Source organism: Hippoglossus stenolepis, chromosome 4 (genome assembly GCF_022539355.2).
Source record: "Hippoglossus stenolepis isolate QCI-W04-F060 chromosome 4, HSTE1.2, whole genome shotgun sequence".
NCBI lineage: Eukaryota > Metazoa > Chordata > Actinopteri > Pleuronectiformes > Pleuronectidae > Hippoglossus > Hippoglossus stenolepis.
In genome coordinates this window covers 23,009,864-23,066,774 of record NC_061486.1, presented here as the reverse complement: position 1 = coordinate 23,066,774, position 56,911 = coordinate 23,009,864, and the positions used below count along the sequence as shown (strand labels likewise).

At 39.9% G+C, this 56,911-nt stretch overlaps 6 protein-coding genes across 10 annotated transcripts; 4 read left to right on the top strand and 2 right to left on the bottom strand.

Moving 5' to 3' along the window:
• Positions 1 to 7,619: 7,619 nt before the first annotated feature.
• mmp13b (matrix metallopeptidase 13b) lies at positions 7,620 to 11,475 on the bottom strand. The gene is made up of 11 exons (XM_035154656.2): positions 11,347 to 11,475; positions 11,106 to 11,216; positions 10,795 to 10,922; positions 10,511 to 10,659; positions 10,248 to 10,373; positions 10,014 to 10,169; positions 9,800 to 9,920; positions 9,090 to 9,223; positions 8,632 to 8,791; positions 8,444 to 8,547; positions 7,620 to 8,336 (listed from the first exon to the last, which is right to left on the bottom strand). Exons 1-11 carry the CDS (start codon positions 11,437 to 11,439, stop codon positions 8,236 to 8,238), a joined length of 1,383 nt encoding a protein of 460 aa, XP_035010547.2. The 5' UTR covers positions 11,440 to 11,475; the 3' UTR covers positions 7,620 to 8,235.
• A 7,693-nt stretch (positions 11,476 to 19,168) lies between these two features.
• Positions 19,169 to 26,844, top strand: mmp20b (matrix metallopeptidase 20b (enamelysin)). The gene is made up of 10 exons (XM_035153500.2): positions 19,169 to 19,454; positions 20,036 to 20,274; positions 20,728 to 20,876; positions 21,163 to 21,288; positions 21,579 to 21,737; positions 21,884 to 22,055; positions 22,398 to 22,531; positions 23,258 to 23,414; positions 26,157 to 26,260; positions 26,744 to 26,844. The coding sequence occupies exons 1-10, from the start codon at positions 19,320 to 19,322 to the stop codon at positions 26,842 to 26,844; spliced, it is 1,476 nt and encodes a 491-aa protein (XP_035009391.2). The 5' UTR covers positions 19,169 to 19,319.
• A 533-nt stretch (positions 26,845 to 27,377) lies between these two features.
• mmp20a (matrix metallopeptidase 20a (enamelysin)) lies at positions 27,378 to 33,212 on the top strand. Its single transcript, XM_047339659.1, has 11 exons — positions 27,378 to 27,497; positions 28,249 to 28,502; positions 29,007 to 29,155; positions 29,277 to 29,424; positions 30,064 to 30,066; positions 30,257 to 30,411; positions 30,517 to 30,628; positions 30,712 to 30,854; positions 31,071 to 31,227; positions 32,346 to 32,449; positions 32,819 to 33,212. Exons 1-11 carry the CDS (start codon positions 27,378 to 27,380, stop codon positions 32,917 to 32,919), a joined length of 1,446 nt encoding a protein of 481 aa, XP_047195615.1. The 3' UTR covers positions 32,920 to 33,212.
• Positions 33,213 to 34,086: 874 nt separating this feature from the next.
• Positions 34,087 to 39,694, top strand: LOC118105712 (stromelysin-1). The gene is made up of 11 exons (XM_035153499.2): positions 34,087 to 34,447; positions 34,599 to 34,715; positions 35,040 to 35,167; positions 36,164 to 36,312; positions 36,527 to 36,652; positions 36,875 to 37,036; positions 37,560 to 37,752; positions 37,844 to 37,968; positions 38,071 to 38,236; positions 38,376 to 38,479; positions 39,286 to 39,694. Exons 1-11 carry the CDS (start codon positions 34,151 to 34,153, stop codon positions 39,387 to 39,389), a joined length of 1,671 nt encoding a protein of 556 aa, XP_035009390.1. The 5' UTR covers positions 34,087 to 34,150; the 3' UTR covers positions 39,390 to 39,694.
• A 2,001-nt stretch (positions 39,695 to 41,695) lies between these two features.
• On the top strand, positions 41,696 to 49,805 carry tbrg1 (transforming growth factor beta regulator 1). 5 transcript variants are annotated; one of them, XM_035155187.1, is made up of 15 exons: positions 41,696 to 41,908; positions 42,204 to 42,341; positions 43,133 to 43,190; positions 43,304 to 43,386; positions 43,514 to 43,550; positions 43,898 to 43,960; positions 44,537 to 44,773; positions 44,887 to 44,957; positions 45,195 to 45,436; positions 45,567 to 45,703; positions 45,862 to 46,008; positions 46,669 to 46,766; positions 47,168 to 47,296; positions 48,040 to 48,185; positions 49,283 to 49,805. In XM_035155187.1, the coding sequence occupies exons 2-15, from the start codon at positions 42,223 to 42,225 to the stop codon at positions 49,369 to 49,371; spliced, it is 1,656 nt and encodes a 551-aa protein (XP_035011078.1). In that variant the 5' UTR covers positions 41,696 to 41,908; positions 42,204 to 42,222; the 3' UTR covers positions 49,372 to 49,805. The 5 variants fall into 5 exon arrangements, with proteins under 5 accessions (XP_035011078.1, XP_035011075.1, XP_035011077.1 ...); XM_035155184.2 differs by having other exon boundaries at positions 41,696 to 41,915; XM_035155186.1 differs by having other exon boundaries at positions 41,696 to 41,949.
• A 172-nt stretch (positions 49,806 to 49,977) lies between these two features.
• siae (sialic acid acetylesterase) lies at positions 49,978 to 56,011 on the bottom strand. Its single transcript, XM_035155190.2, has 10 exons — positions 55,885 to 56,011; positions 55,470 to 55,631; positions 54,965 to 55,119; positions 54,684 to 54,822; positions 53,917 to 54,094; positions 53,436 to 53,521; positions 53,221 to 53,354; positions 52,549 to 52,703; positions 51,402 to 51,588; positions 49,978 to 50,485 (listed from the first exon to the last, which is right to left on the bottom strand). The coding sequence occupies exons 1-10, from the start codon at positions 55,955 to 55,957 to the stop codon at positions 50,237 to 50,239; spliced, it is 1,518 nt and encodes a 505-aa protein (XP_035011081.1). The 5' UTR covers positions 55,958 to 56,011; the 3' UTR covers positions 49,978 to 50,236.
• Positions 56,012 to 56,911: the final 900 nt, after the last annotated feature.

The window sequence follows — 56,911 nt, the reverse complement described above, 5'->3', positions numbered from 1 at the left end:
TTTTCAGTCGTGCTTTCAGCTGATTATTGAGTAATTCCATGTGTCTATGCAAATATTTGTGTTGCAGTTGTCACCGAACAAAACAAGCAGATCCAATTTATTCAAGTCTGAACAAGATATGACAAGATCCATTTCTTGTGTCAATTTCTACTGATTTAAATCTACCAGTTCTTGTTCTTTTGTTGGTTTTCTTTTCATATAATCATAATTAATCTTTACTTTCGAAAACAACAATTTGAGCGTGCTGTTTATATAATGCTGGTGTGTGGGGATGTGTGAGTGAAGAAATCCAAAGGTAATCACTTGCTTCCCTGCAGTGGTCTGGCTCCGAGATGCAATTACTTCAAAGCAGAGGGAAGCTTTGAACTGTGTATAATTAATTCAGGCAAGCAGAACCGCGGTGTCTTTATTAAGTGCTGTGTTCTTGCTTGAGCAACTATCAAACTAATGAAATTTGACCTTCCCGCATAAGATCCTCTGGAGGATCAGGCTATCCAAGCAGCTGATTCCCTCTACCTAAACAATACATGCTCCGAACACTGAAGTGTTTGTTTTTTTAGGAACCAGTCTCTAAAGCTTTTGTGGTAGAATATAAGGGTTAGTATTTGACGACAGCATTATTGATACGTATTGACGAATGGCCTCAGGCTTCGTCGTGCCACCGTGACAATAGGCGCCAAGGCACTGTGTCAGCATAATGCAGCCCAGCACATGCAGGGGTTTTGTTTTTCAGACAAACAAAAGATCAGCTCAAATTGTCCCAGTCCACAAAGATATGCTTGTTTTCCTTGGAGCCACTAAAAAGCTGCGGAAGTTGATGCCACTTTAAAGGCTTTGCTGTGCCTTCTGTCAACATCTGCTGAATGCCGTGGCTCAAAGTTCACGCTTTGCTTTCGGCTTGAATTATGAAAATGAATTATGTATGTAGGTTTTCAAACACCCAAGTTTTATATCTATATATAAAGTCTAAAGCCTCATTGGAATTTGGCTTTGTGTCTAGGGTTCACCGTCAAAACTAGAATGGCACAAACCTCTGCCAAGGTCCAACAGTCACCTTAGATATATTCAAGATGCATCAAATTTCACACACTCATAGATAGCAGTTCTCTTAATGTGCCTGATTTTTAAAAATATCAAGATCCATGAATTATTCAGAAGAATCTAATAAACTGTCAAAAAGAAAAAAACTAATCCTGGATTCCCCCCCTGATCCAGATCCACACCAAAATGTATTGGGCTCTGTTGTGTAATCCTGCGACAGACAGACAAATGTAGATGAAAACACAACCTTGGTGTCAGTGTGCGAATTACCCAGGCGCAATCAGGGGGTCCCCTTACTTAGTGCTCCAGTATTATGCTAAAGTACTCCCCGGATCATAATCTGAACCCCCACTGTCCTGTAAATAAATAAATAGACGATAAATAAATCAACAGTGATGATAACATTTAGATTATTTTGATGCTCTCCACATGAATGCACTTAGACTTGTGTGGTGAAAAACTCTTAAAGCCTTCACAGTATCCAGGTGGCCCCGCTGGTCAACAAGTGACTCTACTCGTCTGATGTTTTCTAATCACTCACACGTAGAACTGATCTTTATAAAAACCTGCTGAATTCATATTTATGTTCCTGGATAAACGGGGCGTTGCTTCCTCAGCAACAATGACATTAAAACGCCATGTTAGAATCAGGAGGAGTGTGTGTGTGTGTGCCAATCGTCCGAAAAACGTAGTGGAAACCCTGCCCACCTAATACTGGACATAGTCTGCTTTTAAAAGACATTTTAATGATCATTTTAAGTGACAAATAACATTTTTAATATTTTTTCCATAGACCCCCCCCCCAGAATTTTTTCTGTAGAGGCTTTCAGGGTTAATCAAGTGTCAATCAAGGGGTGTCAGACCCCCCCAAAACTCCCCGTATTTCGCACCCAACTTGGCATAACTGCGGCCTGACTGAACAATCTCACATCAGCAAAAACTCAAACTCATCAGGAGGAATACACACTGACCCTTCAATTTTAACAACTGTACCATGACTCAGCATGTGGAGTCAGTACTGCTGATCTACAGTATTTTCGATTTGGTTGTTGCTGATTCTTGTATTTTGGTAAAAAAAAAGCCCCACACACTGAAGTTAAGAACGTGTACATGACAAAACTATCCCAACTTCTCCTGCTGACTGCTGAGCCACTCCAAACGCTGCTCCCAAAAAGACTGAACCTGACCAACCTAGGAACCACCATTGTCTTACAGTAGGAGTAGGAGGACTAATGCCTCTTTAAAACGTGTTCATGTGAATTTTACTCTCCCGGACTGTTAATGACAAATACTTCTTCACTTCTTCATTTTTCCAGAGACACTGCGACACATCCACATATCAGTAGTTTATGTTCTAAATAAATGTGGGTCATTATTTCTCTTCACAAAGTAATGTTTTTTTGCACTGTACAACAGTAACTACCATGTTCCCTGCCCCAGTTTCAAGTTATCAGCTGCTGAATCTATAGCATGTGACATCAGGTATGTGAGAGAAAAGCATGACCTTGCTTGTCAAGGAGCAAATTCCTGATCATGTTACTCACTGACAACTGGTTCACTTTAGTTTGGCTGAGAGTTAGTATAATCATCAAAAACCAGCATATTCATCCAAAATGAAATTAAAACACCCACTGGGCTACGACTATGTCCTCATTCATAAATTTGACTTTTAAACTGGTCCACTGTGCTTCCAGTTGTTAGTTTTTTTTTCCAAGCTGATGTAATGAAACAGGGGTGGGGAACCTCTGGCCTGCAGGCTGTGTACGTGAGACAGCTCATAAATAATAAGGAAGCAACTCAGACAATAAATAGTACAAATTTAAAAAAAGAAAACATGTCCCTCAGCACGTAGTCCCCTCCGGCTGAAGGCCTGTTAAGAAGGACAGGAAACATGTAACACACGACACATAACAGTTAGTTTTTACATGTCGTCTCTGACACAATGACTGTAAAGAGAAGTGCACTGAAATTTGCATCAAGACTCTGTCCCACTCAAGACCGACTGAACTGTATAGATAGATGGTCGACATGACAGCTCCCCAAAAGTGAGGCCAAAGCATCTTGAAATCCCCCTGGTGGCTGGCTGCAGTATAGGTCATAAACTCCTCCCTCTTAATTGATAAGAGATAGACCAAACTAAAAAGTCAAAGTACACGTCAAATAAACTTTCCCCAAGGTTCAAGTGTTAACTTTTCTGATAAGTTTGGTTTAGTTAGATATTTGATGTTGTAAAAATGGAGTGAGACTGACTGGCAGTCGGTTGAGTGCGTTGCTCCGCTGAACGTTTGTATCCAGGATATTTTGGAGTCATGTCTATAGACAGAGGCTGGAAGAGGAGCTAAGTTGTTCATCTTTATATACAGTCTATGCCGATAAAGCAGCTGATGGAAGCTTCATCATCATCTTTGCTTGATCTTTCAGGATGTGTGACAGCTACTGTATATTTCGTGAATGAGGAGAAATAAATCCACATGGAGACATTGTTAGCTCACTAACGATTTCAATGGATTTTATGTAGCGTCTGAGGAGAAATTATAACTCAAAATCCATTGTACCGAGTAAAGATAAACCATGCAATGTTCTCAGTGAAGGCCATGCTTATACTTGTCTTTACTAAGTACCAATATGTGTTCGTGCCGTGAAGCTGTAGCCCTTTATTAATGTTATCTAATCTCAAAACGCTGCTACAAGCTTCACTGTTACTCCCGAGATAACATCGCTTAAGGACTTTTTTAGTCACTTTTATGACACTGCCTGGGGTCATATCTGGTCTCATTTATCTAAACGTATGGGCCAACACAAAACAGATGCAGACCTTCTCCACATTCCAGCATCTCTCAAGAAGAAACACAGAGAATGGCTTTTCAGCAAAGATGTAAACACTTAAACTTCAGATGTTTTCTATTCTACTCAGGTGAAAAATAAGAATATGAAGAAGAAGATAAGACAAGAGAGCGAGCAGTACATGGAAGGCAAGAGACAATGATCAATGTGGAACCTGAGCTGAGCAGATACAGATACGTACAGATATAGAAACTATCACACTATTTAAAAAGCAGGTCTGTGTGTGTGTGTTTGTGTGTGTGTGCGTATGTGTGTCAGAGAACACAAAGCAAGACAGCAAATAGGAGAAAGAGAAAAAAAAAAACCTGATCCAACACTTAAACGTACAATATGTAACTGGGGCCACTAGGGGTCTCTCAATGAAAACAATAGCAAAAGCCCTAGTTTGATGACCACGTGAAGCAGCATGGGATCATGGGAGTTGATGTCAACACCACCATTGCCGATGGAAATCTACCTGACGTGCCTCAGGCGAAAACCATGTTCACTGACGAGGTGATGTGTTAAAGCTTTCATAACATTACGCAGCAAAGGACGATGAGTAATCGGGATCCATTACGAGGGACAACACAGCTGACTGGCTAGAATTGTGTGTTTCATACGTTGTTGCCCCAGAAGTCGTAGCAGAGACGAGCAAAGCTGCAGGTAAACTTGATATGACACAATTAAAAGGCAACTTAAATTAAACATCCTGTTACCTTGAATAAAATTGGGGATTTCTCTGTTTTTCAACATCGTTGTAAACATTTCAGATGCATGTACACAAGTCAACAAAATATATAACACACTGTATCTAGTTGTTTTTAGACATTTTAATGAAGAATTGTTACATGTTAAATCTTTAGATCAGCAGTTTGAAGTTACATAATAGTTGTGTTGAGTAAAAGTGGAGAAGCTGCTTCTTTTCGTTTGGTAAACTTCACCCTCAGCAGAGCAGTGTAGGAGCAGAAGGGATCTTGCATCACCACGTCTTATACTGGTGGTGTAAGGAAGGAGTTTCCCAGAGGAAAAAGGGGATATATCCTGATCCTGTTGGCTGCCTCGTCATTCTTCTCCATCTGGTTTCCATTAGCAGCCTGCAAAGGTTTGCCTCCACCTTTTTTTCTCCTTCCAGTCCTTCCATTTTTCATTCACCCCTACTTCTCTCTCTACATTTTTTAACGTCAAAGTGCTTCAACAGAAATAAAGTGATCTTAACATCAAGAAAGATAAGAGGAGGAAAAAAAACATTGTGGTTAATTGTGTAGCTGCCAGGAGCTCCTTCCAGTCTGGGAGCAGAACCACTTTATTCTAAGTCTTGGCAGCAGGATCTGAATCTTGACTGCTCTGTAATGTAGCTCAACAAGGACTCAGCTCTACTTCAAACATCACTACACCCAGCATCAATTCACAGCCTTGTAACCAGATATTTAAAAAAGAGAAGGGCATTAAAATGCAGGGCTTACGATCTTTTCGTTTGGCACCATCAAATCCTCCCTGCTGCATTCTCAGTGAGTTCAAAGAGTCAGTTAATGAGTCTTGACTGGTGCAGGAGCAGGGAAAAGGTGCACGATTGTGACTGGAATAAAATGATAAAAAATAAAGGAGACTCACTTGACCTCTAAATCCACACGGGCTAAAAGTGTTTTATGTTCCTCAGCTGCACTGCCTCTGCAGAAGTCAAAGGTCAAGTCGGCAAGAAAAGTTGCTCAAAATATGCAGATCACAAAGGACTAAGAGCAAGAAGGCAAAAGCTGTTTTCAGACATGGACCCACGGAAAAAATATTGGTTCTGGACAATCTCTGGAGTTTGCCTTCACATATGAAGAACGCAGCTGGAGATTGTCGGATACAGTCACATTAACAACAGGAAACTTTCCAGAACATTCAGGCGAGGCGTGGCACCTGGGTACAACATGCAGGAGGCAGGACATGACGTTTAAGTTCCACTGTGGAAATCACATGGTTTTGTTAACAGCATCGGCTTCAGATCACCAAAAGCTCTTGAATCTCCTCCTCTTTCCAAGTTGAAATCGTCGTTGTTGTCTTCTACCTGTAGGGCAACTCTTTTTCATCCTGAGATACTGGCATTCTTCCACTTTCACGTCCGTGAGAAGCGTCATCAACACGTCCACTCGCTCGCTGTGAGTTCCGCAGACGTTATCTGGCTGTATTCTCACATGGGCTCACACAGACATTTTCCATTTTATCGTTTATTTTACTAGAGGGCTGGCAGAAAAAAACCCTGGAAAATGTCTGACACATACAGCACATCTGATAAATTTCAGTGCAGCTAAAGCTAAAGTTTCCTTCCTTCAGCCTGTCCTATTTGAGCTTTGTTGATTAAATGTCTCCCTCCTTCCTTCCTTCCTTCCTTCCTCCAGCCTGTCTTATTTGAGTGTTGTTCATTAAATGTCTCCTTTCTTTCTTTCTTTCTTTCTTTCTTTCTTCCGTCCGTCCGTCCGTCCGTCCGTCCATCCGTCCATCCATCCAACCTTCCTTCCTTCATTCCTTCAGCCTGTCCTATTTCAGCTATGTCTCCTTCTTTCTTTCTTTCTTTCTTTCTTTCTTTCTTTCTTTCTTTCTTTCTTTCTCTCTTTCTTTCTCACTGCATACCTACATTAATTTATATGTATATAATAATGTTTACATATGATGTGTTTATATATATCTATATATCTATAACAATATAATGCACAATACACTATAGAGTTCAGTCTCTCAGAACCAACATCAGGGATGAACAGATTCAGTGAGCCGCCGGTGACGCAGCCTCCACCACGTAATATCTCGGAAATGAGCAAATGAGGTGACTGCTTCACTGCACTGTAATTACATCCACATGATTGGGCCTGTGGATTAAGCTGCTTGGCTCCAGCTATGCTGTTTCCTAAACTTCAGCTACAGATACTTTACTGACCTTTTCAAAACTGGACTGCTCACAATAAACAATTATTATTTTTCATGAAACATCTCACACGTCCTTTCACTTCCTGCTCAGATAAGTGGCTTTGTATTGCTGCAGTTTGCTGCTGGCTGCATGCAGATACTCTGTGTAATGGTCCTTTATTAATGTGATTAGTGCTTAGTCTGTTTGATGTGTGGTATGTTGAGGTTTAATGTGGCAAGAGCCAAAGATTTTCCTCAACATTTGTTGTGCTAATGAAGCACAAAGGATTTTTCTTCCCTCCCAAACATGGAGCCAGACACCTCATGGTTCAGAGTCTGAAGTTGAAAATTGTTATGGTGTTGAAAATAATTTCATTATAACACTTAACTATACCCAGAATCAGGATCAGGATTATGATCAATTCAACACTCTGCACTGGACCTTTATGTTTTCTGAAAGGTGACAGGAGGGCCCTCTAGTGGACATTGTACGTGACTACATGTTGTCTCAAAATCTAGCTATAAAATAATATAAAGTAAGAGTATGAATTAGGCTTATTTAAAACCATTAAATGCCAACAACCCTCTGCAGGGGTTGTAGTTTCCATGAGGGCTCCATGACCCATCTGACTTCCTATACAAAAAAATAGTACCTACATTACCAGAATACGGCCGATGTTAAATTTAACACATTTTTTTATAATAATTATGACTATTATTAAGGTTAATATTATTATTAGCAGTAGCATATTTGATCACCAAATTGAATTATGATCGCATACTTATACCCTGTACACAGAAAACATTAAACACAGGAAAATATGCATTCTCTGATGTAGCTGGAAAGAATATTGACTCAGTTTCACATGGAGCGTTTTTATTTATATATACACTTTTGAAATTACCGACAATAAAATTCACAGAAATCTTTCAGTGCTACTTCAAATTCAATCTTTCAAATGACAACACAGGCTCTTTAACAGTGATGTCATTGTTACAGATTCACTTTCCCCTATCTTACAAAAGTCCCAGGACAAGTACAGTTTGTATTCACCTGCTGAGCTCTATCTGTTAAAAATAATAATATATTAGTGTAACAAAAGGTCAAATATTGACCTCACAGGTCAGATCAGCCAGACCCACAGTCACTGATGAACCCTGTCCACAGTCTGGCGTCCATTGTACAAATAGATTTGTAAAATAAATAGGAAATATTAGGAAATATACATAAAAAATTAATATTCCAGGAGTCTTTCTGGCACTTTACATGAGCTGACGTATGTCCAGCACTAGTGGAAATAAAGAATTTTCATGTGTTCACTGCACGTGTCCATTTCCCTGCTCATTCACTGGACTGCGTCTTCCTATGTCTCATTTCAACATGTCTAAATGTTTGTGTATGTTGTGTTGGTTTCTTGCCATATAGCCAGCTATATTTATCGATATTTCTATGCCATGGTAGGCCAGTCGCACACCGCCTCATCAGCAGTTGAGAATGGAGTTGGTCCACATGATGCGTATGACCTTCCTTGCGGTGTAGCTGTATTCATACTGCACGTGACCATGGAAGAAATACAAGTATCCTGAAGAGCAGAGGGGGAGCAGTGTTAGAAAGAAACTCAATACAGACAAAGGGAAAATAATCTTTTTGTATATTGATGAAAATATGATATTAAAGGCTTCACAGTACCGTGTTGATAAAGAGCAGCATCAACCTCGTCATCCATTCCAGGAAAATCGTCCTCAATGGTTCGTGGGTAGCCGCTGTCCATGGTGCCTGTTGCTTCATCGTAGCTGTTGGTGAAAAATAACAGGTATAGTTCACCAGGAATACTTTACTGTGCAGGTTTATCAACTCTTACATTAATCTGTACATACCTCCAGTACTCCTCGTCAGTGAAGAGCAGAGTCTTGCCCGTGCCTTTGATGTGAACGGCCGCATCCACTTTCCTCACGGTTTTGGGGAGGCCGAGTTTGTGGATGTATTTGGGGTAACCATCCACGAGGTTGTATCCGTTCAAAGCCCACATTCGGATCCCTGTTGAAGATAAAGTAACAACAATGGCGCATAAAACAACAACAATAACTAGAATTCCACTCAGTAGAGCACATACTTCCACCAAGGCCCAACAATCCCCTGACGAAACTACATTTAAAATCTTTCCATCTGGATTTCTATCTGGATCTGCACCAAATTGCACACAGTTTTTCACCAAGATCCGTGAATTATTGTCAAGGGAAATGCCACCAAGTGTCGTGGTAATCCGTCCAGTAGTTTTAATGTAATCCTGCTAACTGACAGTCAAAAACATTACTTGGTGGAGGTCATCACCCACCACTGAATATGATGACCATGTCCTTCTCTGGGTTCTCGTAAGCTGCGTCCACCTTGTTGGGGAGGGAGGGCCACGTGAACTGGATCAGAGTCTGTTCAGGCTCAGGCATCTGAGGATGGAGACGCCAGTAGAATCTGGAACAAGATAAAGCATAAAGTTAATGTGGTCTCTCTCTCTTCTCTCCCCTCTTTTCCACCCACCTCTCCTCTCCCCCTTTTTTCTCCTCAACCCAACCAGTCGCCCACATTGAGTCTGGTTGTGCTAAAGTCTCTTCCAGTTGATGAGTTTTATCTCTCCACAGTTGCCAAAGTGCTGCTGTTGGGTTTATCTATGATTTAAAGGTCTTGACCTCACTATGTAAAGTACCTTGAGATAATGTATATTATGATTTGGCGCTATACAAATGAAATTGAATAATGTATAATATGAACTGATGAACTAATCGACAATATTAAAATTGATTCCCTAAAATAGTTTGCTCTCTCTCTCTCTTTAATGTATGTTATGATTACACAAATAAAATTTAATTAAAAAATTTAATTGAATAAATCTCAATAAAGATATATAGTGAATTTAAAGGTGTGGATTTTGGGTTGAACGTGGACACGTGGTGTTTAGGGATCACAGGTTTTAAGTCTCTTCATTGATGATAAAGATCTGAAGTTCAGGTATGACTTTGTGTGTGTGAACCATCATTAGTGTCAGTGTACCTGTCTTTGAAGATGATGGTCTCCCCCCTGAGTTCTGTGGTAGCATCAAAACTCAACATGGGGTCACACTTGTCTGGTGCATCAGGCTTTGGCTTCACCTTCTTTTGGTCTGGGTTTGGACCTGAGATTGAACATCTGGCATTAATGCACCGTTCACAGTAATGTTTCCATGATGTTATGAAAAGCATTCATAGGTGAGATTTGTCTGAATCACCGTAGAGAGCTTGAATGCCTTTGATGTCATCCTCAGCCAGAACGAAGCCTGTGCTGTAGGAATAGATGGGATACATCAGGGCACCGGCGTCTGTGGAGTGGGACATACCGAGGGCGTGGCCCAACTCGTGGGCTGCCACTATAAACAGGTTGTAGGCTGTGGAGAAAAGATATCCAGTCCATTATATTGTTCAGATAAGTGGTGTTTAATGTCGACCGTGCGCCTGAGTCTTACCGGATGAATCTTTGGTCCAGTGTTCATCCTCATCAAAGTGAGTGTCTCCTCCGATGCCTTGGCCCGGTGGGTAGGCGTGAGCCAGCAGACCATCAGGCCCATCAAAAGGGTTGTAGTCTCCATGCTCTGCAGGATTCAGGTGTCGGTTTAAATACACTGAGCAGAATGTGCACAGTCTCCCCTTTAGAGCATGTAATTACCCTTTCAGCCAAAGTCAAGCATGCTTACCATATATCAAAATTAATGCTTTTGGTTTTTTGTACCTTTTGACCCAAAACTGATCATAATGTCAGCGATGCCATTCTGCAGCTTCTTGAAGGTCAGAGGCGTGACATCAGACCAAATGTTCAGCGCAGTGCGAATGGCTCTGTCAACGTCAGACTTCGCCAGATCTGGTGTGTAATTCAGGATCCTGAAACATCAGGGGACAAGTTAAGAAAAGTGAATATGAAAAGTAAATCAGTAAAGTTTCTTAATCCTGCTAAATAACAAACAAACACAGACAAAAACATGAACTTCCTTGGTGGAGGTAATTTTTAATGCCAACCTGAATGTGACGTTGTTATTTTGCCATTTGAGGTCTCGAGGGAAGTGGTTGTACTCCCCGATGTCCGGGACGCCACATCGGGGCAGATTCATAAACTCCAGCGTGTTGTCATCCAGATTCCCTGTCACCTGGAAATGAACACCATAAATAAGTAAGTCATTTTCGATAAGAGCGTTTTATAGCATTAACATAATTAATGAATAGAAAACCTTCATCACTTGAAAGTATTTTTTCTTTTAAGTGTACGACTTCCAAGAGAAACTTTCCTCCCTTAATACAGGTATAATTAGTTATTTCCCTCATCGGGTCACCTTGAGTTTGAAAAAACTCTGCATCTCCTTGATCTTGGTCTTGAAGGCGCCTGATGTCCCCTGTCTCCCCTGAAGACCGGCTGGAAGACCATAGAAGCGACGGAGGTATTTCTATTTCAAAGAGAAAAATCACAGAGGCATGAAAAGTGCTCCATCTTAGATCGTGAGCACTGTGATGATTCTTGTCATGATTACATTAAATAAACCATTTAAAGCCAGTTTACAAGATGTCAGATCTTACCTCTGCTTGAAGCCAGTTGTCTTTGTTCTCAGACGGCAGAGGCAGTGCAGAGGTGTGAGCGACCAGCGCCAGCAGCAGCAGCAAAGCTATCATTGTTGCTGTCTTTGTGTTGTCCTAAGCACTCATTGGGCTCAAGAAGCACTAAAGGGTATTTATAGTGTTTTGGGAACACTGTTTTTTCTTCTCTCAAAGGGTCCCAGTGATTCATGTAAAAGCACCTAGCCACTTCCTCCTGCATGCAGCCGTCGAGAATGTGCTTGTATGTGTAAAATGTGCAGTGACTGTGGTTTGAGTGTTCTCCTTTGACCCCATTTGAAATGCTTTGATGAAACATTTTGCCAAATTGCAATGACTTGAGGAGTTTGCCAACATATTCACTGAAAACGTCCAAGAGGCAAAAACAACTAGGAGTCTTTTTTTCCTGTCAGCAGATTCACAAGAGTCAACAGGTCAGGTTTAATATGTGATGTCGCATCATTACTGATCCGCCAATCTTCTTTAGGTTAAGAAAGAAAATAAATGCTGCTCTAAGCGAAAAAAGTGGGGGATTTTGGGAATACTTTCATGCTGCTGCTTGTCTCATGATAGTGATTCTGTGTCTTGTTATTTTAGGTGAAGACGTTTTAGGAGACGTGACTAACAGACACACATCAGAGTAAATAAGGAGAAGATGAAAACATGAAATCTAAAACATGTGATTTCCACTTGGGGCTATGTTGTATATGACTGTGGTCATCTCAAATCCCCCCCCAATACCTGCATCTATCTCTATCTATCTATCTATCTATCTATCTATCTATCTATCTATCTATCTATCTATCTATCTATCTATCTATCTATCTATCTATCTTATCTATCTATCCAATTATCCATCTACCCATCTACCCATCCATCCATCCATCCATCCATCCATATATATAATTAAAACCAGCTCTATATATATATATATATATATATATATATATATATATAATAAATATATATATATAGAACCTGACAGTATTGCTCCAGAGATTTGCTGAGTGGGTTTTGAATCAGTCAGTGGAGACAAGGCAGGTGAAGACATGCTTCTTATTACTGCGTCTACTCCATCACTGTCTGTGTCTGACAACAATGCTGTATAATTATTACCTCCTGACACATCACTGGAATTCCTTCACTTCCACACACTGAGAGAAGACTCTGCTCAGAGACTCCTAGGACAGTACTTTTACAAATGTTTCTGCACTTACCTTGAATCAAGTAAATCACATAATGGTATTGTTTACACATCTGGAAACAGTTCAACTTAACATCGCTGCCCTGACGACAATTACATGCCAAAGAATTGACAGGACAATTTGACAGTGTCATGATACTAGTCTTTATCAGCATACCTTTGGAAATATGTCTCATAATAACATGATGACAATGTTTTGATTAGTATGAGACTGTCCGTGTCACGTTTTGCAGTCTAAGTAGCAGGCTGCTGCGCTGCCAGAGAAATCAGACACTGTATTAAGTCAGTGAGGGGGAGGCAGCGTGCTAACAGTCAGTCTGTGGACCGGGATGAGCTTCTTCCTCTTCTATATCCTCCGATAAACTACAGCAGTACATCATTTTTATATTTATATATTTTTTATTTCACCATATCAGACTGACACCGACATAGACAGACTGACCTGTGACAGGTACAGATTCTTCATCATGGCAGCAACATTCATAGAATCACTTCCTTTTCGCCAAGTCGTCAAAGCACCAGCAAAATGTTTGTTTTGTCGCTGCGATGCTTTATATTGATCTGAATTACAGAGCTATTCATTTGAAAATTTGTGAACTTGGGTCTGAAGATTGTGTCGATTGCTTAACAGACATCTGAAATAGCCGACATGCAATATGAAAAAAATAACAGCAGTTAAGTAAATCATTCAAACTCATATATAAACCACACATGTGAACAGTAATAAAGAAAATTATGCTTTATTAAATTGAAGCATTGACTATAAAATCTTCAGTACAAATAAACATGGTATGATAAACACAAAGTCCAGCACACAAACAATAAATAGTGACAGCATATTGTACAACTGAGGAGGACTCACTAATGACACAGAACAAGACAGCAGACAGGTCCAGAACAGGCATTGCTGTAGTCAGGGTTAAATAAGGATTCCTAGATACAGTGTTAGCGATGTGTGGATTAAAAACTTTTAATTACTGCTACACTTTGCTCTTGACAAATAGAAATATGTTAATTGTTGTATATAATACATTTGTTTATGATTTTAAGTCTCTATACAAACATCACAGATATTAGTGATGTGTGCGTGTAACGTGTAACAAACTTTGTATCCAAAAACTTCACCATCCTGTGTTGACAAATATTTTAGGAGTAACATCATCAAGGTTTAGACAGTGGTGGGCACGGTGCTCCTGACTCATGACCGGGGGAAGTTGGCAGTATGGGGGATTTTTTATGCTATTTTAAAATGGTCACTGACACACACACACACACACACACACACACACACACACACACACACACACACACACACACACACACACACACACACACACACACACACACCAAGTGTGTGTGTTGTGATCCAGTTGTTGTATACAGACAGTTAAAGTTCCTAAAGATTGTGTTGTATCTACATTATGGCATCTGAAGACTCAAAGACTCAAACCTGTCAGGCTGATAATCTCCTTGTGTTTGGACTGGTTTTGTATATTTGGAACTATGTTTGCAATTATTGTTTATTATTTCCTGTTTTATTTGGAAACTTGTGTGTCCCTCTTCATTTGCTTCCTGACTTTGATGACGACGAGCTCCGCCTTCATTATCTTCACCTGTGGCTTGTCAAATTGGAGTATTTATTCTCTGTGTTTCTTTGTTCTGTCTCAGTGTGTTTGTGAGTTCTCCAGTATTTTGCATCATCATCATCATCATCATCATCATCATCATCATCATCATCATCATCATCATCATCATCATCATCATCATCATCATGTGTTTTACCAATATTTAAGTTGATTAAACTTAAATGTTTTGACTTTGCCTTCCAAGGTTTTGGATTCTAATGTCGGCCTGTTGACCTACTCGTGAGTCTGAATACAGACTGCTCATTGGTCTGTGCTGGTTTGGCATCTGCATTTGGGCCCTCGCCTCATTCTATACACAAAAGTTTTCACATTAGACTAGCTAGACACTTGATGTTTCCTGTCCATTTGTTTGTATGTTTGTTTGTAAGCAAGATTACACAGAAGCTACTGGACAGATTGCCACAAACACAAGGCTGGGTTATGGGTCACATAAGAACACATTCAATTTTGGTGCAGATGCTGATCCAGGATATGTCTTCACCTTCTTTAACATAGTGAGATGAGGTGTTTTTCAACATTTGTGTTGATTTCTCAGAATAACTGCATGAAAACAAATGTGTGAGTGTGTAATATGGTGCAGCTTTGTTGAATTTAAAGGGACTTTTGGGCCTTGGTGAAGGTTTGTGCTTCTGGGTCTACAGTTTTAGTTGTTGGTATACAAAAATCTCAACGTACTTAAATGTCTTATACAAATGAATTGACACAGTGCATATGATGTAACATTTTTAAGAGACACAAAACTCATTTAAATCAGATTTTTATTCACCACTATTTGGTTACATTTCTTCTGCTATGATCCTTCTACATTTCATTTGTGGATGACCATTCACAACAACGTCAAAGATTGAGTGTATTTTTGTTTATTGCCTTTCCAATGTGAACAAACCTACTACAAATTAATATTTTGAATACAGAGCTTCTCTACCTCCCTCAGCCAACAGGAAAGTGGCGGATGTCTTTGCTGGAGCATGACTCTCCCACTTTGTGGGTTGTTGTCTTGATTCCCTCTTTGGTCGTTCTCCACACAGATCAGCACTTTAATGATGTCCAACCCAAAGCCTGTTTTTGGTTTGGTTGTTGAAACTGGCGTGAAGCAGCTGCCCACTACTTGTCAGGAAATCATTAACTTTCTAAATTGTCACTGTTGTGCTGCTTGGTCATACTCTTTAGGTATGGGACAGGGTTTGTTGAGGGACCACACGACCATCCTGCTGTGTCTGGACGTTCTGAGATCAACAGGTCTGCTGTGGAAGCAATGATTTATACCCTTATCTGAAACTGCTTTCATACCTTTCACATAAGATGCTGGTTTAGTTTCACTTGGTTTCTACTGGGGAAATAATTGTATTTGTATTGAGACCAGATCCATAAATGTTCATGTTTTAGAATCTGCAGTCATTTCTTTATGGTGTGGTCATAGCCATCGTCCTTTCATATATAGTACAATCATACTTAACATGCTATAACATTCTCAATAGCTGAGAGTGGGGAAATGATCAGTTAATATTTGGAAGAAGGTTACTTTTAATGATCTGTGGGAGAGGACCTGTGCTGGGGTATAACATGTATGATGTGGATGTTGCCTGGATAATGAAATGTCCTGGGTATAATCTGCTGTTTGCAGTATATTTTATCAACATCTCTAACTGATGTAGCTCAGCTTGCTCTTTGAGCATTTTAGTCTTAAAGATAGTGATAGTAATTAAGCGATCTCTACTCTTACGTGTTTTGTGCATGGGTGTTTTTTTTAAACACAATAGAAAATTGAATTACAAAAAAGACAGCAACTAATTCTGAGTGTTAGAATTCACTGGATAAGACAAATAGTTTGTGTGCAATAATGATACACAAGCACCCAGTTGAACTGCTGACCATGATGACTCACTAGAGGGCACAAGCACACTCTTTGTGATTCTACAGTCAATTCGGTACATTTTGTTGAAAAAATCTGAACATATCCAGTGTAGTGACCCAGTTATGAAGCTTTCCTACTTTTGATCCCCCTGCGAATGTACAAATCTACACTTTAACCTTTATTCTGTACAGCAGTATTGATTTGGCTGGTTATTAACAGAATTTTTCTTGTTTCTACATCAGACAAGCTTCATAATAAAAGTCCTCTTGGAGAAGCAAAACAAGAAATGGTGTTTTTTCTTTTCAAATTACCTCATTTTAAGAGACGATTCAACTATTTTCCTTTTAATATTCACACTTTTTACACTCATTTCTTTTGGGAATATTTTTGTCTACATTCAAATGATTTACAATGAGGGATATATCATGAATTGTTTTAACAATTATGTCTGTTTCCATTGAATGCATAAGTAGCCTTGCTTCATCATCGCTTCAGAAGTGGAATTTGCTAAATATCATCATATTCAGTGAGATAGTGGGCAGCTGCTGTGTCAGGAGACGCAAAAGTCACTGTGGTGTTATTTAGCTCAAAAGACTTCAATGAGGCAGAATACGGACTATAGAGCCTCTGGATCATAAAACACAGTATGACATATTAACATAAGTGCTGGCAACATACTGAGGGGAAATAATTCCTTTGTAATACAATATAGCTCCAGACGTGATTGTATTTCACATCCTAGCAACTATGGAGCACTGTGTGAGCCTATGAAAATGATATGTATTACCACAATGGACCTGACCAGTGAAACGCCCATGAGACAGCTCCAGCCTACAGTGAAGGAACAATTTAGATTACATGGATGCCAGCAAAATCCGACACTGTACAGTGCACCATTGAGATCTATTTAATCTGAACACATGGGAAGTTCACAAATAAAGTACGTAAACATCAGTGACTGGAGACAGGTAAGATCAGGCCCATTTTTAGAAAAGACACATGGTGAAGAGCTGCCACAAGGGGGCAGCAGAGGCTCTAACAGGAGACTATTCAGGAGAGGGAGCTCACAAATGGCTTTGGTCTAGTTCATCTAATGTCAGATTTTCCCACTCATCATCAAAGGGGCCTATATAAATGATCCTTACAAAAAAAATCATATTCAGACTTATTTGCTATCTTGTATTATCTATTAGTTTGCAAGTCTTCCATATTTTTTTTTCTGTCTATCTTTTGTAGTGGCCACTAAATCTGTCTGTACGTTATAGCTGAGAAAATATTCCTACACCCAACATATGAATTGCAGAACTTTAGTAAAGTGTCTTCTCAGAGAACATTTACTGAAAATGCTAATAATGTGTATAAAATGATCAACAGGCCATAAATAAGATTTACAAATGCACACAATGATTTATGCATAACTGTGGGTGCTCCCAAATGCATGTTCAAATCCACACACAACTACCGAGCAGATTGTGCACATGTGAAACAGTTTAACAAGGGCATACATCCAAACTATATGATAACAATATTTTGGACATTCTTTGTATTCGTAAACAGATAAATTGCATTTACTCTCATCCAGGTCAGATGTGGAGGAGTAGGGAGGTAAAACACTTCAGTCTGCCACAGTCACTTTTTGATTGTACCACTAGGAGGAGCCAAAGTCAGATATTTTTAAAGTCTACACCTGATGGCTTTAAAGGCACCGTCACGTGTTTCAGTTTGGTTTGATTTATTGTTAGAGTTTATGTTTAAACAGTGGATGTGCCTTTTTAACAGAAAACATCATGCAATATTTGTGATGATTCTGATAGAAATGAGCTGGAAAGAAGATTTCAAAATAAGAGCAGTGTTTTGTGAGATTGGTGTGATTGTGTTTAACTGAAAAACACGATACAACAAGAAATGTTGGATTTTCAGGTTTGATGGTTGAGATCGAATTTTTCTGAGTGAACCATGAAATGAAGTTGATATATTATTGATTTGATATCATTGATTATTGCTATTGATAGCATTCTTTGGTTTAGCATTATAAATAAATGAACTCTAGTTTTCTCATGTCATTTTGCCTCATAGTCGCTGCCTGAGTCCTTTAGGTACTTTAAAGATGTTCATTGTCTTGAAGTACATTGTTCCAGAGACAGATCTGATCTTAAGTTGCCTCTCTGGTACATTTACAGTGGGAAATTGTGTGTTTGGTAAACTGAGGTGTTCCCGTAGGTCTAATTCTGCCAGAGCGGTCTCCCCCCCCGCTTGTAATCCTGCAGATCCAAACTAAACTCTCACTCATCATCCCGGCTTGAAATTACTTCATTACCTCGTCTGTACTCGGACCATAAAACCAGAATGACATAAATTCTTCAAGTCGTTCTGCGAAAGAGTGCAACATTTCCTGAAAACCGGCTCACGTTGGCCCCGCAGAGGAATGCCGTCGCTCCTATAAAGCCCCACAATGACCAATCAACCATAATTGCAGCTTGAATTTAGCACAGCACCACCCTTGCCAGTCTCGGTGTCCTGGCTTACAGCCATTTTTTCTTTTTTCTTTTCTAGGGCCTTAAATCAACCCCTGCAATTTACAGCAAACTGTCTCATCGGAAGGTCTCACGTGTGTTTGCTAAATCGGGACGAGAATGGGCTTGGATGGCGTTATTTCGGGAGAGCCTGCAGAATGCGTGGGACAGAGAAGTGCCACCCAGCTGATTGTGTTGCTCAAGTCTGGAGGGAGTTAGACGGAGGAAATCATTGACTCATTATCCGAGCTGCTTGGTTTTTAATCATGGAAAAATCTACATGTTTTTACCAAGCACACACATAGAGCAGAATGATTTGTTTTCTGCTGCCTCTTGTCTCGTGTTGTAATTTCCCTGCTTGAAAAATGTAAAAAGAAAATATGTGTTCGTCTCGTCACATTAACATCACAACAACTGATTTCAGGCCTAAATTTGCGTTCAATTTAACTAATTTAACTGAATTTAAGATGTTGAAAATGGAACTATGCTCCTCATTCGTTCCAGTCACCATTGCAGTAGGCAAATCAAAAAAACTCATTGAACGTCACTTTTTTTTGGTGCTGTCCTTGGTTGTCTCCAAACCCCTCCCTAATTCCATAGTACTCTTTGAGGCTTTCCTTGGATTTGCAACTGGCATGAGTCACAATAACCATTTAAAAGGCTTTCTCATTAACCAGAACTCCCATCTCCATGTGTTTAAACCTCGGCCACTACAATCCATGTAGTGTTACGTCTGTGAAATGCATGTCATGCTGCTCCCCTGCTGTGTCCTGGTCCTTCTGCTGCCCCGTCCATGTTTTACGGCGCCCACATCTATCCCGGAGGCATTGAGCTCTCCCTCCACAGAACCACAGGTTGACTTGAAGCTGGCCACAGTAAGTGCATAATTGCATGAGCTGCATGACAAATGTTTGACGATTGGACTGCATGTGATTTAATCTCTTGTACAATTCCCCAAATCACGGCCGTTTCAAAGCGTCTCTTCTGCTGGGGTTAACTGCGATGCACGGAGCCGTTCTCTCCCGTGCTCGATGGATGTTGAGATATTTTTTAAATTTCTTTTGTCTTTGTGTGGGTGGGGGGCGGAGGTAAGTCGCTGCACTGCCCTCTGAGTCCTCGAAGATGTTGCATTGTATGCTTTTGCAGATTCTTTTAGCATCGTCTCATCCAGAATGATATAATTTTGTTCTGGTTTTTTTTGGAAGAAAAGAGTCGTAGAAGACAACCAGCATGAGGATTGATTACCATTGTTACTCGCTAAGGCTTAAGTCAGTTTACTTTTTGTTACTGTGATTAGAGAAGGTGTAATTTATAGATGATCACCCAAAGGCTGTAGATTCATTCATGTAGAAATTAATCAACGAAATGTGCAATCTGATGGATACAGGGCCCTTTCATTTGCCTGGCTCTTTAGTGCAAAGTGATAACTGATGTGGATATTCAAATCCACTCATAGGAATACCTTCAGCAGTATTACAACCTGCAGAAAGAGCCCCTGGGGCGCATGAAGCGGAGTGGGCCCACCTTCACCTCCAAAGTGAAAGACATGCAGATGTTCTTTGGGCTCAATGTGACGGGTGTGCTGGACGTAGACACCGTGGAGGTGATAAAGAGCCCTCGATGTGGCGTTCCAGATGTGGAGGAGTACAGCCACATTCAGACAACACGATGGAACAAGAACGTCATCACCTACAGGTATCTGTGTGGCCTTTTAATGATGTGTAGTAAGACAAAACTGCAATAGAGTTATCACTGAAGAAAAAGGCATGTCTGACCTAGACTGAACTTGAAACAAAAAAATGATTGTTCCCAAAAATGCAAACCACGCCAAATATGTGGGAAACAATTTGAGAAAGCAGGCAATTAAACTTTTGGCAGAAAAAGGGAAAAGTTTCTGTTCCAAAACATTTTAAACAGATTTTATGTTTGGGACTCGGAAAGTTATAATGGGATCGTTAGTGCCAGGTTCAGGATACAAGCTTGAACTTATATAACACTGACTAAAAAACATCCAAATCCATGATTACATGTAGCACAAAAGTGTAATTGAAGAGAACATAAGCAACATGGCTACTGTCGTCATCAGATTTGATATATACGTGTCCTGATCTTCATATGAACCAACAGAATGACACATTTACTTTGCAGCATCGGCAGGTACACCAGGGATTTGCCTCGTAGCACTGTGGACTCTCTGGTTGAGTCAGCGTTCAGCGTCTGGGCCAGAGCCAGCGGCCTGACGTTTGTAAGGTCGCACACCCGCAACGCTGACATCATGGTGGAGTTTGTGACCTACGGTGGGTTTGTCTTGATGCCTGAGAGTGCACTGGGCAGTTTGACCCGTGCTCACATACAGAAATATGTATATCTTTTGCATGTAAATATCGAATGACAGTTAAAAGGAGAACCTGAGTAGTAATTAAGCGGCTCACCGAGGCAGCATCATCACGCACTTGGCTGCTGAACATGAAAGAATCTTTCAGATGAGGCGAGCAGAGGACTGTAATTTTCCAGTGTCATGAAACAAAATGTTTTTCTCTGTGGTTTCTGTGTTTCATGTGTGACCTGGTTTATATCATGAAGCGCATGGGGACATGTATCCATTCGACGGACCCAGAGGCACGCTGGCTCATGCCTTCGGTCCAGGGTCGGGTGTTGGGGGCGACACCCACTTTGACGATGATGAGCACTGGACTGCAGGAGGAACAGGTGCCGAACTGAATCACACCAACATGTTCATGCTAAAAGAACTGTATATTGCATAATTCTTAAAATGTTATTGTGCTTTTCTAGTCTTGATGACCACTCAAAGCACTTTACAGCATTGTTTCATACAGTGCATCTATGGGCAGCACTTTCTCTTTCATACAGTCAGCCATCAGGGGCAATTTGGCGTTCAGTATGTTGCCCAAGGACACTTCGGCAAGCAGAATGGGGGAGACTGGGATCGAACCGCCTGAGCCACAGCCGCATGTTCAGTGCATTTTTTTCTTTTGCAGGCTTTAATCTTTTCGTGGTAGCTGCACATGAATTTGGCCACGCTTTGGGACTAAAGCACTCCAGAAACCCAGACTCACTGATGTACCCGACCTACAAGTCCTCCCATCCTGCCAACCTCCTATCCAGAGAAGATGTAGCAAATATCAACGCACTTTACAGTAAAGAGTTTTAATTTATCCACCGATTGATTAACAACCCAACCCTACCCTGAACACTGATACAGCTATTATAGTTACTGTGTATTTCACTTTGTATTTCCTCCGAAGTGGAACCTGATACATAAGTGTGTGCTGATGTACGTTAGGCCGAGCCCAAGGTCGTCAGAGTCACTTTCCGAGGTACGACTGGAGCTCTCAGTATAACCAGTGGATGTCAGGATCTCTGTTCCCTCGACTCCTGCAGAACAAATGTGCTCCAGACATGACCTTTGACGCAGTGTCCACTCTCGGGGACGCCACCTTCTTTTTCAGAGAGAGGTATGTGCATGATTTTTTAATTTCAATGACAAGAAGACAATATGTGTATTCTATTCTAAAGAAAATGAAAACAACAATTTCTGACACATCAGAGTGTAGATTTATTCAATCAATCAATCCAATTTTATTTGTATAGCCAATATTCACAAATCACAATTTGCAATTACAATTTATAAAAGGTAAGGGTATAGGTAATGCATTTATCTTAAAAAGTACATATCTGATTTTATTTAACAGTGTTTGACACAAAAGCGAATTTAGAAATCTTGATTTTAATATATTTTGAAAAATACAATAATCAAGATATGTGTTTACCTTACTGACATTTCCCCCCCCCACAAGATATCTCTGGATTAAACACAACGAACAGTACGACATCAAAGAAGGTCCCATCAGCAACTTTATGCCCAAGATTGAAACGAGCATCGATGCTGCTTTCTGGGTACCTCGCAGATCCACTGCTTATCTTATTCATGGTAACTATCTTTACTTCAGTGTTGAACATAAACGGCATCAATCACAACAACTGTGTCTCAATTCAGGGGCTGCATCCTTCGTAGACCGCATTTGAAGAGCGATTGCTTCACACCCTCGCACTAGACTGTATTAATTCGAAGGCTCCCCAAAATGCGGATGCGTCCTTCTACCCCAGGGCAATGGAGGCTCCACCAGGTGGATCCGTCCCAGCCCGACATGTCCCATTATTTATTTTTTGCTTCTGTGGCAAAAAAAATTCAAAGAGGTAATGGCAAGTGAGGCAAGTCATTATTAGTAATATTAATAATATTATCTATATTATAATATTTGTTTTAAATATCAACTGAACAGCTCACAATACAAAAAAACAAACATCTTTTCAACAACAGGTGTAAGGGCGGGTCAAGCTGGTAGTGCAATAACAAGACCAGACCGTCTGCATCCTTCCTCGGCCGCATAGACTGGGTCGTCAATAACAAGAGACGGCCCTTGAATTGAAACACAGCTTTTATCCTCTTATTCCAATGAAACTAGTATTTATCCAAGAGCTCTAAATGTACATTTCATTCTCGATCTGAAGGTAGAATCATTTGGACAGTCATCAAATTAGTAAGAGCCTGTGTAACAGTGGAATGAATAAATGTAACCATAACTGGAAAGTAAACAATGCAACATTTTATTTAAGGAGGAATCTAATACTTCCATTGATATTAATCCTTCGACAGAGTCCATGTTCTGGACAGTGAAAGGTTCTCTTGTGAAGGGGAAGGCCAGAGCACTCAGCCACTTTGGATTTCCAGTCTGGGTGCAGGAAGTTGACGCAGCCGTGCACGTAGTGAAAACAGGACGCACACTCTTCTTCATGCATGACATCTACTGGAGGTAAGGCAACAAATCAACAACAACACAGATACAAATATTCAAAATTTGTATTTACTCAACAGGTGGTTAGCACTGCTGCCTCAAAGCAGGAAGTTGTTTTTTTTCTGCGTGGAGTGTACATGTTTACCCATTGTGTGAGTGGGTTTTCTCAGGCTAATCTGGCTTCCTCCCACAGACATGCAGGTTGGGGTTAGGTTTATTGGAGACTCTAAATTATACGTATGGTGTAAATGTGAGTGTGAATGGTTGTTGTTTGTCTCTGTATGTTCGCCCTGCGATATGCCGCCTCTCGCCCAATGTCAGCTGGGATTGGCTCCAGCTAGCATCATGCAACCCTCAAAGGATAGGCAATATAGATTAAGTTTGAATGAATGGATGTTTAACACAGCAGGGAGTTTGGTTGGCTGTTTCTAATTATGTGAAGTTATTGTAAGCCAAACTGCTTACCTTTATTATGCACTGCAAGTACAAGGATGTCTTGTGTAAACCACCGCCAAGGCCAAATAGTCCTCTTAAATTTATCCAAGCTGCATGAAATTTGACACAATAATAAATATCAGTTCCCTAAATAGCCACATTTTTTCATCCTGATCCATACATTTTCAGATGAAAATGTAAAAAAATTCCTATCTTGCATTGTTAAAGAGAAAAAAAAAGGATTCCTGGATCTGGATCCGAGCCAAAATTGAATGGGATTTTCTCTGACCAATATCACACCCTTCCACCAAGGTTTGTGATGATCTGTTCCGTAGTTTATGTGTAAAGTAACAAACAAACAAAAGGACAGGGGTGAAAACATAATCTCCTTAGCAGAAGTAATTGTTGAATCAGGTTGCACTCCTCATTTGAACCTACAGTGCATCCGGAGAGTATTCACAGCGCTTCACTTTTTCCACATTTTGTTATGTTACAGCCTTATTCCAAAATGGATTAAATTCATTTTCCCCTCAAAATTCTACACACAATACCCCATAATGATAACGTGAAAAAAGACTTTTTGAAATTTTTGCAAATTTATTAAAAATAAAAAGTGAAAAAATCACATGTACATAAGTATTCACAGCCTTTGCCATGACACTCAAAATTGAGCTCAGGTGCATCCTGTATCCACTGATCATCCTTGAGATGTTTCTATAACTTGATTGGAGTCCACCTGTGGTAAATTCAGTTGATTGGACAGGATTTGGAAAGGCACACACCTGTCTGTCTATATAAGGTCCCACAGTTGACAGTGCATGTCAGAGCACAAACCAAGCCATGAAGTCTGTAGACCGCCGAGACAGGATTGTATCGAGGCACAGATCTGGGGAAGGGTACAAGCATTGAAGGTCCCAATGAGCACAGTGGCCTCCATCATCCGTCAATAGAAGAAGTTTGGAACCACCAGGACTCTTCCTAGAGCTGGCCAGACGGCCAAACTGAGCGATCGGGGGAGAAGGGCCTCAGTCAGGGAGGTGACCAAGAACCCGATGGTCACTCCGACAGAGCTCCAGCATTGCACTGTGAAGAGAGGAGAACCTTCCAGAAGGACAACCATCTCTGCAGCACTCCACCAATCAGGCCTGTATGGTAGAGTGGCCAGACGGAAGCCACTCCTCAGTAAAAGGCACATGACAGCCCACCTGGAGTTTGCCAAAAGGCACCTGAAGGATTCTCAGACCATGAGAAACAAAATTCTCTGGTCTGATGAAACAAAGATTGAACTCTTTGGCCTGAATGCCAAGCGTCATGTCTGGAGGAAACCAGGCCCCGCTCATCACCTGGCCAATACCATCCCTACAGTGAAGCATGGTGGTGGCAGCATCATGCTGTGGGGATGTTTTTCAGCGGCAGGAACTGGGAGACTAGTCAGGATCGAGGGAAAGATGAATGCAGCAATGTAAAGAGACATCCTTGATGAAAACCTGCTCCAGAGCGCTCTGGACCTCAGACTGGGGCGAAGGTTCATCTTCCAACAGGACAACGACCCTAAGCACACAGCCAAGATAACAAGGCTTCAGGACAACTCTGTGAATGTCCTTGAGAGGCCCAGCCAGAGCCCAGACTTGAACCCGATTGATCATCTCTGGAGAGATCTGAAAATGGCTGTGCACCGATGGTCCCCATCCAACCTGATGGAGCTTGAGAGGTCCTGCAAAGAAGAATGGGAGAAACTGCCCAAAAATAGGTGTGCCAAGCTTGTAGCATCATACTCAAAAAGACTTGAGGCTGTAATTGCTGCCAAAGGTGCTTCAAGAAAGTATTGAGCAAAGGGTGTGAATACTTATGTACATGTTATATTTCCGTTCTTTATTTTTTATAAATTTGCAAAAATTTTAAACAAACTTTTTTCACTTTGTCATTATGGGTTATTGTGTGTAGAATTTTGAGGAAGAAAATGAATTTAATCCATTTTGGAATAAGGCTGTAACATAACAAAATGTGGAAAAAGTGAAGCGCTGTGAATACTTTCCGGATGCACTGTAAATTACATCTTATTTCCAAATTGTGTTCTGTTAATAAAAATGTGTAGAGCTGATTCACACAGCACTGTTTCATATGGACCTGGACATTGAAAAAGTTTACTCACATCTGACTGTAACAGTTCCTCAGTCTGACCTCACGCAGAGCTCACAGGCCTCAGTGTGACCTCTGAGGTTTGATGATGTGATCATAAAGTTACAGCCCAACACAAACTTTGTGTATTAGTTTTGTAGAACAAGCAGGTGCTCCTGGGTCACAGCTTTTGTTTTTTCTTCTCAGTTACAATGAAAACCGAAGGGTTATGGACTTTGGTTATCCAAAGTACATCAGCGAGGATTTCCCAGGAATCAACTCTACAATAAATGCTGCTGTTTATAAAGATGGTGAGAAAAACATTGTCATTGTTTCCCTGTATGTTGTATATTTGCAGCTGATGGAAGCTACGAATGTATTTACAGCAAAACATAGAGATGGAGGAAAATGCAAAAGACTAAAAATATACTACTGGGTGTTGCTGGAAAAGTGCAGTAATCTTCTTTCTGTTCAGCTGGCAGTATATTTCTGTCTGTAGCTTTAAGGGCTTTTGCGAGTTGCATTGCTATTAGTAGCACAGGCATGCTGATTTACATGCAGTGTAGTTTTTACAGAGCGTTCTCCTCTATCATTTAAACTGTATAATTTAACAATTAAAATCCTTCACGCAATATACTGTAATTTTAACTGCATGCAACAGTGGAGAAAATATGCTCATCATCATCATCATGATCACCTGATATTAAAAACAGCATTCCAGAGGGCACAATATGAAATATGTGAATCACTTTGTTTGCTTCTCAATTGTCAGATTATTTTTTTTCATCTTCCAGGTTTCATCTACTTTTTTCTCGGACCACAAGTCTACAAATACGACTACACCCAGAAACTTGTTGTCGCAGTTGAGAAAGCTAATTCCTGGCTCGGATGTTGAAAGAGTCCGCTGTAAATACACGAACAGGCCAGAAGGAAGTTACCTGAAAGCAATGATTTTAAATTAAAAAAAGAAGAAACACTATTCATTTTTTGAGTGAAGTTTTATTTATCATTGGAAAGAATAAACAACAACAATTGACAACCCAACATGTATGTGTGGTTTTTGCATGATAATAAAGAATAAGCATTTCCATTTTTAGCTTTTTATTAAATCTTTACTTCACTTTACAGACATGATGACAGCAGAGGGTAAGTCAGGTGTCCCTCACTAATGAACTCACTCTCCTTGCTTCTGGTTTCCATGCTACAAAACACACACAGCTTTCATCATTACAGACAGAGAGCCCAGACATGTATGTAGACGTTTCATTGGGAGGTTTTAACCACAAAACCTCCAGAAAATTGGGGCAGGTAGACCCAGCTGTAACCACCAGGACTGTGCATGTTTGGGCCATGTGATGGCCCCGACAATCCCTGGGAAACGCTCTCATATAAAAAATGTGAAGCCTGCTGAGAATGTGCATTTAAAACATGGAGCCGCTCCGGCTGTGGATACTTGTTTTGGGCTCTCTGATGTTTGCGGAAACCTCGTGGACCCGGGCCATCGATCCGGATCAGCAGCTCAGGCCAGAGGATGTGGAGCTGGCTGAGGTTTGTGGGTAGAAGGCGGTCGTATAGTTTATATAAAAAAAATGTACAACAGATTTTGGAAGTAGAGCGTTTATGACAGTGATTTTTATTTCAAGGGAGCCAGTGAAGAACTACTTTAAAAATTATATTTGAAACTGTTACTGCATTTATGATGACAAATCAGATTTGGTTCCACTATGAAGGTGAAAATATTGATGTCATATGTTACAGCACTGAGTCTGTATATTATTTATTTAATTAAGTGGAAGTGGAAGATTCTGTAAGATTTTCACCTCATTGCATTACAAGAGATAATTATATTTATAGTTTTATAACTATATAACTATTGCTGAATACAGACATGCATATATTAAGATCCAATCTTTGTCCACAATTAAGACCTCAATAATTTCAACTGAACTGGGCATGTGAGTTCATAATCTACATTACTTTGCAATATGCATTTAATTGAATTTAAAGTCAAAATGGTGATAATCATTGCATCTACTACAGTTCAACTCATTTGCCTCCACCAGCCTGAAAAATTAAAAAATATTTCATGGATATTTCAACTTAGTTTTTTTATATTTTGCAGAAAATTATACATGTCGGTGCATCTGCTGTAGCCTCTCATCATACATACATTCCAGTCATACTCTGTAGAGTGTGACACAGTAAACATGCACAACACAATTTAAAGTATAAATGCCTTTATAGCCATTCATAAAGAATATGTACCTGAGCCTCTAGGACTGCACTCCTCTCACCACAGGGCTACCTCAGGAGGTTTTACAACCTGAATCACAGAAGCAGAAACAGAATGCCACTGAGGCGGATTCGCTCCACGCCTGTCATGGAGGAGAAGGTTAGAGAGATGCAAAACTTCTTTGGTCTGACAGGGACGGGACACCTGGACCCCCCCACCCTGAATGTAATGAGGGAGCCGAGGTGTGGTGTTCCAGATGTGGACAACTTCAGCTTTTACCCAGAGAAGCCAAAATGGAGAAACCACACCATCACATACATGTGAGATGTTTTGTGTCAACTCTGAAACATGCTTTCTGATTCATATCTTCAGTTTTACTACTCCAATATTGCAAGAATGATTCATGTTTTTGGGTCGTCCGTCTGTCCCATTTTTGTGGACGTGATATCTCAAGAACGCCTCAGGGGACATTTTCGAATTTAGTAGAAACAATAGCTTGGACCTAAGAATGAAGGGATAACATTTTTGTCTTTAAAGGTCACTGTGGCCTCACAAAACAAAAAATGTTTGCCTTGTGAATGCTAATACTCGAGAACACTTTGAGGGAATCTTTTCACATTTGGCACAAACATTCACTTGGACTCAAAGATGAACTGATTAGATTTTGTTAGTCAAAGGTGACCTTATATGAATCTGGATTTAAAAAACCTGGAAACTGCAGCTTAGTATCTTTAGTTCTTATGTGATCTTTCAGATCCATTTGGAGGTAGCTGCAGCTGTTGCTTATGATGACATATTGCACCATGTTTTTCCACTGCATGCAGGATTGCCAAATACACTCCGGACTTGAAGAGAGAGGACGTGGAAAAGTCCTTTCGCTCAGCACTGAAGATGTGGAGTGATGCCGCACCACTGAGGTTCATTAGAGTCAACCATGGCAAAGCTGATATTGTCTTCTCCTTTGCCCGCAGAAGTAAATATGCAAACCACTTCTCATAATCAAATTCTGGTGATAATGTGATATTTTATTGAAACAGAGAACAGTAAGTCAGATTTTCCTCTAAACCCTGAATCATTCGCTCTGTCTGCTGTAGCTCATGGAGATTTCTTTCCCTTTGACGGGCCCCGGGGTGTGCTGGCTCACGCCTTTCAGCCTGGAGAGGGGATAGGAGGAGACGTGCACTTTGATGAGGATGAAATGTGGACAGCAGGGAGGCAAGGTTTGTCACTCAAACCCTGTTGGTGATTCTGGTGACATAGTTTCCACAGGAAATAAGGCGCAAAGGCCGATCCTAAGGCATGAATCACAAATGTGAAAATCAGACTGTTTCAGACTTTCTCCAACATAAAAATCTTTAAGCACTCGTACCCCCCAACTGTACATAAAAGGGATATACTTCAACTTCCTGTGAGTCACTTTGGACAAAAGCAACTGCTAAGTTAGATTCATGTAATTTTAAAATATGTTGAGGTCAATATCTTCTCATGCCTCCACGCTGGGGACAGCCAGTGCCCAGAGGCATTATGTTTTCAGGCAGTGTGACATCGCATTGTTAAGAGATCTCTTCAAATCTGGTACAAATGTTCACATGGACTCATAGATTAACAAACTCGAAGTTGATGGCCAAATGGCAAAGGTTACAGTGGCCTCACAAAACATGTGTTTGACCATTTGAACATGATATCTCAAGTCTGACATTGAGGAATTTCTTCAAATTTTTACCAGTTGTCACTTGGACTCAAAGATGAATTGATTAGATTTCAGAGGTCTTGAATGTAAAATACTCAAAGAAAGATATGAATCAACTTTGACCATGGTGAACAAAAGCTGTTGCCCGACTCTGCATGCGTTGACAGCTCTGCACCCCACTGATTTCCCAGCAAGTGTAGCGGACAGAGCCTTTGACATGAAATCCACCTGGTGTGACATCACTGGTGAAGGGTATGGCCACTAGTACACGTGACGCTGTACAACCCACAGGCAGCAGTGTGGCAACACTCCCCAGTGTAATTCTGTGCAAATTGACCCTTTAAAGGGACTAATGGGTCTTCGATGCTGTATTTCAGGTTACAGCCTGTTTGCTGTTGCAGCTCATGAACTTGGCCACTCACTGGGTCTGACTCACTCGAAGGACCCCTCTGCGATCATGTACCCCAATTACAGGCATCACAGCAGTACACAGTACTCGCTGTCCAAAGATGACGAGCTTGGTATCCAAACATTGTACGGTGAGGAACGAGTTAAAATTTTAAAACATATTATTTGCTCAAAACTTCACTCACAGAGAATTTTACCGTTTAGTATGTAAAGTCTTCTATAATATTATTTCTTAGGAAAACCCACCAAAACTCTGGAAACTCAACAGGTTCCCAAAAAGTGTGACCCCGACTTCTCTTTCGATGCAGCCACTATGATTGGAAATGATATTGTTTTCTTTAAAAACAGGTGGGTTATGGTTTGATTATGATCACTGGATTAACGTTGGTCTGGTTGCACTGTTATTGAGTCTACTTGTCGTTTCAATCCAGGTACATGTGGATGAGGACAACGTGGGCAACCTACTGGAATCGCCTAAGAGAGGGCCACAGCAGCTCATATTTGCCCAGCATCAGTTCTCACGTCGATGCCGCTTATGACATCCCAGCCAAAGGCGTGGCATACATATTCACTGGTAGAGTAATGGGCAGTCTGCAAGGTATCACTTAGGCCATGTCAGCATGACAAGGCTGGATTTACAGGAGAGCACAATGTTGCACCCAAATTACAGCCTTGTGCAACCTAAGTGTTGCAGTTCATGCAAGAGGGGAATTGAGTTTGGCAGCGCTTGTGGTGTGTTGCTGTTTTTCATAGCATCCCAAAATGCAGTGACACGGCGGTGTTTTTCCAGGTCATAAGTATTGGGTGGTTCAACGGCTTAAGATGAAAAGTCGCGCTGGCTCCATCTACGAGTTCGGCCTCCCCACCAGAATCAGGCAGGTCGACGCTGCCGTGCATATCAGTGAATATGGGAAAACAGTTTTCTTCACTGGAGAGTTTTATTACAGGTAATGTGTTAACATTTTCAAGGTTTTTCACAATAACGAAAAGCTCAATGACATTTGAAAAAAAGTTTTACCAATGAAACAACTAAAAATACTAAATGCTTGACTTTCATTATTCTATGAATCATTGTCTATAAAATGTCACAACATTGTAAAGATGTCCTTCAAATTTTCCTGAACCTCAGATGGCATCCTCAAATGTCTTGTTTTGCCTTCAAAACTGAAAGTCAGCTAAAAAAAGCCAAATAATAAAACTATAAACTGTCAAATTTCAGAGGCATACAAAAGGACTTAACTCATTAATTAATGGGTTTTTTCCTCCTGTTTTTATTGAAGAGCAAGGCCTTTCAGTTTGAGGGCAGGTTTATTGATTTTACATTCAGATGTTCTAATACTTTCATTCAAAACCCTGTGCTCATACTCCAATAGACCCTGTTAGTGCTTAGATTTGCTCTGCTTGTGCTCAAACTTGGTGCTTGCACTCAGATAGTTTGTTGTTTGGACAGATTTCCTGTGCTTCACTTCTTTGAGTGTCACTCCACAGCTTTATTATTATACCAGCTTCCCATCAGAAGCAAAGTTAATGGACCAATACCAAGGGTAGGTGAGTTAATAAGTTATCTCGACACCTGGCATTCCATTGGTTGGGGAAAATCGACAGACTTGATATCTTGAGCATGAGCAGATCAAATCTAAGCACAAGCAGTGGCTATTTGAGTGCAAGAGCAGGGTTTTGAGTGAAAGCATCAGAAAACCTGAATGTGAAATCAAAAAGTCAAACCACGAAGTACAAGAATAAAGATGGAACAAAACATTTTAATTGATAATCAACATAGAAAATCAATATAAATTAATCAATCAGAAATGAAATAAATCAAGTACCAATGTGTTTGCATTTATAGTGCCCATATACATGAAGTAATTAACAAAATTTGCTACTTTATATTTATCCACTAGACATTTGACTCAGACGTTTACAATATAGCTGAACTGCTTTAATCCTGGCACAACAGTTTAATCATGGAACACCAGTTTAATCAGGGAGCATCATACCCCAAAACATCATATGAATTATTGTGTGACCTGGACAAACAAATGAATTTGAATGATGCCACATTCAGGTACGATGAAGGCAAGAGACGCATGGACCCTGGATTCCCCAGACTCATCCAAACAGACTGGCCTGGAATCCCGAGAAGGGTTGATGCTGCATTCAAGTTACATGGTAAAAAAAACTAAAACATGGTGTGGTCATGAACTCTATATAATGTGGACCTGAGCAGCAGGATTCAAATGGAATACAGCTGAAATAGAAGCTGTAATTTCTTGTTTTCACCGTGCTTAGGTGGCAGACGGGTGGGGTTTACCACACTGCACAAACTTTCATACGGAAAACACCACTTTCTACCAGTTCTATAACAATGTATCAGTGAAGCAGAACTTCTCTGCTTACAGCTGAACTTTGCTGCTCACATATCCATCAAATTGAGGGGATGACACACACTCAACATATGACAAGAAATATAGATAGTTCAGAAAGTCTCTCTTTGCTCGTGTGATCTGAAACGGTCTCTCTATGATTTTCTGTTGACAGGCAGCATCTTCCTCCTCAGTGGGATAAAGTCCTACCAGTACGACTTCAAGCAAAAACGGGTGGTGAAAATCATTTCAGCTAATTCTTGGCTGGGATGTTGATACATCAACTTCAGAGCTGGTTAAAAAGATAAAGCTTTCTGTATATAACCAAGAAGGAAAAGTTAAAGAAAGATAATGATTACATAGCATTAAATATTTAACTGCTATGTTACTTTTGGGCATGTGCGTACCTGTATATAAATGATATCTCTGACATCCCTCCTGGGGCATAGTGCTGCCCGTCTTATGTGTAAAGATGTACAGTACTAATGTGAAAAATGAAAATGATTTACTAACGTATTGGTCACAAACAAATGAATTAAGTTTGTTCAAATTGACAATTGACAATTTATGATTTTGATTTGAAACTTCTTCATATATTTGTGTCACCAATTTAAGAATTTCTCTTGTATATTTTGAATTTCTTGAATCTTTTGAACTCACATTGATGACATGTCAGAAAACATATCATTGTCTCATTAAAGTGAACTAAACAAAGCGTTTTGTTGAATAAAGTTCTCCAATGCTTTTTAATCAACATATCTTTGCTCTACAGGGTAGTGGTGGAAGATTTTATTCAAATTTCCCAATATCCAATATCCTAGTTTAAAAATACCACCTCAAGTATAAATTTACTGAAGTAAGTATCAAAAATGCACTTTAATTTAAAAAGTCAAAGTTCTAGTGCTGAGGGAAAACAGATGCTGTTATTAAACCTGTTTTGAATCATATAAATTTAGTATAAATACCTCAAAACTGTACTGTAATGAGTGAATGTAGTTAACTTCCACCAGTCCTCCAGTGCTGAACTTTTTCTCTTTGCAAGCGAGCCGTGTAACATTGGGTAACACTGTGTGTACAGAGCACTCATGTTTACCACCAAACTGAACTGTGGTCAGTGTACATGAGAGGTTATCGAAAAGCACAAGAGAACACTGTAAACAAAACGGGAAACACTGGCAAAGTGGTTGTTTTCTTGACAGACTTGATGTTTGCTGCTGTAAAGGAAACACATTTTGCTCATGTTTCAGTTCGATTGACAGTTTGTAGATGTAAGTTTCTGTTGTTTTACTCAGAATACAAAATGAGCAAATTCAGCACATCTATAATATTGATCTCAATATTTCAATATCTCAATATTTGATTTTCAACAACATGTATCTTTGGCAAATGATGCAAAACTTTTAAATAAAAGAGAAAACAGGATATGATGCAAGTTGGATAAAAGCCTGACAAGAGAACAGAACCTTACAAGATCTAACAGCATTGCAAATATTTTGGAGTTAAACTGATGGTATCATCTCCTCCCACTGTGTTATCTCAGGGGCCACTCTTTACTCCCCCCTCTGGCACAGGGGCTTATCTTAGCATATCCTGGAATGTTCTTATTCAGCTTTTATCAGAACAATACACACCTCGGGAAGTTGAAGCTGCTCTTATAAGAGGAGAGCGGATGGAGAGAAGGGATCAACTTAACAAGATGTCCCTCACTGATTTTTGGATTGTACTGCTGGCTTGTTTGACGCTTTGTCAGTCGGCACCGACCATCGCTCCAACCGTTTCACCGGAGGATGAGGACCTGGCTCAGGTAACGCAGTGGATGTTCTGTGTATATGAGCTGCCTGGATCTGTCAGTCATTGGGAAGACACACTGTAGGGGAGACTATTCTGCCTTATCATCATCACAACTGTCATTATCATCTTTTGTTGACTATCATCTTTTCCTCTCTGTTTGTCAGGGATATGTCTCTCAGTTTTACGGCGATGTTGGTACAAGAAACTCGTCAGTACGAAGTCTCGTCAATGATTCATTCAGTGAGGACCTGGAGTCAATGCAGGCTTTCTTTGGCCTAGAGGTGATTTCAATATATTGAATATTTTTAGATTCAATAACAAGAAAGAAACGCTGATCTCTGTGGAAATTTTAAGCAATTAGATGTCATGTCGTACTCTTTCTTAAGAATATAGAATACTCTTTATTTTGTTCTCAAATGATAAAACACAATAATCAGTCCTCGGCTTTCTTGTAATCATTTATAATATGACTCTTAATAATGCCACTACTGACAAAGGATTCATAAAAAGAATCATATGGTAGATGGCAAAATGTTACCATATTTCAAACTTCAATTTAAAAAGCTCTATGCTGTTGTTGCCTCATGTCATCATCTGACCACCAGGTGACTGGCGTCTTGAATAAAGAGACAGTGGAGGTGATGAAAGCACCGAGGTGCGGTGTGTCAGACATCAGCCGATATGGACATTTCCCTGGGAAACCCAAATGGGAGAAAAGAGTAATCACATACAGGTAAGAAGATCTGAGGTCAGTGCTGCAGTTACGTCATTTGATTTGATTTGATGAATAGAGTGCAAATCTCCTCGAAGGCTCAACAGTCACCTCATGAAACCACATTTAAATTGACTACAGATCCAGATTTTTATTTGGATCCATTTGAACCAAACTTCACACGCTCTTAAATATCAGTTCCCTAACATCTCTTTTTTCAGCAAAATCCATGAAGTAACCTCTAAGAAACTTAGGAAAATGTAAAAAAACACTCTCACTATGTCCGCCCCATCCTGTGATCAGCCCCATCCTGGATCTTCCCCAAACTCTAATGGCTTCTTCTCTGACCCACAACACATCCTTACACTGAGTTTCATGCTAATCTATCCAGTAATTGTTTGCGTTATCCTGCTAACCAACAAACAGATGGACAAACAAATGCAGATAAAAATATAGCCTTGGCGGCGGTAATGACCAAACACTGAATATGATGACCAGGTCCTTCTCTGGGCTCTTGTAAGTGGCCACCTTGTTGGCTACTGAGGCATCTGCACTTTTCTGACCAATACCACATCCTTCCAATAAGTTTTGTGTTAATCTGTCCGATAGTTTTTGCGTAACCTTGCTTACAAACAAACAAACAAACAAACCAACAGACAGGGGTGAAACCTCCTATATATATAAATATGACCCTGGAGTGACAATATTGACACCAACCATTAGGATTTGTATTTATATAGAGCTTTTCTAGTCTTGATGACCACTCAAATTGCTTTATAGTACAGTTTGTCATTCACCCATTCACACACACATTCATACAGTGCGTCTATTAGCATCACTTTTTTGTTCTATGGGGGGCAATTCGGGATTCAGCATCTTGCCCAAGCACACTACGTTATACAGATGGGGAGGACTGGGGATTGAACTGCCGACCTTCTGGTTGGAGGACGACCGCTCTACCCGTCAGACAAAGCCGCCCCAGATAATAATAATAATAATGATATATGGTCTGAACAGGATCACCAGGTACACTCCAGATCTGACGCAGAGGCAGGTGGATGCAACCATCGCTCAGGCCTTGCAACTCTACAGTGATGTCATCCCTCTGGACTTCAAACAGATCTACACCGGCAACGCCGACATCATGATCCTCTTCAAGGGCGGATGTGAGTCTAGTTGAAATAAGAGTTTTTTGAGAAAATCTCTAACTTCTACCATCAAAAGAAAAAAAGAAAAAAATAAGATAGCTGAATTCATCACATAGTTTTGGAGCAATCTGACAAACATTTCATCAGTGACGCCAGCTGATTCTGGAAATCTTGTGCAGACAGTACAGACTCTTAAACTATAGATTGCATTATCTTCTTCGTGCTTCTGCAGATCACGGGGACTTTTACCCTTTTGACGGAGCGAGTGGAGTCCTGGCTCATGCTAACTCTCCCGGACAAGGCCAGGGGGGAGACACACACTTTGACGATGATGAAACCTGGACTCTTACCCAGAGAGGTAAACCTTGTCCACTGATGCAGGAGTGTATAATCTGTGTAGTTTTCTGTTTGTCAGATGAGATGTGACAACTGTTTGTGAGGGGAAAAAAGATTTGATATTCTCAAATAACTATTCTTTCACCAAGGAAGTTAATCAAAAAATAAAAATGTGCATGAAAAATCGAATGTAGTGTTTATCTAATAAAAACTGTCAGACGTATTTCCTTGTTGTTGTACACAGGTGTGAATCTGCTGTTGGTGGCGGCCCACGAGTTCGGCCACGCTCTGGGTCTGGATCACTCCAGGAACAGACGTGCACTCATGTATCCCACCTATCAGTATGTCAACACAAACGGGTACAGGCTACCAGACGATGACAGGCGCGGGGTTCAAGCCCTCTATGGTAAGAAATAAAACAAGCTGAATGTTTGAACTTCAAATGGCTTCATCCTCGAATCTGTACCACATAACAGAAAATACTGTTCAACAGCTATTAAAAGAATGAATACCAATTTGCAGTATCTGTTTCGATATTATGAACTGCACAGGGTCTTTTTTGTATTCATTACGGTTTGTATGTTTGACAGCCAGACTGAACGAATTGTAATTATCTTTAACCTATATTGGGTCCTTTATATTTCAATACTTTATATTTACATCAGGAGCGGGTCCTCTCTTCGGAGGCCACCATGTTTTTTACAGTAGTCCAAACTGGACAAACTAAACACCTTTTGAGTTTTTATGATAACCACAGGTTCTCTTTCATGTTTGGACTAGATGTCAGAATTTCTAAATTCTACACATTGCCCCTTTAATAAATGTTTGTAAAAGTGCATATTATAATTTCTTTATGTCAGTGGTTGTTTGTTTTATCGTAGCGTAAGAGCTTTTCTGTCACTCTTGATTTTTGCCACTCCTTGTCCCAGGAAGCCGTACGCCAGTGCCCACAACCGCCCCAAAACCAAAACCAACTCCTCGTCCTGAACCTGAACCAGAGCCGGAGGAGCCATCAGAAGAACCTGACCCTCTGCCAAATCCCCGAGGCGAGCAGTGCAGCCGTGGGCTGGTGTTTGACGCAGCTACCCCCGTGAGGGGAGAGCTGTTCTTCTTTAAAAACGGGTAATTTCTGAAAATATTATAATCTGTGTATTTATGCGGAGCATGAATTGGTTGGTTTTTCTTTTACAGTTCAATTAAAATCCCTTAACAGATATTATTGGAGAAAGTCTTCAATTGGAATCCGTTTCACTAAAGTGGTAACAAAGTGGCCTGGGATCAACTATGTGGACGCTGCGTTTGAAGTCCCACACAGGGATGTGTTTTATCTGTTTGAAGGTAATTTTCAAAGGGTTTTGTTCAGTTACATGATGAATGTAGTCATTCAATAAGTACTGTGAAGCTGTACAGGTTATAATAAGATCCATCTGTTCTCTCCAGGTCATCAATACTGGGGCATAAGGGCTTATCAAAAGAGAATAATGTCAGGTTATCCAAAGTCTATCACCAGCCTCGGCCTCCCCTCCTCAGTGAGTAAAGTGGATGCAGCTGTTTATGTGCCGACTACTAGGAAAACACTCATATTTGTGAAAACACAGTATTGGAGGTGAGTGTTAATCATGATCACATATAATTTTGGTTTAAACACGACATGTACCTGTTGGCTAAACAACTGAGATAATTGATCACTGAAATATTAATTGGGTTAGATCATTTACAAAGCATCTATGTGTCCCGTGTTGCAGCTATGATGAGAGCAGAAACCAAATGGACTCTGGATACCCGCGATCTATCACTTGGGATTTTCCAGGCATTGGCTCCAAAGTAGATGCAGCCTTTGAGAATTATGGTGAGAAATATTCATTAACATTAAACCTGTTTCATATACGAGCCAAGAATTACCTTTGATTAGAATGACATTAGGTATGAGCACATACCTCAGCCAAGGCCCAAGAGTCGCTTAAATTCCAGATATTTCTCATGAAGATCCATTATTCTCTGGGAAATCTGTTAAAATGTTCATACATGCCCTATCTCACAATTTGTCAAAAAAAGTGATAAGAATTTATGGATCCGCACCAGGTTCTTTCCTGAGCCATATTGCATCCTTCCACCAAATTTTGTGGAAATTAGGTATCATGTCAGTCTGTTTGTACCCTTTACTGGACTCTTTATTATAATATAATATAATATAATATAATATAATATAATATAATATAATATAATATTAAATTAAATTAAATTAAATTAAATTAAATTAAATTAAATTATATTACATTACATTACATTACATTACATTACATTACGTTAAATTAAATTAAATTAAATTAAATTATATTATATTATATTATATTACATTACATTACATTACATTACATTATATTATATTTAGTCTATATGTGTGTTTGTTTCTCTGTTTTTAACTTATTTGGCCCTGAAAAGCACTTTTTGACTGTGACTGTGAAAAATGCTGCATGATTAAACTTCTGTTTACATTTTTTTTATTAGATCATATCTGCCCGATGTTTAAAAAGGCAACTGTTTGCTATATATTGTGATATACATTGTTTTTTGTACCAAAGTCAAAGTAATTCTGTTATTTTACTGTAACTTCAGCTTGATACTTGGATATAAAGTGAATGTTCCCTTCCACAGGTTATCTATACTTTTCAAGTGGACCCAGACAGAGTGAGTACGACGTGACAAACAAAAGGGTGGTGCGTGTATTGCTCAACTACGGCTGGCTCAACTGCTACTGACACACGACTGCAGAATCCCCTAAATGTCCCTGTCGCTTGCATGAACATCATGAATGAGTCAAGTGAATAACAGTGTTAAGTTTTATTCTATGATGAGGGGAACATCGCTTGAATACAGATGTTGTTCGACATATTTAAAATAAACGCAACTTAGGCAAAGATCAGTGATCAATTCTGTGAACAATGTTTGACCTTCATCGTCTCCTGCTTCATTTTGTTCTGTATGGAATGTGCTGATGTTCTCCTCATTTCAGTGATGTTAGATGGAACATTTATTGTGTGTTACAAATAAATATTAAAATGGATTCATGCAAACTCTTCTCTTCAATTTCACTGCCCCCTCTAGCCCTGTTTGGGGCGTCGCTTGCAGGGTACCATACCAACACAGTTACACAGTAAAACAAATATAAACAATTTAAGCCATTAGTTGTTCTCAGTTGTGTCTGGACTATTATGTTGTGAAATAAACCAGTTTTTTCCTGGATGCAGCAATTTTAGAATTAGGACCAGAGGGTTTCTTTAAGCCTCATAAGAGGAGATTTAATATTGAAAGAGAGCTGAGTCACTTCTGTGTCATGAACATGGATCAATTTGCTGTTTCATGTGACGATGCAGTAACATCCAGGTTGAGGCACACAATAAACCCAGACCAGCGAGGTAATAGAGAGCACAAGCGATGAGACTATAGGAGCTTCAAAGGCTTGGTTTACCAAAATTACAACGATATATTTTCAATAGTTTGGGTTTTATTTGCCCAGGGTTATAGGAACTTATCTTTGACATTCCTGCTGCCTCTCCAATGCAGTGGAGGTGAATGGAATTTTATTTGTCAGCAAACGTGCCTCCCATACTCATGGATAATCTCCTGGACGTGCTGTCAACCCGTATTATTTAGATTATAACCATCGAAGATAGCAGTTCCACTGGAAACTGTCCACTGTGAGGCCTATGAATTATCCCGTTCAGGACACATGCTTAAATTGGTCATGATTGGTGCTAGTCCTAAGAAAGGCTTCCTGGAAATAACTAATCAAAGAAGGGAAAGCTAACACTTGTATGGCCTTTCACAGTGAAAGAAAGGCACAGCAAAGGCAAAACGTCAAATGTAAATTTAATTTGGAGACATGGATTTCTCAGTACACAGCAAATGGACCCAGTTTGTCCCTCTGATATTCACTCATGAATTTAAAGGAATGTGCTGCAAGTGAGCTAAAGGTGTGTCATATTAAACTTTTAGTTGTTTTCAACACATCGAAAACAACCACAAAAACATTGAGGTCTGTAAAACACATCAGGAGTTGTTTAGCAATAATGAAGGATATGAGGAAAGTCGTGATTGGGAAACACTAGTGATGCTGGAGGGAAAATAGAAAATCAAAGTAAACAGAATATTGAAAATTATATTGAGTTTAAATTTTTCAGATCACAATGTCATTTGCAGCTGCAAGAGCAGAAACACATGTGTGTGGTGTACAGAGACATGTGGTAGGTATGACCTTATACAACCTTGACAGAGAAACATGAATCTTTCTTTGGTGCTTCTAAATGTCACGTGACCGGGATAAGAGCAGATTAAAAGAAACATTGTACGAATAGACGCCAGGTATTAGAGGAGAGAAAGAAAAGGAAATGTAGCTGCAAAGTAATATCCTGGTAATTAAGTTTATTCACATTTTACTTAAGAACACTCAAAAAGTAATTACAAAAAAAAGAAACCAAATGTTCAGTGTAACAAGGACAAGTTCTTCAGTAAAGTGAAACTTATGTAAACATATTTCATTGGTTTGGTTACATTCCAATATTTGTCAGAAAATGTCACACCTATCACTGCGCTCTTATAAATGTTGGTATACAGATTAAAGCACACAATTTATTATAACCTATTTCTATGTTCTTGTTATTATTACGTGTATTAAATATATCAGCCTATATGTATATTTTATGTATAGTAATATTGTGTGTGTAGTTTTGTATACAGAAGTTATATGATTATCATGTATTTTAAGTTTATTATGTTATTAAATACATTGAATACAAATACAAACTTTTAAGCCATTTATCCACATTTCAAAACTAATACTGGTGTTAATACGGAAGGACAGAGAGGACATAACGAAAATAAAATAAATTGAAATAAAATAAACACACTAAAAGCCTTCACCAAGCAGCATTAACAGGTTCTACTTTTCTAAATATAATCTCGTTTTAACATTTTCTCAAGCTTCAAAATAAACAATTTAAACCGAATATCCGGTGCAGGTCCCCTCAGTAATTATGTCCGGTAGAAACAACTAATCTCTATAGCCTCAACAATATTTTTTGAACGGCGATAGTCGCGCTTTTATCGATATCACTGAATTATTTATTGTGAAAACATCTCCACAGTCTCCCTGTGTTTATAATGGAGTCTGGCGGCTAGCTGGTTAACATTAGCCTTTAGCCTTTAGCGTAACCACTGCGGTGGAGACGACTGAAGGTTCCGGTTGACACACGGACACAAACAATCCGGAGCACGAAGCGTAAGAAGTGAGCCGTTTTATTTTGCTGCACTTTAATTCTGGTGTGTGGTCTCTTACTTCTACACAACATGAACTCTGGTGTTTTTAAGTCTCTAGCAGCCGTGAGCAGTTAGCTCGTCTTAACTGCACCATAGCAGAGTATGCTAGCTTCTGTGTTAGCATTGCCTGGCTCACAGTCCCACTGTTGTTAGTGTTGTCTCCAGCTGAGTGTGTGAGGCACGTGTACACAGGTAGCATTATGTAAACACCAGTTTGTTGAAATGTCTCATTGACGTTTCCTGTCTCCACCGGACAGAGGTTCGTCCCTGTCTCACATGGAGTCCCTCAACACGTTTGAATCTGAGATGGAGGCTGATGGACAGGGGAACTACTCTCTGTTTCCTGCTCTGGACAGCATCGCAAGTCTGTCAGGGACTGCAGAAACTCTGGAGAGGTGGTTTTATACATTTATATATCGACACACGTATTTATATTGCGCTTTTCTAGTCTTGATGACAACTTAAGGGCAAAGCAAGGTAGTTTGATTTCTAAAGCACATTTCATACACAGAGGTAGATTCAATGTGCTGCACAGGGACATTAAAAACAACAGACGCAATACAAATAGATACATTTTAAATCTGAAGTTTTGAACAAATTTTAAAGAGATTAAAAGAGGTAAAAGAAACAAAGATAATAACAAATAATAGGTTGAATGAGTTATTATAATACACATAAGCTAGATTTGTTCAAAATGACTAGATAAAACAGCATGATGGTATGACCATTTGTAAAATAGTTAAGTTAAAAGCATTTTACAGCACAGTTTTGCCACGCTCCCATTCATACACACATTCGTACAGTGCATCTTTGTGCCGCACTTTAATCACACACTAAGCCCAAATCACATGGAAATGGGTAGACTGGGATCGATCTGCCGACCTTCTGGTTAGTGGACGACCCGCTCTACCTCCTGAGAATCAGTAGTTAGTGGGTATAGTTTTGTGCTCATGGGGAATTAAGTCAGTTTTGATACTGTGATTTTGTACAATCTGTTGCGAAACAGCAGTAAAGAAGTGCTTTGCAAGGATGATTCTGGACTTAAAACATGATAAAAACAAAACCTCCTATGCTTACTTTCCTGATGCAACTCTACAATTTTTTACATAAATATGGAGTATTTTCTCAAATGCGTGGAGATTTGATGTTTATGTTTTCCCGAATGATACTGAACTTTTCTTTGCAGCGAACCGCCCGGTGAAATTTCGGAGAAGCCAAACCTCACATGGCTGGATGCTGCACAGGTGCCTTTTATTTCTCATATTTCATTGTGTTGTTATTAGAACTATGATCAACTGCTTTGTGAGGTTTTGTTTGATCCTTTGTTGTCCTTGACTTAAACATTTCTCTCATGTAGATTGTCTTGGAGGAAGCGGGACGTCCCATGCACATAAAGGAGATTAAACAGAGAATCATTGACAGAGGACTTGTTCAATCTAAGTACAGCAATCCTCTCAATTAACTGTGCATCTTTTTGTTCACTGAATATTTAAATCTATTGTCAGATCAAAGTTGTTACTGAATCTACATTTTGAGTCTGCTTATCTTGTCCCTCTCTCCTCTGCAGTGCAAAGTCGAGCCTGGAGGCGGTCATGTACCGTGAGGTAAGGAGGGTGTTTATCAGTCTGACAGCAGCCTCTGCTGTTGAGTATAACAACATGCACCTCCACTTCACATGTGTGTTAGTTCAGTTGATACAGCAAAGGTGTCATCTGTATTTCTGTCACTATTTTTTCTTTCTCCATGTTTTTCCATCCTGCTCCTATGACCTTATTTAACTATTTTCAAGAGAAGCACTGCTGTAAACAGCAAAGGATGCCCTGCGCTCACACGCACAAGCCTTTCAACGGGCTATACAGTATCTAGTCATGATGGAACTAATCTAAATTGGGAGGTATATTGGACTTTTCCAGCGCCATGCATTATGGCCTCAGTCTCACATATGTTTCAGACACAAAAAGGAAGCAGGAGATTCAAGAGGATTGAGAACAGAAACGGAGTCTTTGCTCTGCTGGTGAGTTAACTGGGATACTAATGCAAATTTCACACAAACCCTGAATATGTTATGTGATGCTGAAATGCACTTGACCTTTTATGCCAGGCTATTTGTCTTGGAAATATACCAAGGCATTGCTGTCCACACAAGACCTAGGTCCAGCACTGTGGTTGATTAAACGTGACCGCCTGCTATAAATGTACTGTACAGACAGTACTAATCGATATTGAAAATTGCATTTCAGTATCATTAAAATTGAAAGGCACAATGTTTTTTGCATTGGAGATTCAATACTATCTGGCAATCTGATAATCTGATATCATGTGGATATATGATGATAATTTACTTTTCTGATTATATCAGAGTAGAAATAATTTCGTAAATTTTAAATAGCTCATGCACATTTTGTTTTCAGTAACTTTCATGGTTCGTCATTCAGCAATTAGATTAGAAAAGTACAGGCTACATCCATGTTCATTTTGTCGTCTATATTTTCATCTGTATTTTCATTCATCCTCCTGAAGGCAACACAAGCGCGAGCCTCAGGTGCTCCCCAGCACATAAGAAGAGATCTGTGTCTTTGTCTTCTCACAGACGGATGAGGAGCGGCAGCAGGCCCTGCAGACCTTCACCTCCCAGTCTTTCCTCAGCTCTCCGCAGCAGAATACCGTCGGCAGCTCTGGCTCAGGGGCCTCGGGAGCCGGCTTTCCATCCCCTGCCAGTTCCTCTGAGCACAAGACCAAGGCGAAGAGAGTTTCTCGAAAAACCCAGAATGAAAAGTACCGGCTTAAGTACCTTAGGCTGCGCAAAGCAGCTCGGGCCATGATATTTGTGAGTGAACTGCTGATTGATAAGAATCTCTACTTAGTTACTGTAGGTTTTCTATTATGTCTTGCATTTGCAGCTCTTAAATTATTAATGCTATGAAACTGTTTTACCCACAGGAGAATGCAGCTGTCTGCGATGAAGTTGCCCACTTGGAAGAGAAGTTTCTGAGAGCGAAGGAGGAGCGAAGGTGAGTGGACATGTTTCAGCTATGCTTTTGATTTCCATAATGTTCTAAAAACATGCTATTGACCATCTGGTGTGTGTCAATCATTCTACATTGTCCTGTTGTTGTCATCGTTCTGTTATTCTTATTACACTGTATGATGGATCTGTTTTTGTGATGCCATCTGGTGAGGATTTATGATGGTGCCATTTCTCTAACAGTTTAAGATCTCCAACTAATTTATATAATTTTAATTTGCAGGTTTTTACTGAAATCCTTGTTGCAGTACCAGTCCTTGTCAGAGGGGGAGATTCTGCCCACACCCAGCTCAAGCGCTCATCCACCTGTTCCACCTGTGGCACTAACATCAGTACCCACAGGTGCTTCGGGCCTGTCTGGGGGACACAACCTGGCATCAGTGGTGTCAACAGGGGAAGAAGGTCCTCTTAAAAAACCCAAGAAGGAAAGGAAAGAGAGGGGGAGGGAGAATGGAAAGGAAGAATGTGAGTGTTCTGTGGTTGAGTATAAGTTTTACTGCAGATAATTACTAATAATGGATTTAATATGAATGGATTGTGTTCGGCTTTCAACACTGTTGACCTCTGATTATTCTACCCCCTTATGTTTGATCAGTGCCGAAGAAGATGACTAAGAAGAGAAAGCTAATGGACGGGTCTCGGAAGCTGGTGCAGCCCATCTCTCTGGACTCATGTGGTCGCCCCGTCTTTCCCATCGTCCTGGGAGGTTTAACAGTCTACAGTCTTGGGGAGGTCAGTATCTGAGATGTCTGACATGTCTTTGCTTTATTGTCACCATGGTACAGTTATGGTAAACCTCCAAAATGAAGTTTTCTTGCTGTGACAACTTCAACTGACTATTGTTAGTGCAGATTAATGGTTAAAAAAACTAATATCTGACTGCTCTCCAGATCATTACAGACAGAATGTTGTTCCATGATGAGTGTGCCATCTACCCAGTGGGCTTCTGCAGCACACGAGTCTTTGCCAGCATGAAGAACCCCGACCAGCAGTGCCTTTACACCTGCCAAATCAAGGATGGGGGGACAGGTCCAAAGGTACGCACGTACATGCACACACACACATAACCACAGTTGCAATTGTCTTCAGTTTTTCCATATGTCCATCATTTCCCTGAATCATATATGTAGATGTTAATACAAGTTTTTATAAAAAATAAACAATTGGTCTGCTAAGATCAAACACTTCCTACATTGGCGAAGGGATGAAACACTCATTGGTTTCATGGTTAGTTGTACCTTTTCAATCTTTAATTACCGTGGTCACCATGGTGGTTTGGTTTATTCTGTATCAGCATGAGCTGCTAGTGCTCTGGTCATGTTGCTTGTGTTTAACAAAAGAAAAGCTGCTTTTGCAAGTTAAAGCCTTCCTTCTTCAATGTTGCACATTTTGATATGGATTTGGTGCTATATTATTTTATTAATAATAAATATATTGTTTAAGTACACTATATACACACTTAAACTATAAACTTTGTGAAATTACTTCCATGTGTATCAGCACTTTTTGAACATTTTCATCACATTTTAACATTAGCGCAAAAATACTGCTAACTGTGATCGGGTTGTGTTTTTGTCCAGTTGACATGGTATGATTAAAAAAGAAAAAGAGTTTATGTAAATTACTTTAAGTCACACAAACTGATGGCTGCATTGCAGTGGGGCTCACTTAAAACATTTTCAACTTTGACTCCCCAGTTTGAGATTGTGCCTGAAGAAGACCCTCAGAATGCCATCATGGCCTCCTCTGCCCTGACGTGCCACTCCAACCTCCTGAAGGCCATCGCTTCTGTCAGGTACAGACGTCGACCACAAAGACTTGGATTCAATTGTTTGTTGCTATTCTGAATCAATTATATTACAGACATCCACATTTTTTGTTCTCTGCAATGGTGTCAGTCTGGCAAATGTCCACTGTATGTCCAAGATAATTTTTTTCTGAAAGCCAATCCTACAATCAGTGCCAGAAGTATTTGGACATTTTTTTTCTATAGGCTCTTTACTTTCAGCACATTCAACTTGAAACCAGAATTTCACTAAGTAGAACACATACCTCCGTATAGTCCCCTTAAATTCAATCAAGTTGCACTAAATTGCAAACACTTAAAGAAATCAGTCCTCCTATATATTTTCTTTATTTAAAAACGTGTAACTGAACTAATCAATATGGTCTTTACTTCCCTGACCTTTAATACAGCTCATGTCCTTCCCCTAGTTCCAAGTGTGTGGTGCCCATCGTGCCATCAGGAGCAGACTTCTTTGGTTTCTCTCACCCCACCATCCAGAATCTCATCCAGAGTTGTCCTGGAGCACGCAAATGTACCAAGTAAGTTCCCTTTGCTTATCAAGAGTGGATTATTGATTACAATACACACCTATATACTTGCAGCTTTTCTGACATTCAGATTATGACTTAATAAGAATGAGATTTGTGTATGTTTAGTTGGAAAAGACGAAAACCTGTGGTCAGTAAAGGCTGAATTCTTCTGTCTGCTGTCAGTTTTCATCACTAACATGAGTGCATACTGTCGGTAATATTCCTGTCAACAATCTATTCCAGGGTCTTAAAAAGCATAAAGATTCAATCATTCTAATTTTATGCGAGGCCTATGTTCAGTTATGGAGAAGTGTAAGTGCTTCTGGGACTCCAATATTCCTTCATATCTGTTGTACTTGACTTAGGTCTTCAATTTAATTAATTATGGTCTTTAAAAGTCTTAAATTTAACTTGTTGAAACCTGCAGGAACTCTGCAACTCTTAATAATACGTGTTCAGTTGTCTAAAACATTGCAGACCAACTTCCTAACCTGACTAAAAAATGAACAAACAATGAGAATTTATTTTTAATTATAATAAATACAGATATGAATTTCACCATCCACATTGAGGGGACAACTGACGAAATGTAGAGCAGTGTATTTTGTGGACAGGTTGCCCAATCAAAGTAATTATATTAGACTGAAACACATTTTTCAACCTGGTTGATTATTAGGTGATGATAATGATGTTTGAATGTAATATGGAAACAAAACTATTTATTTATTTATTATTAAATCTTGTTTATGTAGCTACAGATGGATCCGTTTCGAGGTGTGTCGCCCAGGTGATGGCCAGGTCCCTCACATCCTTTCAGAGGACGATGCCTCTGTCAACTTTGAGGCCTACCAGAGACACCAGTGCTTTGAAGAGAACAACAAGACGGAACATGTCACAGGTTGCTCCAATTAAACTTGACCTAGTTTTTAAACTTATTTACACAACCTTGAATATTGACTCTGTGCTGCACAAGGCAAACATTTCAAAGGCAATGATTCATCAGACAAACAGAGTCGGGCAGGGTCTAGGTCTAACTGCTGGGCAACAAATGAGAAACCATGTCTTGTTCGTCCACATCTGCTGTCAAAACGTCTGAGTAAAGCAGCGAAGCTGCTCCAGTGGAGCCACTCAGCTCTACTTTGCACTGCTGGAGTTTCTGTCGATAACACAACCAACCCCAACCGCTTCTCTAAGCCTCCACTGTTAACAATACAGTATCTACCTACTTATTCCTAAAACGTCTGTCTCTATGTGGAACCCATTTCTTGAGAACAGTTCATCTTATCGGCTTCACACTTGGCTTGTCTATTGGTAAGAGCCCAGGGAAGTGCACTGTCAAATTGGATGTGATTTGGATACACGATCAACGTTCAGTATTAGTAAACCTTCAAATAAATATTACCTGGCAGTCAGTGGAGGCAGGGCAGCATGCCAACACGAGTCTGCTGACCAAGTTGAACCTGTCCTTCAAGTCCTTGCAGTCTGCAGGCCAAAGCTGGCAGCAATAATATCTGGCCCACCACATCAATTTGATTATTTTTATTGAACCGTGTCAGTCTGACAAAGACATTCACAGCAGTCGCTTATCTCCATCATGGCAACAGCATTCATAGAATTGCCTCTCTTAAGCGATCTGTCTGCAAAGTAATTTCACAACGTTTGTGTTGTTGCTGTACACTGTGTGCAGCTTTATATTGAGCTGAATTACAGAGCTTTTATTTTGAAAAGTTGTCAACACGGGTCTAAAGATTATGTTGGTTGCGTAACACGTCTCTGAAATAGCTAACATGTAATGTATTAAAAGATAACAGCAGTTAAGTAAATTATTCAAACTTCTGTACATTTGCATTCCATTCAAAGGTCTGTCAAATTATTTCACAGTCCCTCTATTTTTGCCATTTCTTGCATTTTCTAATGCTGACATGACGGTTGCTTAGCCTCACAGACATTGACATTGGCTCTTCCTCCTCTTTTTATCCAACTTGTCTTCCTCAGGACAGACACCGCAGTCTCCTAGTTCCTCTCATCAGCACCACCTGACTTCCCCCACCATGAAGCCCTCGACCTCATATTTCAGCTCCTGATTCTGGTAGTGCCACTGAAGTCTTACTCGATGGTGAACTTTACTTTTGTATTTACAACCCTATTTCAAAAATACCTTCCTGTTTAAGTCATTCATGAAATAGCAGCATCATGATAACTTGTTGATGTTGATGATAATATAATATAGTTGATGATAATATACTGGAAATGGATGGTGAATTAGCTCTGTGCTTAATGTGATATCCCAAGACCTCTTAGTAGAAATTACATTCTATATTCTCTGTACAAACATACATGGTTTTATAATCCTAGTTTACTTTATATTTAAAAAGTAATTAACTATTTTACTAATTGGGGGTCTCAGGAAAATCTAAATTGCTGGTTATTATTCTGTCCCATGTGCACACTTTGGTTCAAGGCATCCTATTGCCTTTCTATTTAAAGTTTTGCAATTAAAGTGTACATTTTTCTTAAACTCTGTTGCATTTTTTTGTCTTTTTCTGTTTTACCCACACGAAAGGTGTAGCTTTGAATGTGACACATTCACTTTAACATAGTTGTTAGTTTGTAATTTATTTGTGTCAATCATAGTCAAAGGGGGCTTATTTCAGTCTGAGTTTTGATAAAATAAAAACACAATTGTCCTGTTTTTTTAAATTCATAAGGTCCAGCATTTATTGGCATTGGTTCTAACAGCATAGATTGCATGTAAACAGTCTAACCAAAAGTGTATTTACTAAATAGCCACAATAGTTTCTGAGCTTTGAAAAGCCCTGTACAAAATGATGGTGATCGTCCTGCCACACTGACGTATAGCACGTTTATAGATGAATCATCTGCCCATTCTGCAAAATTTCTCCTGATTCTGCATCACATCTTTTTACATTTTCTGGTTCTGTGACTTTTCTAATTGTTTCCTTGGTGGCAATTTGAAATAAAAGGAGGGCCAGGTAAAATGCCGCTGAGGCTGTAGATTGGACAAGCTTTATAGTCACAAGGCCAATCTCTCCATGCATAACGAACAGCAGCTGCTTCTTCAGTGGGGGAACACAAACTGGTGGATAACTGGACAGTGGTCGGACCCCAGTTTGTGATAGGAGCTGGAACCCAGAGGGACTTCGGCCCGCATGGAGCTTGATTCGCAGAGCAACAGATCTTTATTTTTAAAAAAAGAAGGAAACACAGTTTAGTTTGAGAAATAACATCAAATAACCTGTAGTTATTTAATAAAGAGAGGTTAAAGGGATAGTTCACCGAAAAATTTAAATTCACTCATTATCCACCCACCACTATGCGGATGGAGGGGGGGGATGATGTGTTTGAGTTCACAAAACCCTTCTGGAGTCTCAGTGGTAAACTTTGTTGCAGCAAACATTCATATTCGACTCGAAACAAGGTCATTTACACCAAGATTTAAGCCTAAATATCCGCTGGAAGTGGCTTGACCAATCTCAATTCAGTGTCAGCTGTCAATCATGATGTTTTTTTTATAGCATCAAATAACTAATTAAAAACAAACATACTGGAAAAATAAGCACTTGAACACACATCAGTGTAATAAGTATTACTTCAAATGACAAAAAACGTCTATGATAAAAAAAAAATTTAACATGTACTTTGACTTTTTAGTTTGATCCATGTCCCATCCTCTAACATAGTAGGACAGGATTTATGACCCACACTGCAGCCAGCCACTAGGGGGACATCAATACACTTTGGCTTCACTTTTAGGGAGCCTTTGATCTCAATATACATGGGTCTGTGAGGCAAAGGGAACATGGGACAAAAAAGAACCCATCAAATGTCACAGATCCAGGAATTGTTTTTCACGTTCTTTTTTTAAAAAATTTAATTTTCATCGAATTCCCAGCAGCAATTGATCTTGATGGATAAACATTCTTCCTCACTGGAGATAATGATTTCGTGATCTATGATTTTGTTGGCTTGGCTGTCAGACTTGATTGAGTTTAAGAGGACTGTTGGGCTACATTGTGTGGACCTCTAAATACCTTTGCTAATGAAACTAGTGGGTAAATGTTGGACAAAAGTTTTGATTCACCCTGACTCCTACCTCAAAGACGTGTGAAGATGGTGTGACAGACACTGCCTGGTCGTAAGTTATGTTGACATGCATTCCTGAGCACAGGGTTTGGTTGGGGAAAGGTCCAAGGAAGTGCACATCTGTTTCATTATAAGCCACTGCCCTTGCGCCCAGTGACAGCCTGTAAGCTATATCTCGCTTGTACCGCGGATGGATCCTGAAAAAAATAAATAAAAAAAGCATCATATTTAAACAGAACGTCAGGTATTCCAATGTCTAAGACCAGATAGGAAATATTGGATTGATAATAATAAATAATAGTAAACTTAATTTCTGTGGCACTGATTCTGCTTCATGATCCCCCTTTGTTTTATGGATTGTGGGAATGTTAGATTCTCAGATCTCAGTGGTCTAGGAGCATAGTAAGGGATTCAAAGTCTTGAAATATGAAACAAAACTGCACCATGTACTGATTTAAAGGTGATCAATGAGAATCTTAAACTGAATTCTGAGCGGATGGGAAGCCGGTGTAGTTCTGCTGGGACTGGAGCAAAGTGTTGAGTCCATGTCGAGTGTGAAAGAAGTCTTGCAGGCAATTGCTGTTTCATTTAGGCAGGTGAATATTGGATTGGAAAATTCAAAATGAAAAAGCTGGTCACACCACATTTGCGTACATTTAATAAAGACAAAAAAGCAGAAACCAGTTTGCTTGTTAGTTTTCTGTACATAAGAAAAGTGCCATGGCCTTGTGTGTCTTGGCAGCAGGTCAGGGGCAAGTCCATAAAAGGATATAAGGATCATACAATCTATCAGTAGAATAACTGGAAGCTACAGCTCTTTGCTCCATTTAAAAACTCTCGCAGGTAAACATACTCTGAAGTGACAGAAGGTTAAAACCAGAATTGGTAGAATATAGCCCTGACCACACCTCTACAATTTATGTTAGTGTTACGTAAAAGTCTAACGTGCAAGACTGAATTGAATCTATGTGAAGTAAATGCACAGCACTGATTTTAAATGTATTTATACCTTTTAGAAAGTATATCTCTGTCTATCTCCTAGTGTTGATCAAGGCCTCTTTCGCCAAATGATACCTGCATGTTTCTAATATCTACTAAACGTGACTCACAAGTACAGTAAGAGTAAATTTGAATGCTTTTCGGAACATCCTCCTTACGTGTGATAGGGAGAGAATTCGTCAGGTAAATCCAAAGCCACGGCCATGAAGGTTCGCGGCATCCGTGGATTTGGGACAAAGCCCACGTCTGCCGTCTGGTGCCAGCGGATGTTTGGAAAGGCATCACTTGTGGAGGTCTTTAAGTAAGTGGACAGCTGCACACAGGGAGAAACCATGGATCAAATCTGCAGTCATGCAAATGCTAACGATGTTTTTATGTATTTCTACATGGTGAAAGTGTAAAGACATTCAAAAATCAACGTAGATTAAAAATTGTACCCATGGTAGGTTTAACATAGACTGTATATAAAGGTGGACAACATGACAGCTCCACTAAAGTGAAGCCAAATTACTTTGATCGCCCCCTGGTGGCTGGCTGCATTATAGGTCATGAATCCCACCTCCTCCATGTGAGCTGATTGGACCTCAACACTGCAGCTCTTTTTTACAATCACTACTGTGCAGACTCTGGCCCAAATATGTCAATAGCGCAAGATAGCAGCACCCATATCAGTGATATTTGGCTTCATACATTGGACCCGTCGTCCATCTTTATAAACAGTCTATGGTGTTTTAAAAGCGCACATTAAGACCTGTACTGTATTTAATATTTTTGTTTTTGTATTATCATCTGTACTTGTTTCTACTGATGAAATACATAGAGTAACATACCTGGACAAACCCAAAGGGGAAATCAGCAGCTGTCTGGCCCCCTGAGCCCTGGTGAAACGCCATCCTCCAGTCATCGATCATAGCAGGGAAGGAACAGTTGTACTCATCCTGGTTCAAGTCTGCATTTGACTCACCTGAAAACATTCAAGATAAATGTGGTGTATTTGGCTCAAATGAACATACAGGTGATACCTGTGCAGGAAGTCCTACTCTACCTTGGTACCAGATGGCTCCTTTGATGGTCATGTTGAGCAGTGGGTGGATCATTGAATTCCACAAGACAGAATCGGTCACACTGGGACTGTGAGATTGTAACATGCAGAAAGTAGCAAAATTGCAATCTGTGCAAGGTGGCAATTCTCGTTGTATACACACATGAACACACACTGCAGGGAACATAATTACTGGGGCGGCTGTGGCTTAGGAGACAGAGTGGGTCGTCCTCTAACCAGAAGGCTGGCAGTTCGATCCCAGTCCCCCCCCCCCCTTCTACATGCCATTCCTGAAAACAGTGTCCTTGGGCATGATACGTGTATGAGTAATGTGTGACAGAAAAAGTGCTGCACATAGATACACTTTTAAGTGCTTTGAGTTTTCATCAAGACGACAAAAGCACTATGTAAATACAGACCATTTACTATGCATTTCAGAGGTAATGCATAGGTCAGCTGAATTGTGTTGTCTTTGCATCCTTACAAGGCTTTCTCTTCTGTGCTTTGGGCTAGTCCACACTGCTGCAGTGCCCGTGTAGATGACCACATTTCAACAGGCGTGCCCGACCAACAGGACTCCACCAGTCCTATGGGGTACTTCAGAATGTCATGCATGTAATGTCCAAAGAGCCAGCACAGCGCAGAGAAGTCAGCCACATTGCCTGGAAATACACTTTCATCAATCAACCAGTAGAATGCATGCGGTGGTACACACATAAACAAATAGCATCATGGTCATATTTATATATATTTGAGTTTTTAATATGTATATGCTGTCCTATGTCGTAACCATAAAAAAGCAGTAGCTCAGAATTAAGATGATGTGTAATAGAGCCTGACTGATTTATTGGTCAACCAATACGAAAACGTTTGTCTTACAGAATAAAAAATGCAGAAAAACACATTGGCTGTTGGTAAGTATGTGAGCAGAGCGTGCTCCGGCCACATAGTGTAGGATGGATACTGTCAGTTCTCCCTGGGAAGTACAGGAGCGATTGATCATAGCTGAACAGTGTTGCAGATTTATATTTACATTTTGCATAGAAAGAATATATGCTTATTTTCTTACTTATACTGTACTTGGTTGTATGTGTGTTTTGTTTTCTTTTTCTTTATGTTATTTATACAAAAATGTCTATGGTTAAATCAATATGAATATATAGATCAGAAACTTCTTTACTTGATATCATTATCGGCATTGATCTGTATCGGTCGATCTCTAATGAATAGATACATAAATCCTTGACTTACCAGCTGTAGGCACAGTCCAGGGAAGTTTCACTTCTATCAGATCCATCAGCTCAGTTTGACTCTTTTCCAAGGCTACCATGAAAGGTCGCACTTGGGAATAGTTTGGTACGAGGGCCAGCTCATCTGACGCATTAAAAATCTGTTGGACAATGAATAAATTAATATCACACAGAACATTCTTTTTTCATTAACTATGTTGTACTAAACAAGAAGTACTAAAATACTAATCCACTATGTTTGGTGTGCATTACAATCCAAAGTGTTCAACCAGCTCAGCCGACCTTATATGTTTCAAAGCCCATGTTGCTCTGCCCTCCACACAGCCAAACATCTCCAAACAGCACATCTGTGAGAGTGGCCGTGCTGCCTTCAGTGGCTGCCGTCACATTGTAGGGACCGCCAGCGTCGACAGGGTCCATGGTGACTTGCCAGACACCTGTATTTTCCATCATAGATGTTAGATTTAGAAAAAAAAAAAGGTGGCTGGACTCTCCACTGCTGCCAATGGGTACGTACTGCATTTGGCCGAAGAACAATAGCTGACAAACATTTCAAAAGTAAGTGGTAATTTTATTAGTTATGCTGATAAGATTATGCAGTTAACTTCAACCATCTAGTAAGACATATACTCATGTTGCACTGACATAACAGAAGTAATTATGAGACGGCCTTGTGTTCGTGCTGGACTGAGGAGGTCATAGCTGCGAACACGTGACCTCTGATGTCTTCACTTCCCTGCAGATGTCAGGATACATATCCCATCTGACAGCAGCTGGCTGTATTTACCTTCTAACACAGGGACCGGTGAGGTTTTCTGATTTACTGGTCCTGACAAGGAGACGGTGACATGTCCACCGTCAGGGCCGTACCCCCACAGCACAGCTCTCTCTGGAGACCTCTGCAGCACCATGTGATCTCCATAGTAGGAGGCGAAGCGCAGACACCCATCTACACACACACACAGAGACTGTGCTGTGACCCACTTGTATGCAAACAGTTACAACATTATAGTGTCTGAAGACTCAAACCTGTGAAGCAGAAAGGACACTAGCAGAATAATATCATCAGTGTTTAGAGGTTGTAATGCTCAAACAATGATATTGTTCCCTTTGCTGCATAGTTAACAAAGAAATGAAGCCCCTGTTCCATAACGATTCAGAGCAGTTCAATGCTCACATGTGATTCAGCATAGTCTACTCACCACAGCTGTCAACAGAGGCTGAAGGTGTCAAAACAGCACACAGCGTTAGAGCCACGATGAGAAGGCAGGTCATGATAATTACGAGCTGAGGGGCTCCGTCAGTCAAACTGATCAACTAGTTTCCAAAAATGTTATCTACTCCTGTTACGCCCCAGCAGCTGAGCACCAACCTTCAAAATAAAAGCAAGAAAGATCACACGTGTCAAAATTAAGCCTCTTGAAATCTGGAGAGATATAACTAATGACATCATAATATGTATTCCACAATCTTGCTCTCCTAATCTTCAATATCTATCTATCATATCTATATCGATATATTTTTTTATCTTATTACCTAGTGGTAGAAGCTGAAACACAGAAAGTATCTGTTAACATTAAGCAGTAAAATGGCAACCATTTGACTGTTATGTTAATTTCAAGTTTTTGTCAAATACTTACTCTTACTGAGGCTGATCAGGTCTTAACCTAACTTAACAGGTTCGTCAGAGAACTGAACAGTAAACATATAAAACTGTCTAAATCAGGGTTCTGTTGTAATGCTCTGTTGGTTTATTACTCCAAGTGTCATTTAAAAGCTTCATTGTTATAGAAACATGTCTTGTAGTGTGACACCTCATCGCTGGTGTGTTTTGTTCATCAGCAATCAGCTATCATTCACTGGAGCTCAGATCAGTAACGGTGTGCACATACTGCTGGTCTGAGGACATGTGCTGTCAGTGAGTACTTCTTCAGGTGATAGAACACGGTGTATCGAAAACAATCTATGGATATTCTGTCATTGTTGTTCATTAGATTCCTTGTTTTGTGTATTGGTAAAAAAATAACAAATTTGTCTCCTGTCATTTCACATTTACCCGTGAAAAAAATGAATATTTACTAAAATTACGCAAGTTAAGTTGTTATCGCTATTTATATAGCCCACAGGACCCACAGTAGAAATTAATCATTAAAACTTGAACTACACAAAAATGGTTCATGTGCCCTCTAGTGGCCCAATAAGTACATAACAAATAATCAGGGAATGGCT

Coding starts and splice junctions, on each gene's coding strand:
- LOC118105712 (XM_035153499.2), top strand. CDS start 34,151: ATGGTATCATCTCCTCCCACTGTGTTATCTCAGGGGCCACTCTTTACT. Junction 36,313..36,526: donor GATCCTCTTCAAGGGCGGAT/GTGAGTCTAGTT, acceptor GTGCTTCTGCAG/ATCACGGGGACTTTTACCCT. Junction 37,969..38,070: donor TGTGTTTTATCTGTTTGAAG/GTAATTTTCAAA, acceptor TGTTCTCTCCAG/GTCATCAATACTGGGGCATA.
- mmp20b (XM_035153500.2), top strand. CDS start 19,320: ATGCATGTCATGCTGCTCCCCTGCTGTGTCCTGGTCCTTCTGCTGCCC. Junction 21,289..21,578: donor CTGGACTGCAGGAGGAACAG/GTGCCGAACTGA, acceptor TTTCTTTTGCAG/GCTTTAATCTTTTCGTGGTA. Junction 23,415..26,156: donor ATGCATGACATCTACTGGAG/GTAAGGCAACAA, acceptor TTTTCTTCTCAG/TTACAATGAAAACCGAAGGG.
- mmp20a (XM_047339659.1), top strand. CDS start 27,378: ATGGAGCCGCTCCGGCTGTGGATACTTGTTTTGGGCTCTCTGATGTTT. Junction 30,412..30,516: donor TGGTATCCAAACATTGTACG/GTGAGGAACGAG, acceptor ATTATTTCTTAG/GAAAACCCACCAAAACTCTG. Junction 30,629..30,711: donor ATTGTTTTCTTTAAAAACAG/GTGGGTTATGGT, acceptor GTTTCAATCCAG/GTACATGTGGATGAGGACAA.
- tbrg1 (XM_035155187.1), top strand. CDS start 42,223: ATGGAGTCCCTCAACACGTTTGAATCTGAGATGGAGGCTGATGGACAG. Junction 43,551..43,897: donor AGGCGGTCATGTACCGTGAG/GTAAGGAGGGTG, acceptor CATATGTTTCAG/ACACAAAAAGGAAGCAGGAG. Junction 46,009..46,668: donor ATGGGGGGACAGGTCCAAAG/GTACGCACGTAC, acceptor TTGACTCCCCAG/TTTGAGATTGTGCCTGAAGA.
- mmp13b (XM_035154656.2), bottom strand. CDS start 11,439: ATGATAGCTTTGCTGCTGCTGCTGGCGCTGGTCGCTCACACCTCTGCA. Junction 10,923..11,105: donor AGAGTTTTTTCAAACTCAAG/GTGACCCGATGA, acceptor GTTCATTTCCAG/GTGACAGGGAATCTGGATGA. Junction 10,170..10,247: donor CTGGACCAAAGATTCATCCG/GTAAGACTCAGG, acceptor TTTTCTCCACAG/CCTACAACCTGTTTATAGTG.
- siae (XM_035155190.2), bottom strand. CDS start 55,957: ATGACCTGCCTTCTCATCGTGGCTCTAACGCTGTGTGCTGTTTTGACA. Junction 55,632..55,884: donor AGCCTCTGTTGACAGCTGTG/GTGAGTAGACTA, acceptor GTGTGTGTGTAG/ATGGGTGTCTGCGCTTCGCC. Junction 51,589..52,548: donor GAATTCTCTCCCTATCACAC/GTAAGGAGGATG, acceptor TATTTTTTTCAG/GATCCATCCGCGGTACAAGC.